Source organism: Gordionus sp. m RMFG-2023, chromosome 1 (assembly GCF_954871325.1).
Source record: "Gordionus sp. m RMFG-2023 chromosome 1, tfGorSpeb1-WG-v2, whole genome shotgun sequence".
Taxonomy (NCBI): Eukaryota; Metazoa; Nematomorpha; class Gordioida; order Chordodea; family Parachordodidae; genus Gordionus; species Gordionus sp. m RMFG-2023.
In genome coordinates this window covers 4492704-4553651 of record NC_088775.1, presented here as the reverse complement: position 1 = coordinate 4553651, position 60948 = coordinate 4492704, and the positions used below count along the sequence as shown (strand labels likewise).

General features: G+C 27.4%; 4 protein-coding genes and 1 long non-coding RNA gene across 6 annotated transcripts in view; 3 read left to right on the top strand and 2 right to left on the bottom strand.

Annotated features, from left to right (window-relative positions):
- Positions 1-375: 375 nt before the first annotated feature.
- Positions 376-1597, bottom strand: LOC135930779 (alpha-1,6-mannosyl-glycoprotein 2-beta-N-acetylglucosaminyltransferase-like). The gene is made up of 2 exons (XM_065467568.1): positions 1358-1597; positions 376-1218 (listed from the first exon to the last, which is right to left on the bottom strand). The coding sequence occupies exons 1-2, from the start codon at positions 1595-1597 to the stop codon at positions 376-378; spliced, it is 1083 nt and encodes a 360-aa protein (XP_065323640.1).
- An 11492-nt stretch (positions 1598-13089) lies between these two features.
- On the top strand, positions 13090-20055 carry LOC135930773 (uncharacterized). Its single transcript, XM_065467564.1, has 6 exons — positions 13090-13215; positions 13258-13374; positions 15021-15140; positions 16587-16738; positions 18378-18570; positions 19963-20055. The coding sequence occupies exons 1-6, from the start codon at positions 13090-13092 to the stop codon at positions 20053-20055; spliced, it is 801 nt and encodes a 266-aa protein (XP_065323636.1).
- Positions 20056-20170: 115 nt separating this feature from the next.
- Positions 20171-46357, top strand: LOC135930746 (regulator of telomere elongation helicase 1 homolog). The gene is made up of 19 exons (XM_065467556.1): positions 20171-20309; positions 22229-22548; positions 22662-22937; positions 23436-23517; positions 25871-25954; positions 26039-26113; positions 26867-26959; positions 28714-28790; positions 32337-32462; positions 32692-32891; positions 33048-33235; positions 33324-33415; positions 34116-34267; positions 35184-35339; positions 35550-35782; positions 40271-40462; positions 44664-45027; positions 45347-45439; positions 45619-46357. The coding sequence occupies exons 1-19, from the start codon at positions 20171-20173 to the stop codon at positions 46355-46357; spliced, it is 3681 nt and encodes a 1226-aa protein (XP_065323628.1).
- Positions 26983-28678, top strand: LOC135931576 (uncharacterized). The gene is made up of 3 exons (XR_010573091.1): positions 26983-27067; positions 28397-28466; positions 28643-28678. It is a non-coding gene; the product is annotated as an uncharacterized LOC135931576 (long non-coding RNA).
- A 9038-nt stretch (positions 46358-55395) lies between the features above and the next one.
- LOC135931406 (BUB3-interacting and GLEBS motif-containing protein ZNF207-like) overlaps positions 55396-60948 on the bottom strand; it is an 11154-nt gene continuing 5601 nt past the window's right edge. Inside the window, exons 9-12 of one of the 2 annotated variants that reach the window (XR_010573033.1) lie at positions 56803-57007; positions 56093-56452; positions 55739-55924; positions 55397-55640 (exon numbers count right to left, since the gene is read on the bottom strand). Coding sequence is in view for 1 of the 2 variants with exons in the window: in XM_065468489.1 (XP_065324561.1) it covers positions 55842-55924; positions 56093-56452; positions 56803-57007 (648 nt within the window). In the remaining variant the exon portion in view is untranslated. Of the gene's footprint in view, positions 55925-56092; positions 56453-56802; positions 57008-60948 lie in introns of both variants that reach the window. The other variant, XM_065468489.1, reaches the window with a different exon arrangement.

Below are 60948 nucleotides of genomic sequence, written 5' to 3'. Positions count from 1 at the left end.
AATAACAAATTTTTTAAAGAAGTGTGCTATTTATCTACTTACCGCTATTATTCTAGCGCACTATTATCCACCACTACTTAATAAAAAAAATAGCGCTCTATTTAACAAATCAACTTTATTAAGGTTTACAAAAAAAATATTAATTTGACAATTTATTTTTAAGTGGGTAAAATATCATAAATATTTAAAATGGAGTAAAGAAATTATGAAAATAAATTAAATAATTCAATAAAATTATTCAATTTTATTTGTATATTATTAAAAAAATCTATTATTGAATCGAATAATTGTTTATTCATTAGAATATAACGAATAATCTTCTATTTTATTCGTTTTTAAATAGGCCTATGAATATATACATATAAAAATATAAAACTAACCCTGATGTAATACTCGCGGAGGTGAAGAAACTACCGCAAATACTCCCGTACTTTCATTGATAAACGGAATATTTTTGATGATATTGATTAAGGACCAATCCCAATTGTAATCAGAAAATTGACAAAATCGATTAATGTTATTTCGAATGATAGATTGCCATAAGTATTTATTCCAAACCATGCCTATGTTTCGAAAATTATAGGGTCTTTTGTTTATGACTACGAACAACGTGTCTTCGGTGTGACATTTAGAGAGAATTTTAAAATCTGAGTGCATTCCCAGGGATAGCATGGAATTGATCAATTTAAAGACCGAGCCCTTTCTCCTGGGTATTCGCAACGGTAATGAATTTAAACTATATAATTCTTGTTGTCGTAAGATGTTATTTTTTGTGCGGCCAAAATTTAAATGTTTTATACTATAAATTTTATGAATGACATACAGAAAATCAGGCAACACTACATTGTCGTCTTCTAACATGAGGACAGGCCCCATGAAACTGGTAAATCTGAATTTCTTGATTTTGGGAAAAAATGAGTCTGATGACAATATTTCTAGGTTATCTATCTTGAGATGTATAAATGCGGTGGGGTCAAATATCGCGTTCATTTTCCATAACCAATGGAGTTTTATAAGGGATAATGAAAATTTACGAATCTGTTTATAATGATGTAATGATTCTGGATTCACGTCGCAAGATACAATGAGTCGTGTCAAATTATCCCATGCCGTTATTCCAGAAAATATCTTATGTGTCAACACCTTCGGAGGAGATATTTTAACGAGGTGGGACGCAACATAATTTAGTATTGTACGCTTAAACTCGCTGGTAAAAACCTTTTTTGTATTCGATCAGGAAAATAGAATAAAAAGAACAAAAGTAAAAAAACTCCCTCATCAAAAAATATTTTTTAAAAAATCGTTATTCTTAAATTAAAAAAAATAAAATAAAATATGTATATATTGGAAAAGAAACCTCTGGAGTCAATGGGTAATACATTTTTATGTAAGGTGCAAAATCGACAGCTTCGATAATTTTGTCGATTAGGGTAGAGAAGCAATCGCCGCTAAATATGATCAATGTGCTTTCAATTTGCCAAGCTGACGACAATGAATCCACGAGGTGTTTCAAGCTTTCCCACCTATCGTGGATTTGCACTAAAACAATAGCCGAAAATGTAGCGTTCATGAGATAATGCTGATTTTTAATTTTCATCTCCGCATTATTATGATTTGAATTAAATTCATTTTGTTTCGATTTAAGGATGTCAAATAACCGTTCAAATTCGAGATCAGTTGTATCGAGATTATTTACCGAAAAATTTGTGATTTTATTTTTTCTTTGGATTAAATATTGAGAAGATATGTTTGTTAAAGAGACGCCTTTAGAGAGCCCCAAATATTGCCTAAATGCTAGGAGGAGTCTAATTAAATGGGCAGCGAGAAGAAATAAAATAATTTTTTTAAAGACGTGTATGTTTTTCTTAATAAAAATTACCATTCGCGTGTGATGCATATATTTTCTATCAGGAAATTAGGTAATGGATTATTTAATAACGTAATATAAATAATAAATTATACTTTATTTATTTATGAGTTCCAATCTAAGCTCGTTTATTTAAACAAAGTATCCTGTTTATATCTTATAATATAGGAATAAAGATTTTTTTTTGTGAAATATGATGTATTAATTTTATAGGTAATGGAACAACAAGTTTATCCATTTATTTATCCATTATTCGCTATTTAAATTTGTATTTAAAGAATTTACAAAATGTATTAGGTTTGAAAACAATGATCTAAAAGCATTTTCATAGTTGCCTTTTGACCTTTTCTATGGATAGGCATATATATTATATTATATATATAGTATATAAAATTTAGGTGTAAATAATAATCATAACATAATATCTATACACTGATTATAAAATAAAAAAAGATATAATGAAAATAAATCTATTTTATTTAAGTAACAAATTTTCACAAATTTTTCATTTACTAATTATAATTAAAAATGTATATATATAAAAATCTAATGATATATAAAAAATGAATTAAAAAATAAGTATGTATAAAAGAGAAATGGGATAAAAATAATTTTTTTTATAAAATGTTAAAGGGTACAAATCACCCTAGAGAAGAGTGAATGCTTAAAAAATTGGGAAATCTGCTGACGAAGGTAAAATCCTTCATTTTTATTTTTGGTCGTCATTCTCATTTGTCTAAATTATAAATAAAATTTATTTATTCAATTATTATCCTAAAAATAAAGTGGCAATGGGAGAAAAAAAATAAGTGACTGGAGACAAAAATCTTAAGAATAAAATAAACGGAGGAAAAAAAATTCATAGGAATAAAAGTGTTGGGAGAATAAACCTTTATATATATATATACTAGCTGATAGCCCGTCCAAGTATGACGGGTAATCAGAATTTTCTCCGTATGAATAAATAATACATTTTACCTTCATTTGACGATGGATGAATCAGAATAATAGTTAAATAAGAGGAATAGATTATCCCTGTTCATCCTTCCAAGATTTTTATAAATTTTTAGAAAAAAGGCCAAATATATTTATGAAAAATATAGAGTAAAAAAAATGATTTGTGAGTTATGATATTTATCAATTCTTTTAAGAAATTTTCCACATCCAGACGTAATGGTTTTTGCTCTCTCACTTCGTATAAAATCTACATTTTTCTCAAAGAATCATTTAAATGCTTTTAAAACCTTCCTAAATACTCTTTTAAGAAAAGACCTGCCATAATAGATTCGAATAAATCATGGGGACAAACCTGATTATCTCACAAACACTGTGGCGGTATCCACCCCATTGCAATAGGCTATTTAGATGATTATTAGCAAAAATAATTGCCATGGGTTAAAACCCAGGGTCTTAACTTATTAAGTATACTTATCAATTAGGATTTGGTGTTAATGAAGAAGGCATAGCTTCACACGCCATTCGTATTCCAAAATCCTCCTCCTAACATGGCTATTATCAATAAATTGTTTTTATCACAAATTTCTTGCTTATTCAAAATTCCTAGAGACATACTATAATATTAAAACTTCTTTATTCAGCCCACATGTCATAGATTCTAACAAAAGGATCCAGCAGGGGGATAACGTCCTCGTTTATTTTACTTCGGTATTCATTATCACATCCATTATCTTAAATCTAAATTTGATTTAGATATAATTATTTGGCATCTTGATGATGGAACAATCTGTGATGCTCTTCCTAAATAATTGGTTTTCAATTTCTTAAAGCCAATTTAAAAAGATTCATTCTTAATAAATCCAAATCCGAAATCTGTTTCCATAATAACAATAAACAAAATCCTCATCTGGCAAAATTTAATTTACATAAATAATAACAATTTAAAAAAAAATAAGAAAATATCTATAATTAAAAAAAAAGTATACAAAGTTAGATTAACAAAAAAAATGCATTGCTGGGATTCGAACCCAAAGCCATCAGCTTTGTAAGTGGCTCTTGCCGATTAGGCCACAGCGCTTTTAGAAGTTGACGATTTTTTAAAGATAAATTATAAATTGTGACACTGTGACTGTGACACGGCTTTTATATATATTATTATAAATAGATAGATATATGTTTATGATGTATAAGATGGTAATGTTAGATATTATTTTAATGGATTCTTTGATGGGTCCTTTAAGAACGTGATTATCAAACCCAGTACCCTAGACCATCTCAAACAGCGGCTTGTAGAGAAATGGAATTGTTTTGATTAAGGAATTGTTGATCGTGCAATCGATGAATGGGTAAATAGCCTTATAGCATGTATTCAAGCTAATGTTGATTTTTTTACATCAGTGAGGAACAACATTTGTCTAATTTTAATTGTTATATTTTCATAATTTATATCGAATTGTAAAGTTAAAAAAAATTTTTTTTTACATGTTTTGGAAAGTACAAATTTTGTTTGTCCAACCTTGAATGTGCATAACATTGGACTCTGTTTATAGGATTTGATGAAATTAGCTGAAAACATTGAAATGTTATCCTTCTGTCTATCTAAAAAATTTAGTTTATTTTATAATTAACAGATTTATTATCAACACAAATTGGGTATCAGTTCAATTGAGAGTATATGTTCTTATTTATGTTCTGTAATGGATATGATAAATGAATTACATTTTTAAAAAAATATTTCATTTTTTATTGTAAAGAGTGGAATGCATCCTTACTTTTATAGTCAAATGATTGTTTCTTAATTCGACTAATCTGACTTTCTAGAGGATATTCCGCGGGTAAAGGCGGATGCAAGCTCGCGAGTATCAATATTTACTTGTACAAATAAATTTTCACGATAATCTTTCAAAAAGTTTAAATATTTATTTTTCACTTGACAACAACATATTCTCAACTTTCTCATCATGAAGGGTTAATACCATACCATAAATCTTAGAATAACTGTAACTAACTATACTAAAATATTATTAGAAAGCTAGTGTATTATTTAATAATAATGATCTAAGGCACATATGTTGCTCAATAGTACAATGGCATAGTTAAACATTGTAACTGGTGGGGCGCATTAAACATTTAACAAAAAAAGAAATTTTATTTCTGAATTTAAAAGGTTATAAATTTTGAGGTTCATACTCCCGCATTTCTTTATGACTCTATTGTACAGTGGCGTATCCAGAATTTTCTTATGGGGGGGGGGGGGGGGAATTTAGTTGAGCCCTCTGCGATTGTAAAGGCTAGCGACGCCCCTGTATATAATTATAATTTTACACCTTAATATATAATTTTTATAAGAAAATATTGATTATATCAATTTTAATTTGTATTAATAATTAATTTTTGTAAATTTCTACTATTAATATAAATTGTTTCAATCTATATTGGTCGTTTTCCTTATACTATACTAAATGCATCAATAAATTTAATATATATTATTTGCTCCAAATTTGTTTAATTGTGTCTATAAGCCATTAAATAGTATCGTATTTTAATTTAATGAAAATGAGGTTTGGACTAAGTAATATATCTTTAATGGTAAATTTTTATTAATGTCTAGTTGAATATAAATTGTTATATGCTATGTGGTTCATGATAAAAGCTTGAAGTTTACTAAGTTTATTCAGGACAATATTAAATTATTAGATATTCTATATTTTTTAGGTAAATTCTACCAAACTACTTAGTTCAAGTTATGGAATAATATTAAGTTTGTGGACCACATTAGTGGTTAACCTAGGGTCGTAAAAAGATAAGGGTTAGTATTTATATTAGATAAGAAATACTTATTTTTTTTAGACACCAAACCCATTACATTTGGTAAAATCTAGAAGATACTGAGCAACCCGAGAAAGTCAATAAGTTTCTTTTAGATTTTACTAAACTACACCGTTCAGGTTAAGCCATAATATCAACGAAATTCTTATTTTATTATAGACCAAACCAACTATATTTGGTAAAATCTAAAAAATACTTAGGGCTACCTGAGTAGAGCGAGATAGACAATAGGTTTCTTATAGTTTGGGTTCAGGTTAAGTCCTAATATCTTGTGTTGTTAAAAAAGTCCGATTCGGATTGATTTAAAAAAACGGCTCAATTAAGAACCAAAATGACATTATGTAAGACTATCATATTTGGCAGAAATATGTGGACACTCTTCTCTTCTCTTTGCCAAATCTTGATACTTGCATAATATTATTTAGCTAAAACTTTAATCGGGCCGTTTTGAAAAATCAATCCAAATCGGGCTTTTACAGCAATACTAATATCAACCTCGTGAACCGTGCTATATGGCTTTACTACAAAGATTAGTATTTGTATTTATAATAGATGAGAAGAAATACTCAATTTATTAGACACTAAACACACTAAAATTGGCATAATCTAAAAGATACTTAGAGAAGCTAAAGAAAAGATAAGGGGAAGTTGATCAAAATTCCATTATAAAATTTAAGACACTAGGATATGTATCTAAATTTATCCTAAAATAGATATTAAACTATATATATATATATATATGCTAAAAATATTTTGAAATATTTAACTATTGAGAATTTTTTGTATCAAATTTGGAAAATGTTTGTAAGACAAATAATTTCTAGCAAATTTTGAATTAACTTAATTTGCGATTTTTACAAACTGTTGTAAATGTTAGATTTAATTTGCATAAAGATTTCTTTTGGATTTTGTTGTACTTTATATGTAATTTGCATAAAGAATTCTTGTGGATTTATTGTTATAACGCGTGATAAAAAGATTATATTTGAATAGTTATGATTAGTTATAAGAAGATTGAAAAGAGTATAAAAAGGCAAATTTTTACGATACAAATAATTTTTGATTTTTTTAAAATTATTAACTTTTTTAATTATATTTTTTTTATTTTTTTATGATTTTTACTATTATAATTTTGAATAAAGAATTAAAGTTGATTTTATGATTTCGTGATTCCTAATTATTATTAATTTCCTTTTTATATATATATTTGTTTTCTATTTTTATATTTAGGTTTTGATGCACAATGACAAACTTGTCGTTGTGACACAAACATTTGAGTTCTACAAACATTTATGATGTCTAGATATTTTTTTTGAATAATAATTCGTAAAGTGAGTGTTAGTGGATTCTAAACCTCAAGATACTTTCTACCACTAATTAAATTATAATTATAAATTTATATTTTACCTTTGGTATTTATGTGGATAACCTATACATAATTATTTGAAATATAATAAAAAAAAATTACAAATAATATATAATATTATGTCCTAAATGTTTATAAGATTTTCGGAATTTTATTTTTAATTTTTGTATATATTCTGTCAAAATTTTATTGTAATTTAATAATAAATTCAAATATTTTGCAAGTTGGTTTGATATTTGAAACCACATTAGATTGTTTGACTAACTTTATATTCGGCAATCAAGTTTGGATTTTATCAAAATTTTAGTTTGTATATAAATAAAATACATCCCACTACTAGCATAACTGTCAAAAGCATAATATTCGTGCTTGATAATATTATATCAGATCAATGCCAAAGCAGATTTTTTTAAAAAGAAAAGTTACAAGATGCAAACCCCAAGATCCAAACATCCCTTCATAGCTCATGAACTACTTCATAAAATTAAAATTGCTTTTTTTACAGATATACTTTACCTAAAAATGCTAAGCTATTAAAAGATTCAGGCAAAAATATCGAAAGAATTTTAAGTAATAAAGTTACGTGTCTGGTCTGCATTTGTGGGCATCTCTTAAGATCTAAACGATTTTTAAATTTTATGCTTTTGGCAGTTATGGGATGTATATTAGATAAAAAAAAAAATTTAAACACTTATTATTAGTCGATCTATATTTATATAGAAGCTATCATGTTTATCTTCAAACGATCAAACTGAAAGTTTTTTAATGAGCTCAGCATAAATATATAATTTTTTATTTACATTTCGACATTTTACATACTGGTAATGGTATTAGAAATTATTTTTTAAAAAAAGTCTCAATTAGGACAAATGCGAGAAAATTATAAATTATAGGCTTTTTATTTTATTTATTTCCTTTGAAAGAAAATTTTTGGTGCAAATTTAACTAAAAAAAAAACTTTTGTTTATTTGCGCAAAAGTTCAAAATTAATGATTTTTATTCGCTTTAAAAATTATATCATTCTTTTAATCTATTTATCTAAAAAAAATTTTTGGAGAAACTATTTTTTTTATATACACCAATAAATGTTATTATCGGTGAAAAATGATTTGTATTATTTAGATTTTATAGTGCTATGTAACAATTTTATACCTTAAAATTTTATATTATTAAAATAAATAAAAAAATACCAGTTGTATTAAAATCTAAAAAATAAAAAAAATTAAAATGCCATTTGAAAATCAAATTTAAACTTTCGGGAATTACTTTATTATATTTCTTCACTGCAAAATTTTTTTTCTAATAAATTTTTTATAAAAAAAAATTAATTTTTTTCAACTTTAAAAAATATTTTAAATTATTTATTTCTTCACACTCCCACCCTTAATTATTTTATCCTTTTACTTTTTTAGGATATACAAAATAAATAATAGGTATTATTTTTATAAATAAATTGGTAAGTAAGAACCTTGTAATTGTAAGCAGTGTATTTTATATAGAAAAATTTTACTCAAACCTGAAGATTTTTACTTCTAGATGACACAAAGGTCTAGATATCTATTAGCGAAATCTGGAGCTTTAGACAATATTTCTATGCTAAAATATTGAGTTAGCCGTTTTTAAAAATCGGCTCAAAATGAGCCGTTTAACAACACTACTTGTAAGTCATTATTTTTTAAATTCTTTTTAGTAGAAATAAAAAAAAACTTATAAGGAAGAGGAAATTATTAAAAATTACAATAAATTTATAGTTAAAGTAAAATTAAATACGACGAAAAATAGTTTTTTAAAAAGAAAGTTAAGGAAAAGATATTGATATCTTGTTTGGGGAGATTCTTATACTCCCTATTGTTTTTTTTTTATTCTACAGAATACTCGAAAATAAATGATATGTAAGCATTGGATAAAACGGGTCTCATGAACTTTTCTGAAACAAACTTATTATCACTCAAAAAATACACCTCATTTTTTTATTTCCTTATGTCATTTCTTAAAATGTATGAAGCCTTAAAATGGTATACTTTCTTTCAATTAACAATCTACCAATAATCATAAATTTTTTTATAAACGATTTAAAAAAAACGCATATATGTGGTTTGTTTATTCCTTGATGTATACGTTTCATAAAAGAAAATTAAATGAGTTATTGAAATGTCAAACTATTTAAAAACCGAAAGAAAAATGAAATATTTTTCCATTAAAAATACAGACAATATTTAAAACAATTATAATAAAAATGGACAAAACCTTATAGATGCATTGAATGATATGTTATAAAGACAATGCATTTAATGGGTTTATCTTTCAGAATCTCTCGAAGAAATGGGTGGAAATAATGGCAATTAGTCACATTTCGAAAAGTCTATAGATTTTTTGATTAAGACAAATGTCACTTTAAAGGTGTCAAAGTTGCTTGAACAATCTTGCAACCTTACCTCGTTTATTTTGAACAAAATGAGGTGCGTTGGATATACAGAACTTTCTCTACACCAAAGATGAAATTATTTCTATGATATTTTAATACGCGAATAGATGAAGCAAGCGTCAATTTCCCTAGATCAGCTATTGCAAACATTGAGATATTTTTTTCTTTAATCAGCAGTCAATGAACAAATGAAGGTAATAGCGGAATTTAAATCTATAAAAGCAATTATAAGCATGTAATATCATTTTATTTAATAGGTTTGTCCATATTTCTTTAATTTTTATTAATAAACATTTATCATTATAAAGGTTTGATGTGATTTATAAATGCAATTTATTAAATAACTGCTTAATCATCAATTTAATTAATTCATTTTTAATTAATTATTTATAGATAAAAAAAAATGTTCTCTTTTCCACTAAGCAGGATGTGGTAATCCTATATTTGAAATCTTTTTTTTAGTGAAAAGAAAAGATTAAAAGATTAATATTTTGAAAATAAATTTATTGGTTAAATATTATTTCAAATTAATATAAAAATTATTTATTAAGATATAAAATACATTTAAAAAAAGAAGAAAAAAAGATATAAAGCTAATAAATATGTGATTGAGATGAGTTGTTTATTTGTGATTTGCATAGGACCTAATTTTTCAGGCACAGTCCGAATCTGTTTTAAAAAATAGGTTGGACCAATCCAGAACCAGAATTATTTTTCAAAAATAGACGAGTGCATGTGCCAGTTACTCGCCAGAATACGATTTGCCGATCTCAGTAGTGTATAACATATAAAATGAAATTCGTTATCCGACCGAAGGCCAGGAAAAATAATCTTTCCAGGGCTAGTCCCTGTCAAAATCATTATATACGTCCAAAAATAATTGTATATGAATTTATAAAATAAGATGAGATATTCCAAACACTTGCTTAAAGTCATACTTTTATAATTTTATTTAAATATTTTATTCTTCTAAAGATTGATTCCAGTAAAAGTAAATTTTTACTTTAACAAGCCCTAAACCTGGGATTAGGTTAATTGGTTTATTAGGTTTCCTATAGGATAATTAATATTATTATTTAATTATCTTCATGGATATGTTTTATTTATATAATATATCACTTGCATAAATAATTCATATAGATGGCAAAACATGACATTATAAATATGTGTAAAAGTTCTAATAATATTTTTTATTATTTCTTAGAAATAATTTATGGGCAATAGTTGCAGATAAATAGTTATATTATTATATAATTATATTTTTCTTTTTGGAATAAAATATAATGGCAATATTTTATAACATCTTTCTACTATCAAAAACTTTTAACTAGGCATAAACAAATTTTTAAAAAATTTTTATATTTATTTTTTCCTAGTGGAGTAAAATATAATGGGAATGCCAATTTATTAGTAGATCCAAAGATTTTGCAACATCTTTCTACTATCAAAAATTATAACTAAGCCTAATATAAAATTTTAAAACTGGCGGTTTTTAATTTAATTTATGTTCTAAAAAAAAATCTTTTGCGATAATAATTTTTTGAGAGCCATTAGTAGAGTTTTGATAATTTAAGTAATTTTATTTTAAATATATGAGTTTACGATCATAATTAATTACATACAATTGAATTCGGGAATATTGTCGCCAAAACTGGGCATAATTTTTAAAAGGGTAGGCATTGGCCTTTTTTGAGGGTGGGGGGGGGGGGGGGTTGTTTTAAGCGAATATCTATGACGCTGCGGATTTAATATAAAAATTAGATGATAAAAATTTATATATTTGTCCTCGGCAAAACGATATCATGAATGATTTGGAACAAAAAAATGTTTGTTATTTTATCCTTTATCATAACAAGTGGATAATAATATATTAACTTGAAAAACGAGAAGATTAGAGCAAGCTAGATTTTCGTTTTAACAATTAATATATAGTATGTTCCATAAGAATTACCAATGAGTTTGAATTTTCTACAGCTGGGCTAAGTTAAAGCTCATTAAATAATGTCTTTAGAAATTAAAATAAAATAATTTAAATACATGATTTATATAATCTTATAAATATAATATAATTTAAAATAAACCTTATTTTAAAAATAGTATATCAAATAAATAATTAATTTTAGTATTCATAATTTTTTTTTTAAATTAAGTTAGAATAGAATATATAATTGATAAGTTAATACAAAATTTAAAACGCGCCATACCGCCGCCGATATAAACACGGCATAAAAATCTGCGCCCTGCTGACTCCAATAGCTAAAGTGAAACCTACAGCAGATAATTTTTCCATCAGCGCAAAGGTCTAAGTAAATAGAGGCAATTATTATCAAAAATAGTATTTTCGAAATTTTATCTATTTTAAAGTTTAATATTATAATATTAAGCTCAATATATAAAATTGCTTATTGGATAATAATATATTTTGATTTTATTTATAATCAGTTAAAAATTTTATTTAATAATAATATATTATCCTCTAGTTAAGAGTGTATGGGGGTAACTGATTAATTATTTCATATATTTCTTTTTCGTTATTAACTTAATACTAACCTTGCGGGTTATTTTGTAATATAAACTCAATAGTTTTATTTAAATTGATTTTTCGTTTATGTAAATTATTAAATTGATTTTTCGTTTATGTAAATTATTAAATTAATTTTTTATTTATATAAATTAATTTTTACAAGCTATCTAAGCATGAAAATATATTACATTTTTAGTAAAAATAAAATAATTTTGAAATAAAATAGATAAAATAAAATTTTAAAATTTCTTATATAATTGTAATTTGAATTGATGAATAAAATCTCCTAAATTTATTATACCTATTACCAGTAAAAATTATGGACAATTGTATATTAAACTTAGAAATCTTCAGTAATTTAAATATTAAATATATACCCATAAAAAAACAAGCCCAAAAATCGTTATGAAAAAAAATTATTTTTATGTTTACTATTATCAGGATTATAATTTATTTTCAATAAAACTGATTTAATAAATATTTTTATAAAGTTTTGAATATTAGGTAAAATGTTATAACTTAATAGTTAAAATTGAAAACCTAACTTATTAAAATATTATATATTTCTAATACCAAAAAATACATCTAAAAATGTTTTATCTTAACTTTGTTATTAGTGCAATATTTATATTCATATGATTTAAAAAATAAAGCTATGATAAGTTTTCTATTTATTAAAAATAACTATATTTTTCAAATAAGAGGTTTTAAAAATCGTAATTTAAAATAAAAATATAATCCTGAAATATACATAATCAATAGGAGACAATGTTTTATTAATAATTGTAGGGTTAATATATTTTGTGTTGTAGATAGACTAAAATGCATAATGATTAAGAGTATTAACCGGTTGTAGATTAGCATAAGCATTAACCTAAATTGTTCATTCATTCTTTCATATAAATTTAAAAATTATGCCGTCAAAAATAAACAATTCAAAGATTAATGCGTTAAATTATAAATCAAAGAAAAACCTGTTTAAAACAAGGTTAAAGAACCAAAATTCAGAAAATAATCAATTAGGTTTTAGAAGTTTAATATTGATTTAATTTTTTATTTGAAAAATATTAGCAAGTTCCAGTTCAACAAATATAAGCAAAGTGATTATATCTACAAAAAGAATGCATAGCCTCTCTAATTTCTCAAGCTTTACCAGTCATTCTAAAACATTATCACACACCTTTAGCACTTCAAATATATCATCAATATCATGCCAACGAAAATACTCATGCCAATCTATTACAGAAGTTATATTTCAAAAAGAAAAATGACAAATATATGTATTTTAGGATGAACAACAAGAATTATCTGATGAACAAGAAATAAAATATATTAAATATCTGCAAGTATTATATGAAAAACATCAAAATGAAGAAGCCTATGAATTAGAAATAAAGAATAATATGGTATAATTAAACTTAATAGACAATTCTTAACAAATCAACTATTAATAACTTGATTTTTGGATGACCATTTTATAATAGAAAACATGGCTGCTTTAATGAGTCGGGCCAATACCTGCAGAAAACCGATCCGATCTTTTTACTTTTCTTTTTTTTAAATTATTTTATGTTATATATATTTATTTTAAATTATTATAATAATTTTTTTTATTTCTACAAATAAAAAAATTAAATTAAATGCATAATTTGATTTTTTGCATAAAAAATATTGATTTCTTAATTACATTTAGATCAAAGTAGGGTGGTGAAAAATCAATTAAATATTAGATCAGTATCAGTCGGATCAGTTATGAAACAATATTTGAAAATATTGGATTGGATCGGTGAAAAATATGTATATTGGTGCAGCCCTATTGATTTTAGCCGATTTTTAAAAATAGCTAACTCATTATTATATTGAAAAAAATATTGCTTTAGTCTTGAGATTTTGCAAATAGATGTCCAAACCTTTGTAACATCTATGACCAAAATCTTTAGGCTTTTATAATATTTTTCTAAATAAAATAGTGAGTTAGCCATTTTATTCTAGCCTTAATTTATGGACCTTCATAGTTCAATGAGAATCTCTTCCTCATTTAAAGAATCTCAAGTTATTCAAAAAAAATTAGGTTTAAAATAACAAATTAAATCATTTTGTAGCCCTCAAAATTCTCCCTAAGAAAATATAAAAATTGTTTTAAAAATATCTTCAGCATCATTATATATTCAGTAAAACAAAAAAAAATTATTTTGAGAAGAGCCTAATTTGAAACAATGAAACTCATTTCTATTACCAATAAACCTATTTGAGTATTATCATATTAAAATGTTCTTTATGATTGATTTTTAATTCCTAAATTAAAAAAAAAACTAAATACAATTTTAATTCATATTTTCACCATTAATATTTTTACTTAAATATTTAAATAAAAATTAATAGAGAAAATAAGAAGTTTTATTTTATTTAGCTCATCAATACTGAAAATATTTTCTAAATAATTTTAATTTTAAGTATAATTTTAATGGGCCATGAAATGATTCTAATAATTTGAGATTATTAAAACCAAGATGTCGCCCTTATAGGACTTCGAAGGCCCATAACTTCGGTTCTATTTGAGCTTAGAGATTTAAAATTACGACTTTTTTTAAAAAATATAATATACAATTCTATTTAAAACTTTTAATATTAAGTTTCGTCCATTTTTAAAATGGTCACCCAAAAAACTGGGTGATTTGTCATGGGACTACCCATACGCATTAAATAATGTAAATTGATTTCATCAGAGACCTGTACACTGGGCCATATTTTAATTTTTTTTTAAAAAAATATACCCAGACATAGTGTTGTTTAAACGGCTCAAAATTGAGCCTTTTAACAACACTACCCAGACAGAACCAAGCCGAAAATTTTAAAAATCGCCATTATTATTCTATAAAAAATTAAAAAAAATAAATATAATATATTTTAATTAAAAAAAATTTTTTAAATAATCCCTGAACTCGGCAAAATAGTAATCGTCTGCTGGTCTGACATTTATCTCAAAAATAAAAAATAAAATTTTTTTTTATTCGTAATAATTAAATGGATAATTATTTTAAAAAACTTAAAGAAAGAATTAAACGATCTGAGAGAAAGGAATATTGAGGATCAAAAAAAATTGAACGAACAAATGTATTACTCCGAAACGATGAAAGAGTTAAAACGATGGGAAGAAATAATGGATAAAGAGGTAAACCAATTTTTTTTATCTTTCGATTTATATTTAAAATTTTACTTGAATATAAGAGAGTATTTTACAGATTTATTAATACAATATGAGTTTTTTTTTGGCCAGTATATATTTTCATACAAGTGTTCTGGCCTGTCCCATGTTAATTTTCTTGGTAAAGAAAACTACATTAATTTGTTGTAAATTATCAGCTTTTAAAAAATATATTTTTAATACTTTCATAAAAAATGTTTTGAACAATTTGTTTATCCCACTGGCCTAGCTTGACCCTGTCATCCAAACCAAGCTAAACTCATCTATTATTACCGATACTCATTTTTTAAGAGTAATTAAATATCGTTGATATTGAGGAAATTACCAATATCAGCAGATCCAATATAACAATATTATTTTGTGCTATTTATTTCATAGTCATTAAGTTATTTATAATATACTACCTAATAGTAAAATAATGAAATATATATATATATTTATATATCAAATAATAGAAATTTTAAATCGATGTTTTAATTAGTAATTAAAAAATAGGATTATATCGGCTTATTTTAAGAAATGCAAGTGCTTCTCGTTTGTCACAGCTCAACATTCTTGAATGTGTTCTGTCGGTACCATGAAACTCACTAAAAAAAATCAATTGCTTGACAGGTTTTCTATGTAGTGTCTCATTCTTTGTGACAATTTTTGCAGCCCAATATTTCAATGGGTTATGGAGCAATTTTATTTCTTCCTTTTCATTTTAATTTACGCTGGATACTTTTTACTATCAGCAGACTGAGTTGTTTAAATATTAATAATATAAAAATGTTTTAGTATTTTATTACGATACAATTTTTAGCTATATCTATTTACAGATACTTTTAATTTTCAATATTATTTTACCCATTTCTTCCCATTTCAAGACAAGATGAATTTTTAGGCGATTATTATTAATGATCTAGATTGGTGTTGTTAAACGGCTCGATTTGAGCCGATTTTTTAAAAACGGTGAACTCAGTTTTTTATCCAGAATAATATTACGCAAGCCATAAAAATTTTGCTCATCTAGACATCAATTAGGGGAAACTCGAGGCTTAGGCAATATTTCAAAACCAGCTGTTTGACAACAACCGATATTTCAATATCCAATCAGATTAGGTCTGCTGAGTATTATTTTTTTTAAAAAAAAAAAAATTGGTCGCTCATCATAAATGTGCCCACCCCTTACGTCAAATATTTTTACATCGTTAACCGCGCTATTAGCTGAAAATCGCTTTAAAGCTGATTCTTACTTTTTAACCCATACCAAAACAATTTATTATTGTAGAAGCGCGATTTTCTTTTCGGCTAATAGCACGGTTAACGATGTATACATATTTGTGTAAGAGGCGGGCCTGCACCACAAGAAATTTATTATGAGCGACGGATTTGCGGTATAAAAATGATAACTTTTTTTTTTAATTTACAAAGGCCGAACTTTTAACGCCGATATGCGACGCGTTCGATGTATGCCTGCCCATATACCAAAAGGTTATAAACGCTTTGGAAATTCAATCGAACAAATTGCCCGTCAAGAATATTGTACCCTTTATGACCGATAACGAGGAATCCAGTGCAAACCAGTTTTTAATAAAATCTCTAATTACTAGGCTATACTATTATAAACACCCTTTTTCATTTCTTTTTTTCTGGGGGGGGGGGGGGGAATTTTTTATTTATGTGTATCAAATATGCAATAAACCATTTTTTAAAAATATCTTTCCTCACTTTATTTCTTTTTATAACAAAAAAAAATACTCTTAAATTAACAAGATTTATAAAATATTTATTTTAATTTCTAAAACGTGAATGGAGTTGATTATGGTTGTTACTAATATAGTATATTCATTAAAAGGAAATTTTACTAAGATAAACTGATTTTTTTCTCTCTCTATTTATTGATTATTTTGAAGATGTAACATTTAAACTGGATAACATGTTATCATGCGTTTTAGCTTAAATGCCTTAACTAGCAATTAAAATTGCTCATATTTGCACAATTTTTTATTTTTGCAAAATTTTTTAACACTATAAATAGACGTGAGTGTTTTATATTGCGAACCTTAATGAGCGTTTTCGAAAAAAAAGGCAAACAAGTTTTGCATTTCATATTAACGTTAATAAATTTATCAATTTGAACGATACCATTCGAAATGCATTGTTAGCGTTTTGCATAACGGAATGCAAACAAACACTCAATTAGATCGCATAATAAAAATTTATCAATTCTAATCTCAAATATAAGTAAGAAATTATAAGTAACGACCCGATTGAGATCTTAACTAAAATAATACTACATATGCCTGGACCCTTTGCTCACAGATGGGCAGAAGGGCTTGGACCTCTTTTTCGCCAAATCTCGAGACCTTCACAGTATTATTTAGGCTAAAACCTTAATTAGGCCGTTTTTAAAAAACGACCCCATCGGGCCAGTCTAACAATTAATGTTTCTTTATAATAAAAAAAAGAGTAATATAATCAGTACATAATAAATAAAAGAATGACTCGCCAATAAGAATTTTGAAAAATGGCGATTATATAAGAAAACTAGTTTTTTTCCTACATTTTTCAAGTTCTTAGACCTAGAATGGAAATGATTGAAATACTCATTCTACTGAGGGTTATGCTTAGTGTTTTAAAAATCCTGATTTGAGCCGATTTTTTAAAAACGGCAACGCCATATTTTAGCCAGTAAAATATTACGCAAGACCGAAGATTTTGGTCATAGATGGCACAAAGGTTTATACATCTATTAACGAAGCCTCGAGGCTTAGGCAATATTTTTCTGGCTAAAATATTGATTCGAGCCGGTTAACAACACCAGTTTCTGCCATCTATGAGCAACATAGATGGCTTACACAATATTATTTTGGTTATAATCTTAATCGGGCCGTTTTTAAGAATCGACCCGATTCGGGCTTTTTAACAACACTAGTAATGTTAATAATTGTTACAAAGTTATAAATTCTTTAATTTAAAAAACCTGGATTTTTTTTGCCCAACCCTAAAACCCTCACGCAAAACATTATTGGTTTATAATAAATTAAGTGGATGATTAGTAATAATAAAAAAAATAATAATATATTTCTTATGATTTTAATGAGTTAAAAAGGGGGGGGGGAATAAATGACAATTTATGATACTATCATATTTATATTCCTTTTTCTCTTGATCATTCATTCATTTCTAATTTTTTTTTAAAAAAACGTGATAATAAATTAGAACCCAAATTCACGAATTAATACAGTCTACTGCCGAAATCAGCGCAGCTATAGCGGAGTTGCAGACACTTCTCGATCTCGGTCCTAACAGTGTACCATTAAAGGTGCTTGCTGTAGAACAGGAAATCCTCGACATGACTAAAGATATCGCCGAGAATGAGAAGGAGTTGAAGAGATTAAATGGCTTGGAATCAGTTTTCCAAGCTTTATTTCTTTTTGATGACTAAAATATTTTATATATAAAATAATAATATTTATTCGTTTTTTTGTTATATTCGTTTATTAATATTTTTATATATTTTATACAATTATTTATATAAAAAATAAAGATTAATATATAACTTAACTTTTTTTCGTGGTATTTGTTTTTTTTTGGAACTTGAAACATTGCATTGTTTAATTCGTAAACCAATTTTTTGCTGAATGAGAAGTATCACGATCCGTGGTTTGTCAGAATTTTCGCCTAATTTTTTTTAACTGGCTTTTAGGCTACCTAGCCTGTAAAAATTTTTTGTGTGAAAAAATTATTAATTTGAATTCCTCCAAGTTTAATTATTATTTTTTACAGAAGATATATTTTCACGGGTAATCTAATCTGAGTGGAGCCAAGCTTTCTTTATTCCGAAATCATTATGAGACACCGAGATTATTGAATGGAAGAATCGCGTCAAGTTCCCTAGATGGTGGTATCTAAGGGAAAGGGTGTTGCAAGTATCGAGATATTTGAATATTTAAAAGGAAAAAATAAAAATAATTAGTTAATATTCAAATGTGGATGGATTATTATTTTTGATGTATAAAAAATGTTTTAATTTTTGTGAAAATTGAATAATATAAAAGCAACGAAAATTGTAATCAAAAACATATAATTTGGTATAATTTTATTTTAATGTATTAATTATTAGGTTTGATTAATCTGGCATTAAATTATACATATAAAATCCTAATTCCAAATCAAAAATAAAGGCAAGTTGGTCATTTAGCTGGATTTCTTCGTCGAATATATGACATGGGCTGAATAAAAGAGGAATTTTAATGAGCATCTTTCTAAGAATTTGAATAATCAGTAAATTTGTGATAAAACATTAAATTAATTTTGATAATTATAATGCTATTTTTATAAATAAAATAAAAAGATACGAATATATCCATATTTAGGAATAGCATTTATAAAGTGTTGACATGCTAAATTATATGTAATATATAATTATCTTATATTTTAAAAAACAATCATTCGATGCTCTAAATATTATGTTTTTTTAAATAACGACAATAGCATCGTTATTTAAATTTTGCAAATTAATTCGAAGATATATTTTAAAAATATAATAAAGTAATAACATGAGTTTTCAGCAGTATTCATTATATAAATTGAATAATGTATGCTAGAATAGAAATAATTAAGTAATTTTAAACAATAATTATATATAATGCATTTTTAAAAAAATATGAATAATTTTATTTAAAAAAAGGTTTTAAATTAAAAATAAGATAATATGTAAACGATGATATTAAATAAAATATACTTAAAAAATAACAAATATGAAAAAAAATATTTTAAATTTAATTAAAAAAATCTAAAAAAGGGAACACGTATCAACCTAGGCAGGAGTGAATGCTTAGGAAATTGGATCGGCAGATCTAAATTATTGGCGCAGGTCAATAAAAAATGTCCTTAATTAATATTACTTGCATAGTGGTTACATCCCTGTTATGTCAAACCTAACCTGTCAAATCTCATTTTATAGTAAAATCAGTGTTCATTGTACCGCGAAATATAAATTCACTTTTAATATGCCAGAAATTGTTGTTAATAAAATATCAATTGATTTTCCATATACTCCTTATGAATGTCAAATAGAGTATATGAAAAAAGTTATTCAATGCCTAGAAAATCGCCAAAATGGATTATTAGAAAGCCCTACAGGAACGGGTATCACAAAATAAATAAGATTATTACCTTCACAAAATTTATATTAATTATTTAAGCATATAAATAATAATATTTAATAAGGTACCTATATAATTGTAGTAACCACTAACATAAAAAAATCATAATAAATTTATATGTATATGGTTTTGGATTTATAATTTGTGAATTTTTTATTTCTATCTTATATAACTAATAAAAACGACATTAACAAATATATAACTTAAAATCAATTATATTAAATTTGTAAACATGTAAATTCTCCCTTTAATAACTTGAATATTTTTATGAATATCACATCCCCTCCCCCAATCAAATATCTTACAAAAATGAAATGAATATCTTGTATACTAGTTTATTAATATAAAAATAAGTAATACTTAATAGTTTTCTAAAATGATAATTTTATATTGATATAGGCTCATTCAGTATATCTTGGCATTGGCTGGTGCTTTCAATTTTAACCAATATCACTGGCTTATACCCATTTTAAAAAAAAAAAAATATCTAAAAATTTCTAAACAGATAAGAAGGACAAAGAAAATAATATAATATTTTTACTTTATAATAGCTATCATAAAACCCATCTTAATTCCTCAATATTCCAGTAGCAAAAATGACATAAATGCTCTGGTGGGGTATCCTGATTTCAAATGAATATATCTATTTATTTTCATTATTTAGTTTTTATACTTGGATATAAGATTGAACTAACCTTAAACATTATAAAATATTAATTAATATTCTTAGATAAAAAATATTTGGGATATAACTTGTGCCAAAATTTTCTAAAAAAGGATTTTAAAAAAATATAACTTGAAATTATAAGTCCAACAAATATTATTATATATTTAAACTAGACATTTCATAAAATTATTATTTATTCATCTAAATAAAATGGATTAAAAAATATTTTTTCCTATCTTAACCAAGGTTTAAAAAAAACCTGTGAATTTACTCTGGTGAAATTCACATATCCCAGTAATCACGAAACACAATATCTTAAAAACTAAAATAAATGTAATTATTTAATGAAGTTGCTAAGGATTCTAGATCATAATAATTAACCTTTTATATTTAATATCAATTCTAGCATGACTGAGTTGCTATGGATCCCACCAGAGTAATGATGGGTTAATAATATGATTTTTTTTCCTTATTTCTAGGGTTATGCCTATCCACAAATTTTTCACTGACAGATATTACTAAAAAAATTCGATACCAATCTGGTATTTATATAGATTTTTATGCATCACTTCATAAAAAAATCAATATTTTCTATTTAAACAAATCCAACTAACTTTCACAAATGATTAAGTGTATTTTATATTTTTTTATTCACCAAAAGTTATTAATATTTAAAATATTTGCAATGTTTATGGGTGAATGTAGTTTTGTTAAGCAGCTCAATTTATCCCATTTTTAAAAGAGATAAAACAAGATTTTTGCCAAACTATAGGAAAAAAGGAAGAGAAAAAAGAAAGGAAAGGAAGAATATGAATAAGAAATAACAAATTAACTGAGCCATTTTGTACTATTATATTTAAACAAAAATTGGAAAATATATTATATTTAAAATAATTAATATTATTTTAATTTTAATCTAAATCAACTACAAACCAGTTTTAACTTGGTTTATTAGTATTTTTTTTAATGGTTAGATTTTTGCTTTGATATTTCCTTATAACGAGCCTATGGTGGGACTCAGATGATTGTAATGGTTTATTTTGACTTGACAAAATGCTTTCTAGAGCAAGTGACCCTCCAATAATATCAGGGGCAATCCCTCTTAATATAATAATAATAATAACATCTGCTAGTAATACTTGTATATAGGGATTTTTAAGAATATTTAGCTACCATTTGATTTTCTATTAATCAAATAATAAATTATAACTCCCCTCCCCAACTCACGGAGACAGGAAAAACGCTGTGCCTTTTATGTGCATCCTTAGGTTGGCTTCAACACCACAAAGCCAAAATATCTACATCTGTGAGCCCTAACCCTCAAAAAGATATGCTAGGTACCATAGATACAAATCCCAATATTTCTTTCCCTAAAATCATATATTCATCGCGGACTCACAGCCAATTAAATCAGGTTATGCATGAACTGAAAAAAACGAAATACGCTTCCTTAATACACTCATCAATATTAGCTTCCAGGGAGCAATTATGCATACATCCTCAAGTGTCCAAAGAAAGCAATAATGCAATCAAGATTCAAAAGTGCAGAGGAAAGGTTTTGCTAAATATATGTATTTCAAATTTTCTTTTAAACATTATATTATATTAGATATATATCCTATCTTACCCTCCTCTCCTCACTTTTCTAATTTAATATCATCTGTTAAGCTTTTCCATCGCACTTGCCATTTCTACAACAATGTATCCAATCACTTTAACACCTCAAGGCAAACAGCACCCCAGAAAAAGCCATCGATGAATCAGAACAATCTGGTCCTTCAGGATATTGCCATTTTGCCTCCCGTTCCAGATATAGAAGATCTCGTAAGATTTGGGACAGCCAATAAAGTGTGCCCTTATTACTCCACCAGGGAACTCGCTAAAAATGCAGATCTTATATTAACACCTTATAATTACCTCGTGGATGCCAAGAGCAATGGGCAGGTGGTTCTATTTTATTTTTTATAAATACGTTGCTAGGGGTCAAACTTTGTGTTAGGAATAAAAACTCTACATTTTATGGGCCACATATTTCTCGGGTTCCCATAGTTCTCCAATAAATAAATAAATAATGATAATAGAATATGATTGACATTAATATATTATTTCTTCTGAATTACAAAATTAAGAACTATTTGATGGAAGGGAGGGAAATGTAACCCATGTAATTGCCATCATTTATATATTTTTCTCTAAGTTTTTTTTAAAGGGAATATATGTTCAAATAAATTATTCCTTCCTGAGACTCTATTATATCTATTTTTTAAAAAACTGCTATATCTATGCTATATATATATACCTTGAAACGACGAAATTACTTGTAAATATTCGAAATTTCTTGTTAAAATTTGTAAGTATTTTAGTACTCCTTGTGTAACTTTTTATTTTGTTAATACTTTAATTCAAATACAAAATAACGCATTTATTTTTATTATGATAAAGGTTACAGGGAGCAGAAATCTTGTCAACATCTTGAAAGTGAATAAAGTCAACAATGCAAAAAGCAATTTTAATAATAGCGCTGGTAAAAAAAATTTTATTGATAAATATTAGTGATGTAAAAGTTACTTCAAAAAAGAAACGCGTTACGTCTGTAAAAAGGAACGCGTTACCATTATTTGTTACCCTGTGAAAAAAGTAACACGCGTTACTAACTATTCAAACAAGTAACGGGTTACTCGTTACCTAAAAAAATTAAATATAATATAAATAAAATTATGCACAAAATAATATATAATACGATATCTTTTTATAGGGATCCAAACCTGAACTGAACCATTAAACCGCTAAAAACCGGTATTTTTTAAACCGCTAAAAAATATCTAGCCGAACCTAACCGAACCGCTAATATGTCTCTGAACCCGTTCGAGTCTCATAATTTTATGAGTAAAATATAATGTGTAAGTTATTACAAGTATATTGCAAAAATTTAATCTTTACTATATTACCATTTTACAACATTTTTTAAATATTTTAAGCTTTAAATTATAATGCCTAGAGAAAAATTATATCCAATATATAAATTATTTACATATAATATTATAAATGACATATCAAATCTAATATCATACTGGCAGTGCCGGCTACCCAAGTTAGTGTGGAAAGATATTTTTCAACAATTAAATTTATATTATCTCCTTATAGATATAATTTGAGCGAGACGAATTTAGAAAATATATTAATTGCGCAGCTTAATATGAACAATTTAAGTAATTGTTCATATTAAAATAAATCATTGAAATTTATTTGTTATATTTATAATTTAAATATTATTTTATAATGTGCAATTAATAAAAATGAAGTTTTATGTGTGTGTTTTTTATTTTAATTGTGAAATAAATAAAAATATTCTTCCCTATATATAATTCGACATAGGTTTGAATACAAAAGTGTTCAAACCGGGTTTAAAGGTTCGAACTGAACCGGTATTTTTATTTTTTACGAACCGAACCTTGAACCGTTATTTTCATCCGAACCTGAACCGAACAGATATTCGTTTCGGTTTGGATCCCTGTCTTTTTATATATAATTATTTATAAATAAATTAATACTAAAATAATATACTATAAGATTAGATATTTTTGAAATTATTTTTTATTTATTTTTAACAATAAAATTTTGATCAGATAAAAAAAATTACACAATAACACTAGATAAGCTTCTTTAAACCTGTAACTTAATTTTTTTATTATACTTCAATATGGCAGTTACTGGCAAATAAAAACAAATAACTTAAAATTTGATTAACCGTTTGAAGAGGGTTCGGTTTTCAAAAAGTGACATTTTACGAACATAGAACCAAACAGAGACCGATTCTTGGTTAACCACCTCAAGCCAGGGGTTTATATGGATCGGGGAGGGTTTGGATCCATGTTGAAAAATCGATTGGTCGTAAGATGAGCGTCGGGTAAATTGCAAATAGAAATGCAAGTGTTTTTAAAAAGTTACATTAGAAAAATAACTAGTTACTTTATTCGTTACATTCCAAAAAATATAACTAGACTATAAAATCTAAAATATATTTTAAAACTTTTTACGCTATATAACTTAAAATGAAAAGTTCGAAAGTTCCATTCAATTTCTACAATATCATTTTGTTTTTAAATATGAGAAAAATTTTGATGTTTGTCTTGCGATCAATAAAATTTTGATATCTTAATGTGTCGCTTTATTAGTTGACTGACAGCTGACTGGATACAATATTTTTGCTATTCCTCCCATATGATATTTGTATTTGAATAATTATATTTATATAAATTTAATTTTTTTAAAAATGTATATTTTGTTTAGCAATTTATATTTAGAGCTAGGTCCCTATAAGTGAGTGATATTGCATACGAGGAAATTACAATAGGCATGTTACATTATCAATCAAAAAAAATTTTTAAAGTTTGCAACATGTTATTTGATTAATCACAGCTGATTGGATAAATGAATTGAATAAAATGCTCACTTTATATAGGGATTAGCTAACATATTAAACAAAATACTCTTGAGAAATAATAAAAATATATATAAACAATTATTCGAATTTAAATATCATATGGGAGAGGAATACAAAAATATTGCAGGATATAATTGAAGAATTATCATTATTTATGAATTATCTATATTTTTTTATTATTTTTGTTTATGCCCCCTCTTATTTAAAAAAAAAATAGAATCTAACCCCAAACGATTTTAAAACGTAGAGCGGCTTCTAGCATAAAACATTTTGTGTTCTCATGAAAAATTGATTTATATTATAAAAAGAAATATATTCAAGGGAATTTAGGCAGTGAAAGCTGCTCCATCTATTCTCATCTCATTGGTGCTTCTATAACAACAATAAATTTCCATTTCTCTTTTCTTTTTTTATAAAAATGATAATCGAGCAGACAATGCCATGTTACAAGACGCCATCTTAATCTTCGATGAAGCCCACAATCTAGAAAAATTTTGTGAAGAAGCTGCTTCACTAGGTTTCAATAAATTATCATATTTTTCTCTTTCTTTTGTAATAAAATTGTATAATTATAAAAGAAAATATTTTTTCTTCTCTTTAGAGATTACGTCATTAGAAATCGCTCGTTCATTGGTCGAAATAGATTCAGCGATTGATGAATTGCGCAATCGCAAAGGTAGTGGCACTCATTACCAGCCATATAAAGAGCTGGTAAGCGGGCAAGAAACCCCCGGAAGTGAATTTACTTTGGTGGAATTAGCGTAATCTTTTATTCATACTCATATTTTTTTTAAAAGATACTCAAATTAGATTTAAGTAAATCCGATTCAATTGGAATAATCTATTTTTAACTCCCTATAAAATTTACTACCAAGCCAAATTTGTATTTACATTTAAATTTTCTTAATAAAACAACAAAAACAGTCGAGTTAAAGAGTGTTTCCTTAACTTAGAAAATCTTATGGATACTTTCCCTTTAGCACCTGCCCAAAACTTCAACGCGAGCGGTAGTGTTCTATCCATAGAATATCTAGCAGATGAACTGTTATCCCGAGGTTAGTTTTATTTTAAAAAAAAACGTGTAAATTCCAACTGATACAAGAATTGTATCTATTGGATCACTTGTTTTCCGCACTATTTCTATGGTAGCTCTCCCAATCTATATTTTCTAGCAGTTTGAAGATATCGCATTTTATAATTTTAAATTAATGCAATTTTTAATATTACACTATTAAATAAAATTGCTCACAGCAGTTGAATATCGTTGTCTCAATCTCCAAATGTCATAGATATATAACGAATTTAGATGGTCGGAAAATAGATGATATTTGATTAATTTATATTCCATTTTTTTAGCGGATACATATTTAATCATTTAAGAGATTATTTGCTCTTATAAGGTTTTTTTTTAAAAAAAAATGGTTGCCAGCTTTTATGATGGAGGACTTACGTGATGCTCGGACATTTATCGAACTATTAGAGCGGATAGCTTGCTATGTGACTCAAGCGGCCGACGCCTTAGGTATGTTGACGTCACGTGAAATAGGCCGGGCCCCGGATGTCGGGGGATTGGAAAAAATGGCCGTATTGGTTAGGACCCTTTTCGGTCTTTCATCGGAGACATCTGAAGGTTGGTTTACGCATTTTATACATATTTATAAAACGATACAACTTATTAGACCTATATTCATAAACAAATCGAAAAAAATGCCTTCAATACTTTAAATCCTAATTTTCTAAAATCCAAAGATTCTTAGAAGTTTACCTTGATTATTTTAACTATATCCAGTCAATCTGTTGTACCCCTACCCATATTACGATATGACAATCAAACTATCCTTTCGGCACAAGGAATTCAACAAGGGGATCCACTCTGTCCACTTCTAAGCTATAAACAGCATCATCATCCAAAATATAGAAAAACCAATTGTAACCTCGATTTCAATGTTTGGTATTTGGATGATGCCACATTATCGGGTCCTATCAGTCAAATAACTGAAGCTGTAGACGTCATTATTTTTTAAATTTTCAACAGCTAAATTTGTTTAAATTATTTTAAAAAAGTGAAATATACTCAATTGCAAATTTTTCTTCCCCAAATAGTGATCTTTTTACTCGTGTGGCTAAAGGAAAAATCTTCGTTCTCGGATCACCAGTTGTGGGATCGATCTTTATGTATCCAAACATTTTTTGATAACACAATGTGACAAATCTTTATTCAAAAAGAAAATATTCTCAAGTATTTCCCTTCCCGTATGGCGTTTTATTTAATTTTAAAAAAATTTTAATATTCCCAAAATACAATTATGCTTCAGATCATCTAGTGCATATCTATTTCCATCTATATGTTTAAAATATGAACAAAAATTTTAATCGATATTGAAGAATACAGTCAACATTAAATTTCACCAATAATAGCTGGTTACAAACCACACTACCAACAAAATCTGGAATCCTTTAAGTCCTCTCACTATTTATTATTTTTTTTACAATAAAACAGAATTCAATGATATATTGGTAAGTGATCCTAATTACGTAGTTCTTGAATGGCCGTCACACTTTCTAGCCCTTGATGAAATAAACAAAGCCATTAAACATTAAAATTATATTTTTAAAAATTTAAAAAATTTTTTTTCCGAACACACAATTTATCTTATCCCAACCTCGACTTACTTTTACTACCACGAACCATGCCGTTGAGTTCGCCGAAGTTTATCGGTATTTCAAGTATTTTTTTATCTGCTAGCTCGCATCCAACATATGATCTTCCCATCAGGTCCTAAAAAAATATTCCAGGAAAAAAACAATTCGGTTTCAAAGCAGGAATTTCGAATTTTTATCGGATATTTTTATGACCATGAAACGAAACTGGACACTAAAATTTAGATAACAGTTTTACAATTATTTTGTTTAATCATAAAAATGATAAATAAATATGATCTTTAAATATTTATCTAAGGTCGGAATGGCGAGGAGATGGAGTCGATTGATAACACGGGAGTTCCTAGAAAAAAATCTGAAAATGACAAGTTTTTCTAAATTATTTACTCCCCCCCCCCTTTTTTTTATCTGAGTTTAGAAATAAAACAATTTTTTAAAAATACAAGAGATGAATTAGGATGAAAAATAATTATTAAATGATTCATTTCGTATATAGTGTATAGAGATGGGGAAAAAATTTTTTTACGATATTTAAAATTTGCAGTGCGAATTCTCAGAAAAATGGGCTAAAGACTTTGTTGGCGAAAAAATTCGATATTCGCGTTGATCGGTTAGCTATCATGAACAACGAATACAAGAATCATTACCGGGACCTCAAAAAGATGGTCAAGGAAAACATGAAAAATTTTAAGGTTTTTTTATTTTTTATGTTTAAAAGTTAGACATTTTGAAAAATAAAAATTATGAATATTTCTGACATTTTAAATTTTAATAATTTTGTCCAAAGTTCGAGGCTCAGTTAGTTGTTCTAGCTATTAAGATTTATTTCATCCAAACATATTTATTAGTGCTGTAAATGTTACTTCAAAACATATACTCGTTACTTTTGAAAGTGTTGCCGTTACTTTAAACAAGTAACGCGCTACTCGCTATTCTTTAAAAATAATTTACAAAATATTATATATAATTTTTTTTTCCTCCTTCATACATTAAAAATTAAAATTATGCGAAGATAAATATATTGTAAGAGTAGATCCTTTTTTTGTTAATAATTTATTTATTTATAACAAGAATTGATTTTCAAAATTTTGATCACATATACAAGTACGCTTGAATGCTCAACGCAGCTTTTGCTGTGCTAAACACACGTTCATCTGGAGCAGAGAATGGGAGTTAATAAAAACGTTAAAATTAATTTTATTTATTTAAAATTCAAAAATTAAAAAGAGAAGAAAAAAAATCCAATCATCATATAATCACAATTTAAAAAAATAACATATTTATTCTTATAATTACATCATGTCCACCCCTAGCAGGCCAAGGACATGTGCCGACGAAATATATGCTTTAATTAATATATATAAGTATGTCATAAAACTTAAAAATAATCTTCAATATGTCCGCCACTCAGCTGGAGAGCGAATAAGCGATCACTGCATAATTCCTACAATCAAATTCGGGGAAGGGTTTATTAAGGTGTGAGGGATCTTTGGTGCCGTGGCAACCGGCGACATTGTCAAAATTAAAGGAATCCTTAACAAGGAGGGATACCGGCAAATCATTGAGGACCATGTGATTTCATCAGGAAAGTTTGATCGGGAATAACTTTTTATTTCAATAAGATAATGACCTAAAGCATATATCCAGGCTATGCAAAGATTATTTACAAAATCTACAACAACAGGGTATTCTCGAGTTGATGACTTGGCCATCCCAGTCTCCCGATCTCAATCCGAACTTTATGGGATCACCTTGATCGACAAGCGCGAAAAAGCCCTCTAACCTCTCATTCGCACCTTTGGGAGGTATTACAGAGAGAATGGAATAATATCACTTCCGAATATTTAAAAAATCTCATCGAAAGATTATCAAAAATTTGTGCAGCAATTATTGAGAATAAAGGTGGATATTGATGAGACCAAAATTTAGATGTTACTTAATTGCTATGTCTTTTATTTTTTGTAATTTTATATAATAATATGTAAACTTATAAATAAATTTGATAAACCTCATATTGTGTGTTATTTGTCTTATTTTAAGAAAAATGTTAAGAAAATACAGGGTGGGCAATCATTTATGGCCGGTAATGTATATATATTTTTAATTTATTTGTTTTCTAATATATATTTTTAATTGTAATTTGTAAAAGAAAAATTTGTTTTTTAAATAAAGTATTATATATATATATATATTAAAAGAATCAAATGATGAAAAAGAAAAATTGATAATAATTTAACAGGAAATTATCTATTTATGCCATTGAAGATTATTGTTATTTTGTAAAAAAAAAGTCCTTTATTTATGTATTATATTTTTTCAATCATTATTCCAGTGGGATTTTTACTTTCCTAATATTAATTCAAATTAATTAGTAAAAATAAATGTTTGAATAGGTATAATAAATTATCTATTAAAGATTTTAGACTCAATACTTTTAAAAAAATTTCAATTTACTTATACCCTATTTTTAAAATATTTATAAATGTAGAAAAATAATATTCTATCCGCTAGATGGCGTTTAAAAAATTTTTAAAATCATAAATTTTTGAATGTGTTTAAATAAATTTTTCTTAAATCAAGAAATGTTTATAAATAAAAAATTGTAATTATTCAATATTTCTTAGAATATCGAATATATTTAATTTTTATCAAAATTTGAATATCTTCTAATGAAAGATTTTGTAGATTCTTGGTCCATTTCCCTAATTAGATCTTGCATGATTATGTTCAATATAAATTTTAACATTTTTTTTTATTGATAATGGATTCATGATCTTTAAATTTTCACTCATATGTGATTCATCATCAGATAACTTGTTCAACAAATATCATTGATATATTTTTCCTCTGAGTCCTCTTAGAAAAAAGGATTATTTTGAATGTGTTTAATAAATTTCGCCTTAATCGTAGTCAAGAAATGCTATTTAAAAAACAATCGTAAATATCCAATATTTCTTTAGAATACCGATAATATTTTGTAAATTGCTGTTATGTCTAAAAAAAAATTTTTATATTTTAATGGGATTTTATTTTTCTCGGAATGAACCAAATATATAATGCAAAAAAATTAAACGATTTATACAATTATTAGTAATAATGAAAAATTTAAATATTTTTTTTGCCATATGAACATGTTTATTATACATTCCCCCCCAAAAAAAAATTATTTATGGAAAAACGAGCTATATGGTTAGCCGAGCGACATTTCCCAGCTGAGGGATAAAATAGACCTGCCTTTATATTTGTTATAAGATTTGATCTTATCTTTATGGAATTTAAATAAAAGTAATGTAAATATGTCTGGTAAAAGTTTGGAGGGGGGGGGGGGTAGTATTTAATGTTTTTGAAGTTCGATCTTCCATATTATTTTTATTTTGGAAGTATTTTGTTTCGGAATAGATTATTAAAAGTTATAAAAAAAATCGTCTGTTTTTACGCTTATTCAAATTTTTGTAAGTAAAATATTTAATTTTGTTTGACAAAAGGGGTTAAAAAAATATTTGTTTTTCTTTTGATTTAATTTATTGGTGACATATTTAACTATTATTGAAGAATTTATTATATTTTTTAACTGTCTTGATATATTTTGTACTTCAGTTTATATATCTTTCACAAATCAATCTAAATACATCAAATAATCATATTATTAATTGCCTTTGATTAGTGTTGTTAAACGGCTCGTTTTGAGCCGATTTCTAAAAACGGATGACTCAATATTTTAGTCAGAAAAATATCTGAAGCCCCCCGAGATTTTGATAATATATGCCTAGACCTTTGTTCCTTCTATGAGCAAGATCTTCAGATTTGCGTAATATTTTTCTGGATAAAATATTGATTTAGCCGTTTAACAACAATGTCTTTTTGAGGTTAATTGATTATATTACAATTAGTTCACTTAATTTATTAATTATTATACCACGCTTTCAAATAATTTATTTCAATTTCATTTTGCGCTTTCATATCCTTTCTCTTTTTACCTTAAATTTATGGCGGCGCGATTGCGATCGCGATTTAACAGCTGATCGATTTTTAAAATGTGTTTTTTTATGAGATCATTTTTTATTTATTAAATACAAATTTTTATCTTTAATTTCAATTCATAATAATAATAATCTAAAAGATGATGATATTAATGAAGAAAAATTTGATCAAGAACAGATTTTTTTTAAAAAAAAATCTCAGCTGTTAAATCGCGATCGCAATAGTCCACTAAAAGTTATGAATTAAATCGAAATTAGGTTCATTTACGCTACGATAAAAATCCTCCGTGGGTGAAACTGGGCGGTGTGAGCGTGCCTACCGTTAGACCGAACACCCAGAGAGTGCTGAGTCTTTGGTGTTTTAGCCCTAGCCATACAATAAAAGTTATTTTTTTTATAATTGTTATTCGTAAATAATGTAGTTGTTTAAGTTACTTTAGAACAATTATCTAATTACAATCAGTTATTCCCCCCCCCCGCAAACATATAAACGGATACTTTAACTACGCCAATAGAAACCAATGTAAGTATTTTATCGAATTACAAAAAAATTAGGAATAAGGAGAGAATGGGGAAATAAATAAAGAATTTAAATAATATACTTTTTTTACAGGAATTATTCAAAAAAGGCATTAGATGCATGATATTAACAAGCGGAACTCTATCTCCAATATCAACATTTTCCTCCATAATGAATGTCAAGTTTGACGTGAGGTTGGAAAACGAGCACATCATAAATGCCGATCAAGTCCTTGTTTCTGCACTCGGGAAGGGGCCTGATGGAACGGCTCTCAATTCATCTTACAAGAATAGGTTTCTTTTAATAATGGAAAAAACGAATTATTTTCTAAATGAATGAATGCGATTTTTTGAAATTTTTAATCCAAACAATAGTGGTAATGAATAGATAAAGGGAGATAATTTTTTTTTTTAATTTTATAAAATAAATTTAAAAAATAAAATATAAAGAAGTAGCACTAATTACGTTTCCTCTCTCGGCTTAACTATCTTAAACCTGTCTAGAATAATTCAAGGGGGCATCTTGGTATTCTTCCCTTCCTACTTCCAGATGGATCATTGCGTTCAATTCTGGAAAAAAGATAGCGGTATTTGGACATCCTTAGAAAAGATTAAACCCGTCTATATAGAACCTAAAAGTTTCTTTTCATTCTAATACCCCCCCCCCTCCTCCCACTCTCTTTCATTTTTTTAAAAAAAAAATATTTAAAATCAACAAAAAAAAAGCTAAAGATAAACTTAATCAAGAGATTTCATCTTACTACGATTCCATAGATGGCGGGGATTCCATCTCAAGTGTTCAAGACACAAAAACTAACGTGAGGAAGAATTAAGAATATATTATTTGATATGAAATGTATTCTAAAATAATTTGAAAGACGGAAGGAAAGGAAAGAAGATCAAATAGAAGAAATGAATGGAAAAAGGGAAAAATATTAATTTTTTTTAAAAAATATAGATTCAAAATGAAAAAATAAAATTATTAATCAATCCCCTTAATTTTTTTTAAAAAAATTAAATTAATATCCTCTAGCAATATCAAAATTTAAGTTAGCGAGAATACTTGTAGTGTTGTTTAAAAGCCCTATTAGTGTGTCGATTTCTTATAACCGGCCGATTAAGGTTTTAGCCAAAATTAATATTATGTTAGCATCGAAATTTGGCAAAATAGATGTCCAAGCATTTTCTGCCATGCTACGAACAAAATCTTTAGGGGCTTACATAATGTTTTTTTTGGTTATAATCTTAATGGGCATGGACCCAAAATCAAAGATGTCAATTATTTCAGAGTTTGAAAGAAAAAAAAAGAAGATTTTCTGAGAAGAAAAATTGAAATTTTTTTCTTCTTCAGGAATATCAAAAAATCTTTGAGGATTTTTTATTATTTTTTATAAAAAACATTATTTCAAATTCCTTCAAGATTTTCTGTCAGGAATATCAAAAAATCTTTGAAGATTTTTTATTATTTTTTATAAAGAACATTATTTCAAATTCCTTCGAAAAAATTAAAAATCAAAGTCCGCTATCATGATGGGAGTCTGTCGGGGTAAACTTAGCGAGGGTTTTGACTTCGCCGATTCTTACGCTAGAGCCGTGCTCATATGTGGTCTACCTTACCCCGCTCGAACTGACCCCAAGATCACCTTGAAGATCGACTTCATGAACGAAAAGTATCGGGGTAATACGGAACGAAGATCGAACGAGTTAGCATTTAATTAATGTTGTTTATAGGTTGTGACAAAAGAATCTGCACTAGCGGTGTTAAATCTGCTCTATTTGAGCCGATTTTTAAAAAACGGCTAGCTCAATATATTGTCTAGAAAAAAAATATTACGCAAGCCTATATATTTTGATCACAGATGGCACAAAGCTTTAGAAAACTGTTAGCTGAGTCTAGTTGACAATATATTTCTGGCGAAAATATTGAGTTAGTCGTTATAATAATAAGCTTATTATTGGAATTGGAACACAATTTTTAGCACTTAAGATTTTTTTACTAAGATTCATATTTTACACATTTTTTAAATATTTTATTTTTTTTTTCAGATTCCAAAACAAAAAAAAATTAATTAATTAATATCGATAAAATCAACAATAATTATTTCTTTTTTTCCCGCCAATATTATTTTATATATAAAAAAATTACATAACCTAAATAAGCATCATGTACCCCGCCTTTTGAAGTAAAAATCCGGGGTAGGTTAATTTTTTTTTGATATGTAATAAAATAATGTAATATAATATATAGAAAAGAAAAGCTTCTTTCTTTCTTAGAGGTCAACAAAATCAATAACTATTCCATTTACTACATCCTAATAGATGCGACCCTTAGTCGTTTTATAGTCCTGGGCTATTCTTCAGTTCTATAGGCTTAAAAAACTAAACTTTTTATAGGAAAATTTCCTTAAGTTTTATGACCTAAAGAGTTCAAATTGAAAATCTAACGGTTTTTTCATATTCTTACAAATTTGATTTGTAATTGTTTTACATATGTTTTTTTTAAAAATTCTAAATTGATGTATTTTATTTTAACTTTTAGAAAGTAAAATATTTTTCTTTCATAATTTTAAACGTATTATTTATAAGTGCGGATGGGTGGGACACGATGTTGGACGGGAATGCTTGGTACAGACTCGAAGCCGACCGAGCGGTCAATCAAGCCGTAGGCCGGGTTATTCGACATAAAGCCGATTTCGGCGCCATCTTATTATGCGACGAACGATTTTGTCACGCAAACAATAAGTTATTTATTTTTTCTTTGTTTATTATTGGATTATATTATTTATTTTATATCTATCAGTTTTTGTTGTCTTAAAAAATTTGATTTATTTTACGTGGAAAATATTGAAATCCTGAACGAAAATAATATAGGACACAATTTAAACTTTGTACTCTTTTGAACATATTTGACGACATTATATTTTTTTAACTTATAAAATTTTTAAAAAAAAGAGAATGTGGCTTATCCAAATGGCTTAGTCCTAGGCTAAAAATAACTCCAAATTTTGGGCAACTCATATCTCAAATCAAGCGATTCTTTAATGCGGCCTTCGTAAATTACCCGCCGGCTCTTCACACGTCCCACGAAAGCGGAGACGATTTAATGATACCCAGGAGAAAGAAAGTGAAAAAATTGGTAAGCTCTAAACCGCCAGCTATGGAAACAACCGATTGGCTGGGATCTTGTGAGTAATTAATTTATTGCTTGTTTAGGAAATATTGGCGGTGTAGGCCGGGGGTGGGGGTAGGATATTAAATAGTAAATTGGTTTGGTGTAACAAAACTTCGCATGTTACTAATCCTTCTTTAACCATCATATTTAACAATATCCAGGATTTTTGGTAAAAATTAAAATTACATTTAATCTGTAATTAATATAATTTTTGTTGTATATTTGTAATGGAGGCCTCTTTATATATATCGCAATTGCTGGATTATGGAATGATTATCTTTTGAAATAAATGTAATATTATGAAAATACATCAAACTATAATTATATGGTTGTGAGTTTTTATTTAGTAAACACTTGGGCATGGATGGGTACTCATTCAATTGTATATATCGTCTGCTTACCCGTCACACCGAACTGAGAAGGGCCTAAGAATATTAAGAGTTCCCTTCGATAATAAAATGGAGCATTCTCATTTTATATCAGAAAAGTATATTTCCATCTGATATATAAAGTTAAAACCTTTTGTAACATCTTCGTTTCAACTGTAGGTGAGAGGATTATTCATTAGCGGAAATCAAAAAATAATTCATTTTGAAATCAGAATGTCTTTTTATATTTTAGTAAGTTAACAATTTATTTTTTTTAGATCTAATGGTACGGAGTATTCGATCTTTATTTTCAATTATTGGGGGGGGAGGGGGGGGGGGTCGGTCATACGTTTTTAAATATAAATGAAATGAAACTAATCTACAATTAAGCGTTTCATTATGAATGTTTATGGAATGATCCAACATAATTAGGAAAAGGGGGTCGTGATATTTTATGAACCATATCCATTAATTGGTACAAAAAAGAATCCAAGCCATCATATATTCTGGAACTATGTGAAAATAAATAATATTCTACGATTTTCAATAATAAATTTATTTTACTAATTACATCTTCCCTAATCTTGAAATCAAACTAAGTTTCATTCCCCACCCCCTCCTCCATAGGAGTAAACCCTTTCTTATTTGTCTGGCGACAAACATAATTATCCCCAAAGGTAAAATTAAAATATTTTTCCCAACTTTAAGAGACAAATGGTATAAAATAAAATGAAAGTACATTAATATGAAAGTAAATTAAATTGAAAGTAAATTAAATTGAAAGTAAATTAAAATAAAAGTAAATTAAATTGAAAGTATTCTTAAATTGAAAGTATTTTTACCTTTATTAATTATATATTTTCTTTGTCTCTTCTCTTATTTATGAATCTTTATTAATTATATATATTTTTTGTCTCTTCAATAATTTATAAATCATAAAATTTTCTTCTTTTTCAACAAAAATAAAATAATGAATCTCCTTTTACTTTGTTGCCACTGTATTTTTCTTTTTCAACAAAAATAAAATAATGAATCTCCTTTTACTTTGTTGCCACTGTATTTTTCTTTTTCCACAAAAATAAGCAAAATACATGGCTAACAACATGTTCGTAATATATATATTATAATCATTTAAAATACAATTAATTTTTATCATTCTAATTCAACCATAAATAATAATCATTTAAAATATAATGAATCTTTATCATTCTAATACTACACGTCCACCCTATTAAGCCTTAGTGTATATAATCTCCTTCAATCTTCTTCTAATAATGTCATTTCTTTCATATGACTCATGATATACCCAATCTCCAATTCATCTCTCATTTCACTTAATAATTCATCTTCTTCCTTCTGTAGCAATATATCCTTATCATGAGTCATACCAGGTAATGCCTTTTTCTCCGATCTTATATTCACTTTATTGAAAATTTCTGGACATCTATCCTTGACACCTAAAGGATACCTTTCAAATTGAAACTTCTTAGAATATGCTACTGTTTTAATTCCTTGTATTCTTTTCCTTCGATTCCTGAATCTTTTCCCTTGACACTGAATCTTTAAATGTCCCCACTTTCTACAACGGAAACATTGACGCATCCATCTTATATCAAATCCATTCGACAACATACATTCTTCTTCATCTTCCAACAGTTCTCCCACGTTATCCTCGTGTTTCCATTCATTTGTTGCCTCCATTTATCCTCCCACTTCATCGACAATGGATAATAATTAATTGGTAATATCACATTTTTCATGATGTGTGTCTTAAAAGGCAAGTATGATACTTTTGCCATCAAATCTTAAAATGCAAAAATAAATATATATCTCTACCCCCTCCCAGCTCTATGTATAAATCATTCTATTCTAATTTTTGTTGATCATGGTGACGAATACCCTCCGTCCCATTTTCAAATTTTATACGATTTAATTTCCCTAAATTTTCTATTACTATCCCTCTTTCTTATAATTTATCCTTATTATTATAACATCTAGCCCATAATATTAGACCCATATGATTTAAGACGGATACGTCAATGTTTTCGTTGTAGAAAGTTGGGACATTTAAAGATTCAGTGTCAAAGGAAAAGATTCAGGAATCGAAAGAAAAAAATACAAGGAATTAAAACAGTAGTATATTCTAAGAAGTTTCGATTTGAAAGGTATCCTTTAGGTGCCAAGGATATATGTCCAGAAATTTCCAATAAAGTGAATATAAGATCGGAGAAAAAGGCATTACCTGGTATGACTCAAGATAAGGATATATGGCTACAGAAGGAAGAAGATGAATTATTGGGTGAAATGAGAGATGAATTGGAGATTGGGTATATCATGAGTCATATGGAAGAAATGACATTATTAGAAGAAGAAGATTGAAGGAGATTATATACACTAAACCTTAATGGGGTGGACGTGTTGTATTAGAATGATAAATATTCATTATATTTTAAATGATTATTATTTATGGTTGTATTAGAATGATAAAAATTAATTGTATTTTAAATGATTATAATATATATATTACGAACCTGTTGTTAGCCATGTATTTTGTTTATTTTTGTGGAAAAAGAAAAATACAGTGGCAACAAAGGAAAAGGATTTTCATTAATTTCTTTTTGTTTAAAAAGAAGAAAATTTTATGATTTGTAAATTATTGAAGAGACAAGGAAAATATATAATTAATAAAGATTCATTAATTAGTGAAGAAACTAAGAAAATATATAATTAATTAGAGAAGAGACAAAGAAAGTATATAATTAATAAAGGTAAAGATACTTTCAATTTAAAGATACTTTCAATTTAATTTACTTTCATTTTAATTTATTTTCATTTTAATTTACGTTCATTTTAATTTACGTTCATTTTAATTTACTTTCATTTTAATGTACTTTTATTTTAATAAGTGTGGATTGCACAATTATATTATAATAATTCTAAGAACAGTAGAGGTTTTACTCTAACTGAAAGGTTTTTGGGAAGAAGGGCGAAAGTATTATTGGATCTTATAAAACCAAGAGGTGATATAGAGGTTTTATCAAATAAAATCAATAGTACTTTATATCATATGGGTCAAATAATATGGGCTAGATGTTATAATAATAAGGATAAATTATGGGAAAGAGGTATAGTAATAGAAAATTTAGGAAAAAAATTAAATCGTATAAAATTTGAAAATGGGACGGAGGGTATTCGTCACCATGATCAAACAAAAATTAGAATAGAATAATTTATACATAGAGCTGGGAGGGGGAAGAGATATATATTTATTACTTTTAAAATCTAAAATTAATTCTAATTGAATAAGACCTTATGTTCCCCCTAAAAAAAATATGTTTGTGTCCACATAAACCCCTATGTAAAAATTAACTACACGGCATTATTAAAATGAAAGTACATTAATATGAAAGTAAATTAAAATGAAAGTAAATTAAATTGAAAGTAAATTAAAATGAAAGTAAATTAAACTGAAAGTAAATTAAAATGAAAGTAAATTAAAATGAACGTAAATTAAATTGAAAGTATCCTTAAATTGAAAGTATTTTTACCTTTATTAATTATATATTTTCTTTGTCTCTTCTCTAATTTATGAATCTTTATTAATTTATCTCTCTTCAATAATTTATAAATCATAAAATTTTCTTCTTTTTCAACAAAAATAAAATAATGAATCTGCTTTTCCTTTGTTGCCACTGTATTTTTCTTTTTCCACAAAAATAAACAAAATACATGGCTAACAACAGGTTCGTAATATATATATATATTATATAATCATTTAAAATACAATTAATTTTTATCATTCTAATACAGCCATAAATAATAATCATTTAAAATATAATGAATCTTTATCATTCTAATACAACATAAAAGTGTGATATATTTTTTTCAAGGATAACAGAATTTTAGCCACACGTGATAAAAGTAAAGGCTCATGAATAAAAATGTTAGATTATCTTTTATTATGTGCACAGCAGGGAAAGGCATGTTGTACAAACTATTCTGTCTCCCTTACAACGATAATTAATAGAAAATTTTGGCATTCGTTTTTTATAACGTTATATAATATTGTTGTATCTAACTGACTATTCTTATCCCTCTCTCCCCTCCCCCACCACTTCCAACCCTTGCTCAAGATCAAAAAAAATCGCATTACCAGAAGGAGCCAGCGTTTATTTCGATTCCAAATGACGATGATTCCGACGTCTATTTTAGCGCTACTTCCGGTTCTTCCGATTCTGTGATCGATATAGAATCCATTCAGTCTCAATACTATACTAGCTACCAAGAAAATGGCTGGAATTCTAATGAAAACATCTTGAATAATGGTATAAAATTGACACTCAATATTTTAAACGCTTTATTTAAATCACGGAAATTAACCCGTTCTTAAGATTAATAATTTATATCATTCATTATACATTTTTACAATTTTAAAATTAAGGAATATTCCGCATATTATAAATATATCATGAAAGACAAGAAATTTAGAGAAATTAAAATTTTACCTTTCTTGCAAAAATACCAATCGATACCTTTGAACATAACTATAAATATACACTTTTATATTTTTTTATATAATATTTTTTTCTCTAAAAAAGGTTTAGTAGTAGTGATTTTTTGAACCTAGTTACCCCAAATCCGTGGTTAGTCAGATCATCGATGGGGCTAGTCGAAATCTTTGTTTTATTTATCTATATAAATACGTGTAAAACATTATCCCATAAAATAAAAATATCGTGATTTGATCCATTGCAGAACTTAAAACCCTTTTTACTGAATATTCGATTGACCAGTATGAATTGAATATCTCTTATAAAAAAAATATCCCCTGTCATAGGTTACTTTTTTTAGAATAATAACTGATATTATGTTTAATACATTATTCCAAAATAAATTTTGAAAATATTATTGTTTGACTGTTAATTGGTTGGTTATGAGTCGAGTAGAGGTCAAATCATTATACTTTTTTGGACAATGCTTAACACCTAAATGTACACGTATAAACCAAAAATAAAGAATTTCCCATGGATAACGCCCAGCAATGCAGTATTTAATCAATCGGTGGTCAAATCACAATATTTCTTAAAATATTTTTTGGGATAATGTTTTACACGTATTTATAGATATGTAAAACACAAATGAACATTTTTCAATTGATATTACTAGCAAAATTCGGTCAATCGAATATTTAGTAAGTTGTCGGTTTTGAGCTCGCCAATCTGTCAAATCACAATATTATTGGTATAACGATTAACATGTTACTATTTACCTGTAAAACAAAAATGAAGAGATTTTGATCAATAACGCCAGCAATATGTGCCTTACAAGTTTTCTATTATTTTGCGACTCTAAATCTACTCATATATTAAGTATCAAAGAAGCCTATCATTTTTTTTTTAATTTTTAGGTTTTCCACATGTATTTACACCCAAATATAAAAATAAGCGCTAACCAATAATTATTCAGGTTTCCTAATATGATATTTTTATATTTATGCATTTAACGCCCTCTTATGGATATATATTTGTTAAATTTTAAAATCTAAAAATAAAATTTATGTTGTAATAATCTAGTAAATATATTTCTTTTTCCATCAATATAAATTAGAAATAGAATCATAAATTATTTGATATTTAATCTCAGTTTGATTTATGTATATTAAAAAAATGTTTCTGAAAAGAATTTTAAAAAGAAGGATTTTATTAATAAAATTTTGATTGATAATGATTAATAGAATCGCAATTTGTGGCGTCTTCATAATCTTTTGTGTAGAATATTTTTAATTTTTATATATTTGAATACCATAATAAATAATATAAAAATTGATTGATTGTGCTGACAAGCTACGATTCTACTAACCCCAATCGGGGTAATATTACTAATACAATCTTAACATATATTTAAACCTTACATATCAATCCGAAGCTTTCCTAAATATTAAAATAAGAGTTTTAACTTTCATATATTGTCCATTTTGTCATGTTTAAACTTTTAATTCTTATTTTAGACCAAATTTTACTTTATAAAGGTTACTGGTTTTAAAATAAAATCCGTTGCCGACAAGCCTGTGGTAATAGCTCAATTACCAATTCTATTTTTTTACAACTATTTTATTTTTCTAAAATATGTGGTAAGATTCAAAAAATGACAAATTTTCCTTTTTTTTTAAACTATTTTATTTTTCTTTTTTATATCCGAAGAAATACAAAAATCTTTATATTCTTTTACATAATTTCTAAAATCAAAAAAATTCTAAACTTTTCAATAAAAATCGCGAATAAATGTATATTAATACAAAATCAATAATATACTTCTTTTTTTTAAATACCAAAATACAAAAAAATCGATATATATATTTATCAAAAATAAAAAATCGATATATAATTTTTCTTCTACTACAACATGTACCCCCTTCTAAGGATGAACTCCAGGGTATATGCTAAAAAATAAACGCAATACAAAAAAAACTAAATTTCCTTAAAATTAATTTATTATAAAAAAAACATTTACGCAACTTAAAAAAATCATGGACCCGGGGCGTTAATGATCAACTCCTCTAGGGAGTCACTCAACTCCACCTCCGTTCCATTAACATTAAAATTAATATTTTTTCGAACCAACATTTTCGAATTTCCGACTTCATTCTGTTCCTTCTTTCCAAAACCCATCGTTATCCCACCTGGCACCTTTTCATTTTCAGCTGCTTGGCGGAATTTATACAACAAACGTCTTTCTGCGAAATCTTCGGCTTCCCGGGCTAATAATCTTGCGTCATCAAATACTCTCCACTGTTGGCCCCCAGCCCAACGATTTATCCCATGGTTTAACGTATATGAGCTGCTTGTTCCACTTGCACATTCCAGGGCTTTATGTCCTCTTCCCACGCAATTGAAACAGTTTAAACTGAGCTCCCTCATTCCCATTTGCCGCGATTGAATAGTTGCCGGCCCTGACGCGTAATTTGCTTGTAATGTTGCCCTACCTTGCTAGGACGTTAGACCATACGAGGTTGTCGACAGGGCTCCTTCTCCAGTCTGTTGATCAATCCACGCATTGTGCCATTTGTCCGCTAGTGGACTCTTCATGTCTAAAGAATTAATCTGCAACATGGTTCTATTGGTCTTTATGTAGTAGGTCTCCATAAATTCAAAATTTTCTTTCTCTTGATTTAAAAAAAAAACTAACAACAATTTACACAAATGGATACTACACAATAATTTCTTTCTTTTTTTTACCACCAACAAAAATAATAAAAACTATTATTATTATGGAACGGAGGTGGAGATGAGTGACTCCTGCCCAGGAAAGTGCAAGTGGAACAAGCAGCTCATATAAGTTAAACGATGGGATAAATCGTTGGGCTGGGGTCAACAGCGGAGAATATTTGATGACGCAAGATTATTAGCCCGGGAAGGCGAAGAGTTCGCAGAAAGACGTTTGTTATATAAATTCCGCCAAGCAGCTGAAAATGAAAAGGTTCCAGGTGGGACAACAATGGGTTTTGGAAAGAAGGAAATTCAGAATGAAGTCGGAAATTCGAAAATGTTGGTTCGAAAAAATATTAATTTTAATGTTAATGGAACGGAGGTGGAGATGAGTGACTCCCTAGAGGAGTTAACACCCCGGCTCCATGATTTTTTTTTATACTTTTTGGCCTTTAATCTGTATAATGGTAGTCAATGGTTTTCCGCCTAACCTATTTACAAAGTAGGTATCTTTAAATATGCACGGCACCACTGTGGTAATGGCTTCTGTGGTAATGGCTCAATTACCAATTCTATTTTTTTACAACTATTTTATTTTTCTAAAATATGTGGTAAGATTCAAAAAATGACAAATTTTCCTTTTTTTTAAAAACTATTTTATTTTTTTCTTCAATTCAATAAAAATATATCTTTTTTATATCCGAAGAAATGCAATAAAATTCTTTATATTCTTTTACATAATTTCTAAAATCAAAAAAATTTTAACCTTTTCAATAAAAATCGCGAATAAATGTGTATTAATACAAAATCAATAATATACTTTTTTTTTAAATATCAAAATACAAAAAAATCGATATATATTTATCAAAAATAAAAAATTGATATATAATTTTTCTTCTACTACAACAAAGCCTTTGTGCCGACTAGCCCTGGTCTCCCCTATATGTTGGGTACTCTAATTATTCCATTTTTTTTTAAAAAAACTAGTTTACGCTGATTTTAACCGGTTCAAAAACGGATTATCCTAAATTTTTAACCAACTATCACCTCAGACTCGGGGTTTTTCTTTATCCTGAAAATTATGATTCAATTTTGGAGAAAGCAGAAATAAAATTGATACACGATTTTCTTCGGCACATGCCTATAGATTTAGCGCCGATTTTTAACCATTACACTAACTATTACTAACCAGCGTCCGTAGACATAACTGGTTAGATCCTTAGAAATTTTTTTTATGATAAATCTAATATTATTTTAAAAATCATAACAAGATCATAAAGGTTCAGATATATGTAACATCATTATTTATTAAAATGTAAAGTGAACCAACCACCAACGACGAAAGGAACAGAACATTCCTCTCAAAATTCTCATTCCACTCAGGGGCCACAAATGCTGCTGTCGTTGCTCAACACTCTCAATCAATCACAATCGTCTTCCAAGAACTCATCTTGCCTCACCCATTCTTCTTCTCGTGAGGATATCATGGATATGGTGTCTTCGATCTCTAAAATCTCTCCCGAAACCTTGTTATTCCCTTTTAAAACGAGTAGCACAACAAAAACTGACATTCGTAAAATCAAGAGTTTCAAATCTTTGCCCCATTTCCTAGCCACTTGCAGGAAAACGTTGCGGGCCGAACCGGCCAAATATTTTGCCTTTTGTGACGCGATGAAGTTGTACAGGTTCGTGAAAATAATTATTATAGTGTTCTAACTGCTAAGTAATAAACTTATTTTTGAAAATATTTTTTGTTTAAAAAGGCATTAATAATATTGCCAGTAACCAATAAAAAATGTTTTAATTTGATCACTTATTATTAACCCATAATTCTATCATTTTATAAAACTCTATAGAAACGAATAATATATTTATTTGAATTTGCGAAGTTTAATTTTAATTGTTAGTTGTAAAAGGTCCTATTGTGAAACCTGTGGTTGATAATAAAGTGAGATTAGAAACAAATAAAATGTAATTATTATTTTTTCTCTTTCTTTTCTAAAGCCGGAATGGAAATATTCGCGCATTCATTAGCAGCATTCTCGAGACGTTCGAAAGGAGGGAAGAAAATCTCAGGATGGTTTTATTTATCTTGGAGTAAATAATTAAATAAATACTTCTTTTAAAATGCTTATTTTGTTTTAATTTATTAAACATTGCTCGGAATGCTAAACACCCCATATGACATATAATGATTGGGAAATTTTGTTTTCATTTTACAAAATTTCTTTTTAAACCCCCTTTCCCTCTTAATGTCCAAATGATATCTTAAAAAGTATTATAAAGGTGAAAGACGTAAAAATCTACATGGAAGAATGCTTGGAACTATATAAATCCCTCATGACAATATCCTTGAATTTAACGGATATTCCCGTATCGTACAAATACAAAGATAACCCAATGAATCGTTATATTAACAATAATAATAATGTTAGTCTAAATGCCAAAATCGATTCGCTAAGCCTTGGCCCAACCACCGCATCATCTCAAATTATTACCCTACCTGACTTGATTGATTCGTCGTCGCAGAAAGAAGTAACACACCACGAAATAACTGTGACGGGAGAAAGGAGCAACAGGAGTATTCCTATTCTCACCATTCACGACACTGATTCTGATAAAGACATCTCAACTGCAGATGGTGTGGTTGATTTAGCGGACGATCCTGACGAAGCTAATTGGGAAACGGAATCTGGGAATTCGGGTAGCACTCTTCTCTCCAGCGATATAGAATTTATAACTGGTAGGGATAAGGGTTCCACTGGTACTAACTCGTTTAAAAAGTCCCTCGACAACTTTAAAAATGCCACCAAATGTAAAGATTTGTGCCCCTCGGTCAATCCCAGACCAGTCTTAAGCGCTTGGACCATAAATAACCCGAGTATAGCACCCGACCTCATGGCTAAACAGAAGCATCAACGGAAGAGAGCCGAATATAAAGATAAGAAAAGACAAAAATTGGAAAAACAAATTAGTGGACAGTCCAGTATACTCTCCCACTTTTCGAAAAAATAAATCCGACAATTTCATTTGTCACATTTTTATTATCTTCATATTATTTATTTTATTTAAAAATTATGGGATAATTTTAAGTCACCCAAAATATTGCTGCTAGGAATCAAATTAGTTTTTTTTAGGATTCGTAACCTATTGCCAAGCAGTACAAGTGCCCAGGAAATGGAAGAAAGGCAACAGGATTGGTGGTATTCCATGAAACATTTCATTGCTCGCAATTGCACGTGCTAAATAATCGTGATAGTTTTAAATTTATGACCTATCATGTCGCGTTGAATCGATTTAACCAAATTTATGTGTACTTGTTAAATTTATTTATATAATCCGAATAAACCTTCACTTCCCCGCCTTTTTTTTTTTTAGTTTTTCATCTTTTAAAAACAAAACAAATTATTTTCTGTCTTAAAAATTATTTCTGGGATGAATATCAAAATAATGCAAATTAACCTAAATATACTTACACATTTTTTTTTAGCCAGATTATTATTTTGCTATTTGAGTTTATGAGTATTATTCACTTATCGTGACTTTAAATAAAAATCATATTTTACATCCATAAATAAGCTAATTAACAATTTGCCAAAGTTAAACTTAGTATAACATTTCATTTTATTTGATATATATATATATATATATTAACAACAATGTGTTTATACCGGTAATGTTATTTATTTTTTTTCAACTTTAAATCATTTTTCGAGCGAGTTTTTTTTTTAAAAATATAATTTTACCGTTTATGTATTACAGCATGTTTAGAATACCTATATTAGGAATTGTAGATCATTAATAATTTATGTGAAAAATAACTAATATAAATTATATTAAGTTCAAAAGTTCATGTCTTATAAATTATATTAAGTTCAAAAGTTCATGTCTGAAATTTATAGGGTAGGTATACCACTCATAATGGAATAAATTATCGGTAAAATTAGATTTTAAAAAAAGGCGCTCGAAATAAATGATTGAAAGTTGAAAAAAACACATTAACATGTATAATAATGGCGATTTACAATATTTGGTTTTAACATATCCGGCCCCGCCTGACCCGGGTATTGAAAAACCTCTACGCTTACATAATAAAAATCGACCCGAAGAGCTTCTTAATAAAACTAGTTCTAAACTGAAAATGAATAAACGATCCAATTTCCAAAAAAAAACCTATCCATATATTTCGTTTGTATGAAATGTATACCTTTTTTTTAAAGGTAATATTTGATTTTATAAGCAAAGCTTCCATTTAATCTTTTATGTTTTACGCCATCTAATGGATTTTTATTTACTAAATTTTGAAATTGTTCAATTAATCTTTGTAAAATATTAATGTTTTAAGAATGGGTACTGTTGGATGAATACCTAAACCAGTTATAAGTTTGTATAATAAGATAATTTTTGGCCTTCACCTGAAAACGATTTATACAGATATTAAAAAACATTTAAATAAAAATAGATTACAAAATGTATAACGGTTAATAATCACGTTTAATTTAAATTCTTTACAGTAACTCTACTATAGTAATATTTTAGAAATAAAACGTGGAATATAAGGTTCCACGTGCAGAATTCCAATATGATAATTTTTATATAAAAATTCAATTTAAAATTATATTTGAAACTTTCGTATATCACCATATCCTTCTCTCATATCATCATGATTACAACATCTCCCCTCCTTTAAAATTCCTCTCTAGGCCTCAATTGATCCTGATGCCTACAATATACTATTCCGCTTTAACCTTGTATTTCGTACTGCCAATTATTACTACCACCTTTCCAATCATTTATTTAAATTTTCCTTTGAACATCAAAACATACACCTCTTGCCCCAGGCAAAATTTATTAGACTTTACTTCGTATCCGGCCTTTTCATTTCCTCCTTCTTTTAACGAATCCAACATTAACAATGTCCTTACACGCAAGAATCTTTCCGCCGGAGACTCATCTTCATTCCTACTATTATTGTAGAACAATTGAAATAACCATCTTTCACCGTCACCATACTTTTCCTTTTTCAACCACGATTTTATCACTGCAACCATTCTCTTGGCCTGACCATTGGAACTGGGATGATTTGGAGCCGTTGATATGCTCGATACCGTGCATCTCATAAAACGCTACACTTGTAAACGCCGTTCCACCATCAGTTGCTATTATCTTCACCATTCCATACTTCCCAAAAATTCCTTAAATCATCGTATAACTATAACTGACGTTAATCTCGACACCTTTGAGCAATCAACCATTTTGAAAAAGCATCCATTTTAAGAAAATAATACTTCTTCTCCCATTCAAAAAAATCCAAATGTATCCGTTCATATGTCTGTGTAGTTACTTTTCAGCTATTAACTTCGTCCTTCTTGGTAGATTTGATTAAACATTACACGTTAAACACTCTGCACACCCTTCCAATATCCTTTTGCATTGATGGCCATCATACATATTCTCTAGCCCATTGTTTCATTCTGCTTAACCCTTGATATCCCGCATGCAGCATTCTGACTACATCTCTCAATCTTCGCGGTACTATAGTTCTATTACCCCGCACCAAACAGCCATCTATAATTGTTATTTCTTGTTCTAGATTATCTTTCCTTTCCCAATTTTTTCTCCTATTAAACATTGCTTAATTTTCTTCAACTCCTCATCCTTTAGCGTGCTTTGTTTTATTTTTTGTCAAGTCACTGGACCATTCCTGAAAGATAATTTCCTAATTACTCCTTTATCATAATTATCCTCGTCTTTGTTTACCACTTCTTACTCGATACATAATCGTGATAACACATCTGGCGAATGATTAATCAGAAATTTCCAAATACCAACCACCTCTGCAATCTAGGAGACAGCATCAATTCCTTGTTATCTTTTTTGAATAGATACATCAAAGGTTTGTGATCCGTATATATAATGAATCTGCGCCCTATCAGATGCTCTAGATTTCATGAGCTCAAATATAACCGCCAATGACTCCTTTTCGATAACAATGCTCCTCCGCCGGTCTGAATCTTTGTGGAAAAAATATTATAGGCCTTTTCTCCTTGTCCAAAATTGTAATGGTGCCGAAACCGAATTTTTTTGGTGGAAAAATCTGTTGAAATCATACTTGTAACTTTTTACTAGAGTTCCATATATATTTTATGATTATATTTTTTTTTTAATTTTTTTTTATAGCTATATTAGTAAGTTCCTAACAAAGAGATTAAAGTTTCTTAGCTATATTATTAGCATAAAACATTTTTTTTAGAAATATTATTTTACCTAATATTTTTACAGCTAAACCTATATAATATATAAGAAAACATACCATCATATGTTTAGTATCAATTTTTTTGAATATTGAAAGTTTTCATAATAAATTAAATACTAGCAATAACAATATCAATGTTAAAATTTATTTACAATAAATATTACTATTTCAAAAAAAAATGGTTTGTAAGTATTATTTAAAAGAAATTCTATTCCTCTAGCCCGGCCCAGATATTTTAAAAAATTTTCGGCCCGACTCGGGTTTATATATTTTTAGGCCCGACCAGGATTTTTAAAAAAAATTTGGTCCGGTTTTTTCTTAAAAATATATTATATTTACTTTAAAACTTTTAATTTATACATATATGTTAGCGGCAATGTTTTATTTTTTCAACTTTAAATCATTTTTTGAGCGTGCTTTTTTTTAAATTTGAAAATATATTCCAGCATGTTTATAATACTTATATTAGGAATTGTAGATAATTTTAGCGTTAACTTTCGAATCATTTATAATTTAAGTGAAAAATCTATGGAAAAACTAGTGTTGTTAAACGGCTCGATTTGAGCCGATTTTTAAAAACGGCTAACTCGATATCTTAGCTAGAAAAATATTGCTTAAGCTTAGAGATTTCGTTAACAGATGTTCAAACCTTTGTCCCATCTACGAGAAAAAACTTCAGGCTTGCGTATTCTAGATAAAATTTAACAACACTAGGACAAACTAATATAAATTATAACGAGTTCAAATTTTCAAGGCAACATTGTCTGAAATTCGTAGGGTAGGTATATATCAAACATAATGGAATACGTTTCCGGTAAAATCAGATTTTTAAATTTAAAAAAAAAAACGCGCTTAAAATAAATGATTGAAAGTTGAAAAAAAATAACACATTGCCGGTTAAAAAACACATTAACATATATTATATTGGCTATTTACAATATTTGGTTAAAATATTCGGTCCGGCTTTTTTTTAAAAAAAAACATTTTTAGGCTCGGAGAGGGTATTTAAAAAAATTAAAATACGGCCCGGCCTTTATGTCTCTGATATTTATTAAGAAACAAGTAATAGTAATTTATTTTTTGTTTCCATGTCACCCGTATTCGAATAAACGTGTCACGAAATTGAAGATGCACGTGAAGTCTAAATTTAAGGATTTACCTAAAATTACTGAAATTAAACCATATGGCCTCAGCCCACCACCATCTTATGATAAATGTTTTGCATTGTAATCATTTTTGAAGTTATACTCTTAACTTATATAAATATCGATTTAAAATCAATAGTTTGTTTTCACGCTAATAGCTAATTTAGTTTTAAAAGTTGCTTTTTTGCTACTTTGTAAAATAAAACGAATCAAATTATACATTTTATTATCCATAAATAATTTTTTATTTAATTAAGGACGTCAATACGTCGAAAGGATTATTAATCGAAAGTCATAAATATCTAATATTTAGGGAGGTTGCGAAACAAATAACTCCAGGGTCAGGCCTGAGGTTTACTTACTATTAGGAAAATTTATATCTTTTTTTCCTTTCATACAAAATTACTTGGAGCTATCGGACAACATTCAAAGACTATTTTATATTAGCTTGGCAAAAATGAATTGAAAACACTAGTTGTTAAACGGCTCGTTTTGAGCCGATTTTTAAAAACGGCTAACTAAACCTTTCATCCAGAATAATACTACACAAGCCTCAAGATTTTGTTTATAAAAGAAACAAAGATTTAAACAACTATTAGCAAAATTCCGAGGCTTAGGCAATATTTTTCAGTCTAAAATATTGAGTTAGCCATTTTTAAAAATCGCCTCAAAACGCGCCGTTTAACAACACTAGAAATCACGATTAAAAAATGTATAAGGACTAGACAACTTCTAATAAAAAAGGGCTCTCATTACTTAACAAAAGTTAAAGACAATTTTAAACCTATCCTTTAAAATAACCACGAAGAACCCTAAAATTGTACGTTTAGCATAACCTAAAAATTTTCTAAAAATCGTTTATAAAAATTTCCAGGGGCATCGCTCCGAAGTTCTAAACCGAAACAGAATAAGTGATCCAATTTACGAAAAAAAGAACTTTTCCACATATTTCTTTACCTTTTTTTTAAAAGGAAATATTTAATAAGCAAAGCTTCTTTTATTTATTTTTCAAGTTTCACGCCATCTAATGGATTCTTATTTATTAATTTTTAAAATTATTTAATTATTATTTGTAATATATTTTTAAAATATTGGGTACTGTTGGATCAATATTAAATCAATTATAGGTATGTATAATATTAAATAATTTTTGGCATTTACTTGAAAACATTTTATACAAGATATTGAAACATAACATTTAAATAAAAATATATTAAGAAAATGTATAACTTATAAATATTTTGCATTATACTATCACATTAGCCATGATGCCGATATAGGGGAAAGGACTGTTGTGTTTATTGTTAAACCAATAATATATTAATATATTATTAATTTTTCAGAATAACTTTGTTATCTTAAAAATCTTTAAAAAAGGTTACTTCTGAAAAAGGTATACAAGGGATAGTTCTTCTCATTTTTCAGCTTTATAATAACCTAATTCATTATTTAAAAATCCTTTTTTACATATTTAGATAATGGATTCATCTAAAAATATTTTATCAACTATTGATAATGTAGGAATTCTCTAAAAATCAGTCATATTCTAAGTAAAATGAAATATGATAAATTCAAATCCCCTTTGGAGTTAAAAATTATTATAGAAAGTGAAATTAATCTACTTGATTCACTCACACTTTAAGCAGTTTTTCCAACTGTGAAGGAGTTCGTGGGAATTTTATTTCAATGGAATATTGGGATTGGAAAATATTTTAATAAAATTTTTCAACATGATTTTTTTTGGAATATATTTTTAAAAATTAAATTTGAAGATTATTAATGAGGTTTCTCACAATTACCCAAAAAATGGGAGGCTTATGTTTATAACCATTAAAACCTTATATATTTTTCTTCATTTTTGGCATCATGTTAGATAAACAAAACAATAATTTCTTTTATCACTCAAAGATAATCTTTTAAATTAGGGCTTGACTAATTGGATATCTTTGCCTTACTTGATACACTTTTCACCAATGCTTTAACACAAAAAAATCAATTTTTAATTATTTCTCATCGAAATTTGGAATATATTCAACTATTATACAAAATTATGAATGAATTAGTGGTTAGCATCACCAATTCGTAACCTTTTTTTCAGGTGAACAATTAAGTTGAGGCCCTCAGTTTTAGTGTTGTTAAACCGTAGGATTTTAATTAAAAAACCCCAATTAAGATTTTAAACCAAAATAATATTATGTAAGCCTCAAGATTTATCAAATAGATGTCTCCAAACCTTTATAACAGCTATGAGCAAAATCTCCAAGCTTGCAAAATATTATCTTGGATATAACCTTATTTATAAAAATAAAACCGAATCGAACTTTTAAACAATACTACTCGGTTTGTGTTAATATTAGCCTTTTTACTTATTAAAGTCGAATTATGAAGCAAATAAAAAGAAAGTATGATATCGTGTGTTAAGAGTGAATTCAGGGCAACTGCTGGAAGCATTAACTTTTTATATTAATAATTAGGGAGCATTTAGTATATTATAGTACCTCAACCTGTTTGGTTGATAGCTTAAGATAAAAACGTAATTATTGACAAAAAAAAGGATGCCAATATTGGCATCATGCTAGAAAGAAAATTACAGAATCACGGAATGTCTGGGTGTCCAATATGTAATGTCTGATTAGTATCTACTAATTCATCAATCAGTTTTACCAGTGAGAAAATCGAAATAAGTTGATTAATGATGCTTACTATCAAGTCAACGTTTAGCAATTTTCTTAATACCGACCAAAATTTATTGAAATGTAATAAAACCGTTATTATTTAATATATTATAACGAAATCACGTGGTCGAGCCCAGCCTCGCATATATCACCCCCCCCCCCCAAGGACGGAACCACCAAGTTAGATTAAGAAAAAAACATGATCATTGCAGGGATTCGAACCCATGACCATCGGATTGATAGGCGACACTCATGCCGACAAGGACACAGAGGCTTTCCAAAAATCACGATTTTTTAAGTATATATTATAAATATATTTGGTAGTGTCTATCCAAATGAAAAATAAACAAAATACAAATTTGATAGGTAATACCTTAAGGTAATATAAGCATCATTAACCAAATAAGTTATAAGCGAAATATAAAACAAATTCATAGTAAGGTCCAAAGGGACACTATTTAATAACTGATTTATTAAATCAATATTTCTTTATTAATTTTATCTTTAATCCCATTCATGGTAATAATAATAATCTATGATTTTAATAAAATATCGATCTCTAAAATAGATTTTTAAAATCTATCAGCTGATCTGGGGCAAGTTCGACCACTTTTAGAAAATCGGTTTTCGAATACCTATCAAATTTCCGCTTATTGAACATTCAATTAAAAGTTTTCATTTTTTTAACCTTTAATGCAGTGTGATTTAAAATGACATTTAAAACATTTTTTTTAAAAATATTATTTGTCATGTCCTTAAAAAAATATTTACTAATTAATCTTTTAATTAAATTGAAATTTCCAACGGATAAAGAAAGACCGCCCAAAAGTAACTGGACTATTTCATATCGTCATATCAAAATATTATCCAATAATATTATCCATCCCCTGAGGCGACGAGACTATCTAGCACTTACTAAATGTGAGTTATTAGCTTCAGTTCTAAACTTTTAGAAGTCTTTACGCGGTTAGAACGTTTGTTATTTAAGGTTGAAATCACTACCCTAAAAAAATAATACTAATATATTCGTGTGATGGTGATTAGTACCTTTATAAAAAAATTAACAAATAATAGTTGTTAAAAAGTAACATGTTTCTTCATTAGTTTCATGTTTTCAGCTGATGATTATAAATTATTTATAAAAATGCATATAAAAGTTCCCCTAATCAGATATTTAATCGCTTGAATATTATAATGTTTTAAGTGTATTTTTGGTTGAATTTTGAAGTCAGGGCCAAATTTCATCACTTTACCACTCTGCCTCAACAGATTTCGCTTGGATTATTAGCATCACGTGACTTTATTTTTAGAATTCTGATTATAATTAATATTTAATTTTAGAAATTATTACTAAAATTTAATGAAAATAATTATAAAAGTAATTTTTTCACCTTCTATTGGCATTTCAACAACTATTTAACCCTGAAAAATAGATTAATCAAAATAATTTATTTTACCAGATAATGGATATAGAAAATAATTATCTTCAGTCCATGATGCTATCTATTGAATTAAAAAATATTTCCTGTTTTCTAAGTTTTCCCCATGGAAGAGAATGGAAACTCCATATTGGTGGTTAAATGGACCGCCATGTTTAAAAATAAATAAAAGAGCTAAATATGCTAAAATTTGCACAATGCCTTAGTAACTTACACTTTAGCTTTTATACCAAATTACCCCCAAGAAGGTTCGGAGAATCGTGATTGATTAGCCAAATAAAATGTCCAACAATTTTAGTCTTCCTTGCTACCAATAGGTTTCTAAAGATATCAAGTGTCATCAAAAATGTTTAAAATTAGCGCTTTAGCCGAAAATACGTCATTATTTTTAAAAAATAATAAGTGCGAAAAATTAAAACTCGGTTGAATAAACTAATCCAGATGTTTACTATCTTTTTTTTTAATAAATCAGAATCGATTATATAAAAAAATCAACAACAAAAAAAGCTATAAACAAAATATGAAGTCATAATTTATTTTAATAAATATTCGCTCATAAAGTATAAATAAAAACTATAATAACGACAATAGGTATAATGTGAGATATGTTTATTATAAAACTTTAAATCACTTTTCCCGCCACTCTTACTTAATTTAAATCCTCAAGGTTTGCATGTTGTTCATAAAAGAAACCAAAAAAAAAGAATGAAATGATATAAATAATGTATTTTTAAAAAAAATTCTCGAAATACCTGTACTCGGAAGTGGTATAAGGATGATATGCTTTTTGTTTATAAATATTTAATTAATTTTATAAATTAATATAATAATCATTTATTATTTTGTATGGTAATTTATAAAACTTAAAATAAATATCTAACTTGTTAAATAAGTAGTAAATTCTGTTTATTTCTGGTATACACAATGTATACCATTTTCGTAGTTGAACAGTGGGTGTTTAAATGACACGTGTGAAATAAATATTTAATATCTGGGAAAGTAGTTTCTTGGATTATTCATAAATTGATTCATTAATGGTTGCGGTGGATTCGACGCTGCCATATGCACTAAAAATAGTAATAAAATAAATATATAAATTAATTTCAAATTTAATCCTAATCATGTTCCTTTTCTCCTCTACAATTTCTGTATTTAAGAAAAATATGATGCTTCAAAACTAAAAAAAATTGCTATATTTATAAATATTTATGCAATATTATTTTTCTTGTTGTTACAATTATTATTAGGCTGGAACATTGGCGGCATCTGTAACTCGTTATTGGTATTACAACTTTTATGGGGATTGTAGCTGAATTGATTATTGGGAAAATTATTGTAATCGCTATTGAAATTATTTAAATTGTTATCGTTGTTGCTGGCACCAATGTATTGATTCGCGGAAGGTTGATAAAAAGATGGCATGGGCTTGTCCATCAAGGATTTATTGGGACTAGGACTTGCAAAATTATCGAAGTTCTGATGCCGGTGAAAAGCAGGCGGAGGCAATGGTTGTTGGTTTTGTGGTGAGTAAAGGGATGTGGATTGCATGGGATTAGTTTTACTCATGATCGAAGGCGAGTTCATTAATAATGGGGCTTTTCATTTTTTTATTAAAAAAAGAGTTATTCTCAATAATTTCAATCTTTTTAGGTGCCATTCATTTAATGATTGTCATCTGTTTTTTGGATATATCTTACCTTATTTAAGAACAACCCTTTTTTGAATTTTGTTTTTCCATAAATTGGAGGAAAAAATAAATAAAACTAAAAATTAATATCCGATAACCCCTCATTTAGAAGTTAGCAAGAATTGGCGGAAAAAAATACAAACATAGAGAGCATACTTTGCATACTTGTCCACAAATTCGTGGTAACTTTTGAGTGAATCATTTATGATCTAATATTTAGACACGAAACGTTTTTATAAATTTTATCAATTATTATACGCATAGGGGGAGGTGGAAGTAAGGCTCCATTAGGAAACGGTTTTTGCCCCTTTTTTTCTACGTTAAATCTATCGGGATTTTGGGGAAACGTTGGAAGATATGAGGCAATGTTGGAATCGCTATTGGTAGCATTCGATTTGTTGTGCTCTAGGGAATCATTTTGGTGCATACGGCTGTATTTGGGAGTAAAGGATCTGTGCTCTTCCTAACCTCGTAAATAATATTGGGTAAAAGAAAATAAAGATATATATATATAACGTAGAAGATATACCGATATGGATAGGAATTATATCAATGGGGCCCGATATCCAAAATAATCAAAAATTTCAACAGCAAAAAAAAATTGGCCAACATTTAGCCATAATATTTCAGGGAAGTGAGAATGGTACCACTTGCAAGTCTTTGATAAAAATGCTAAATTTTTTGACCTGGTGCGTATCTGCCACAATTACCATCTAAGAGTATAAAAAACTTAAAAATTATGTATATACTATAAGATCATAAAACAATATAAATTTATTATTATTTTTTTGTAATTCATAATAAAAACGAACAAAAATATTTATATATTATGAAAATCCTTGAAACTAAATATGATTTGTTGACAGGTTTGGCATATATCTTTGTGTGTTTATGACAATATCTGCATCTACATCTTTGCTTATCTATAATTTTTGAATAAATAATGTCTCCGATGAATTAATTTTGAAAATTATTATTGCAATATACCTAACTTTATATAATTTATCTGGTATGTGCATTTTAGTATGTCTGCCAAATGAATATTAGATTTCAAATTATTGGGTCATTTGTATTGTTGATTTTTAGAATAGAAATATCGCTACCATATTAGACCAATACATCCTCTCTATTTGAGAGAATCATATCCAGTAAATAATAGAGAATTCCAATAAATCTCTTAAAATCTGGGATAGTCATACTTATATTTTGCCTATTCATTTGTTTTGAGTTAATACTATTTTGCTCTACAATGAGGGAATATGAGTTTTCGTCGAAAATTAAAACGAATATATCTGATGGACTTTTACCATGTAAATCGTATTTAAGTTTTTTTACATTCCTCTTCCCCATTGATATGTGTTTTCCTCTATTTTAAATGGCGAGAAATTACAGAATAGCTACTTCTAGTAGATGGTTTTGGAATATCGTTATCAATTGAATTATGAATATCTAATCCATCAGTAGCATCTGAATGACAAAACTTCGTTATTTGTTAAGTCATTTTCGTCGAAATCTTTTTCATCGCTAACTGGAGAATAGTTCATATTGCTAGGTGACTCTTTTTAAAAGAGGAAGATATAATAAAACTTGAAAACGATTTGCATGGTAAAAGCCCATCGAACATATTTTCTTTGACGATGATGAAGATTTAATATTCTCTAGTTGTGATCAAAGAAGTAATATTTATGCAAAACAAATGAATAGACCTAATATATGTGGCATCCCAGCCCAGATATCAAGAGATTCATTGGAATTCTATTATTTAGTTGATATCATTAGCTCCCTCAAGAAAGGATGTACTGGTCTAATGATAGCGATATTTCTATTCCGATAATCCGGAATACAATGACCCAATCATAATTCCGAAATTTGAAATATAATATTCATTTGGCAGACAATACTAAAATAGATATACATGATAGATTTTATAAAGTTAGGCCTTACATTAATATATTGAATAATAAATTTTAACAATTCGGAATTTTCAAACATCATTTGACAATAGATGAACAGATGATACCATACCGAGGAAAACATTCTTGCAAAATGTTCATAAAAGGAAAACCAATTACGGATGCAAATATTGGATATTGGCTGACGGTTACGTAATTTTCATTTAATATATATATCAAGGAAAAAGCGATAATGAATATGGATTAATTGGAAATGTAATCATATAATTATTAGACATTACAAAAACTAAATTATCATAACATACTATTGATAATCTCTTTATCACATTTAAACTTTTGTTTTAGTTAAAACAAATGAGATATTTTACAACACTTGAATCTATAAAGATTGCAGCTAAAAAAAGATGCAATTATGATTATAGATTCGATAAATCAAAAAAGAATATTGATAGTTCGTTTGAATGATAAATTCGGTGGTAAACGCTGTATCGGCATGCCACACCATCTCTTCGTTTTCTAATGTTTCAATGTAATTTCGAGATAATATTTTTCTAGAATAAAAATTTTTTCAACCCAAATATGATCACCGCTTATAACAAACACGTGGATGGATTCGATCTGGGTGATAATCTCATATCAACATATAGAAAAAAATAAGAGGGAAAAATGGTAGTCGCCAATATTCATCCATTTTTATAGAAGTTGCTTTGATAAATTAGAAAATTCGTGAATCGAGATGACAAGAAGAGTTTACTTGCACTAAGCTATTAACATCTCTCCTTAGAACACCAGTAAAAAAATGAAATAAAGTTTAAATACAGGGGGCAAACGCATGCCAGATTGCATTACAGCGTGAAAAACTTTTCTGATTACATTTTTTATCCAAAATTATAGATGGGGGAAAAGATGTGGATATTGTCATGTGCACTCAATGTATATGTGCCACACATGTCAAATCACACTTTGTATTACATAACATATATACATCTTCTCATTTTTATCATTGAATGACAAAAAAAAGAATAAAGATTTCTGTTGACCTTATGGTATTATACATAAACGATAAAGGGTATGCATCAGGTTATATGCAAAATTGCTCACCCGATTTTTAAAAACGGCCAACTATGGGGTGTAACTGATACCGCTGTTTGGAAGTCGATCCAATATTAAATTGATATCGGTGGACCGACCCAATCCGATATCATAACCTATTTTGTATTCTTGTAAACATAAAAAGAATTAACTCGGAATTTTATCCAGAAAAAAAATATTATTCCCTGAGCTTCTTTCGAGATTTCGTTAATTAGATGACGAGCAAATATTTCGGGCTTTAGGCAAATATTAGTTTTTTAGCCGATAAAGATAGAGCCAACCGTTTAAATCGTCTAAAATTGAGCGATTTTGCATCACTCTCATATACTTTTTATGGCATCTTTAATTTAACTAGATCATAACCAATGTAGACTGACGATGCATTCATTATAATGCGTTTGAAAGTGTCGTTGAATGCAAATAAGCTGGGCCGGCCATTTTGTTTACCCATATAGTAATTATTCTCATGTTAAAAACTACTGTTAAATTGATAACTTGCTTCCCTATTATATCGATGATCAGGCAATACTTTGATAAAGTTTGCATCAGACATAGGCATAAATTGGCATTTCGTTTAAAATTTAATAATGATATGGATAATCAAAATGGCGTCTTACACTTTTAAATGAATGCATCGCCAGTCTAAGTATTATTATATGTCATTGACAATAACAAAAGTTACTTAAATAATATTACAATATTCAGTTACAGTTTATATTCAAGAATTAAAGCATATAAAATATTTTTTTATTGATATAAATCACTTATTTACATATTATATATAATAATAAATCTACAGTGTTGCGCAAAATTTAATTCAAAACATTTCCATCTCCATACTTTTTTAATTCATTTGTAAATAAAATTATTTAACGTAGTAAAAAAAAAATTGATAAGAATATATATAAATACGTCATTTTAACAAATTTTTTTTGCAAGTCAAATAATTTTATTTTTCAAATATTTACATAATTAAATTTGAAATAAATTTTTTTTTTTTAAAAAAAAAAGAAGCCATTTTTATCGGATAGGAAAGTTTTACGATATCGGCCGAAATATCGGCCCGATCCGATAAAAAATCGGTACATCCATAACTACTCGGCATATTATCCAGAAAAAAATATCGAGCAAGTACCGAAGATTTTGCTCAAAACATCTTAATTTATGAATTAATGTTTTACAATTTACAATGTTATGTTGATAAATATTAGATTATCGTTTAGATAATTTATTTTTGTATAATTGTATGAGATTGATTTATATTTGAAAAGTGATGGTTCATCCTATTTATATAATGTTTACTTTTATAACTTTAAAGAAATTTCATTTTACTTTAAAAATTGGAATTTTTAAACGTTTATTTAAATTAATAAAGGATTACTTTATAATTTTAAGACAA

What these genes read in the sequence shown, in the direction of transcription:
- LOC135930779 (XM_065467568.1), bottom strand. Translation starts at nt 1,597, where the DNA reads ATGAAAATTAAAAATCAGCATTATCTCATGAACGCTACATTTTCGGCT. An exon ending in ATTACCCATTGACTCCAGAG is followed by an intron (nt 1,219 to 1,357) that starts GTTTCTTTTCCA and finishes AATACAAAAAAG; the next exon opens with GTTTTTACCAGCGAGTTTAA.
- LOC135930773 (XM_065467564.1), top strand. Translation starts at nt 13,090, where the DNA reads ATGCATAGCCTCTCTAATTTCTCAAGCTTTACCAGTCATTCTAAAACA. An exon ending in TAGAAATAAAGAATAATATG is followed by an intron (nt 13,375 to 15,020) that starts GTATAATTAAAC and finishes AAAAACTTAAAG; the next exon opens with AAAGAATTAAACGATCTGAG. An exon ending in AAGAAATAATGGATAAAGAG is followed by an intron (nt 15,141 to 16,586) that starts GTAAACCAATTT and finishes TAATTTACAAAG; the next exon opens with GCCGAACTTTTAACGCCGAT.
- LOC135930746 (XM_065467556.1), top strand. Translation starts at nt 20,171, where the DNA reads ATGCCAGAAATTGTTGTTAATAAAATATCAATTGATTTTCCATATACT. An exon ending in GACGCGATGAAGTTGTACAG is followed by an intron (nt 45,028 to 45,346) that starts GTTCGTGAAAAT and finishes TCTTTTCTAAAG; the next exon opens with CCGGAATGGAAATATTCGCG. An exon ending in ATGGTTTTATTTATCTTGGA is followed by an intron (nt 45,440 to 45,618) that starts GTAAATAATTAA and finishes TATCTTAAAAAG; the next exon opens with TATTATAAAGGTGAAAGACG.